This window comes from Nicotiana tabacum, chromosome 8 (assembly GCF_000715075.1).
Source record: "Nicotiana tabacum cultivar K326 chromosome 8, ASM71507v2, whole genome shotgun sequence".
Taxonomy (NCBI): domain Eukaryota; kingdom Viridiplantae; phylum Streptophyta; class Magnoliopsida; order Solanales; family Solanaceae; genus Nicotiana; species Nicotiana tabacum.
In genome coordinates, this window is record NC_134087.1 from 59,657,919 (window position 1) to 59,730,007 (window position 72,089).

The following is a 72,089-nucleotide window of genomic DNA, read 5'->3' on the forward strand; positions in this document are numbered from 1 at the left end:
ATGCGGGCCACTTGCGGATAGTATTACAGACGCTTCAGGATCGTAAGTTATATGCTAAGCTCTCCAAATGTGAATTTTGGCTGAACTCAGTAGCGTTCCTTGGCCATGTGATATCTGACGAGGGTATTAGTGTCGACACTCAGAAGATCGATGCAGTAAAGAATTGGCCGAGACCTACAACACCATCAGAAGTCCGCAGCTTCCTAGGGCTAGCAGGATATTATAGGCGGTTTGTAGAAGGGTTTTCCTCTATATCATCACCATTGACTAAGTTAACACTGAAAGCTACCAAGTTCCAGTGGTCTGACACTTGTGAACATAGTTTTCAGGAGCTGAAGAATCGATTGACATCTGCACCAGTGCTCACTCTCCCTAAAGGAACAGAAGGTTATGTGGTATATTATGATGCCTCATGTATAGGTTTGGGGTGCGTATTGATGCAGCGTAGGTAGGTGATTGCTTATGAATCAAGACAATTGAAGAAGCACGGAAAAGAATTATCCAACCCATGATTTGGAATTGGCTGTAGTAATATATGCTTTGAAGATATGGCAGCACTAGTTATACGACATCCATGTTGACATCTACACAGATCACAAGAGTTTACAATACATTTTCAAGCAGAAAGAGTTGAATTTGAGGCAGCGTAGGTGGCTTGAATTACTGAAAGACTATGATGTCGAGATATTGTATCATCCCGATAAAGCCAATGTTGTGGCAGACGCTCTTAGTCATAAATCAACGGGAAGCTTAGTACACATTGAGGCAGGTAGATGGGGGTTGACTAAAGAGCTTCATCAGCTAGCTAATATGAGAATCAGATTGTTATGAGAATCAGGTAAATGGGGGTTGACTCTGATGACGGAGGTGTTACTGTACAGAATACATCAGAATCATCTTTGGTAGCCGAGGTAAAAGCACGGAAATATGAAGATACTATCTTAGTACGGTTAAGAGAGAGCATTCAGCAATGTAAAAGTATGGCTTTTGAGATCGGAAGAGATAGGGCACTGAGATACCAGGGCCAATTATGTATGCCTAATGTGGCAGGGTTGCAAGAGAAGATTATGAATGGGATTCATCAATCTCGATATTCCATCCATCCTGGCTCGACAAAAATGTATCATGATGTCAAGGAGCAGTATTGGTGGGATAACATGAAGAAGTCTGTTGCAGAATTTGTAGCCCAGTGTCCCAATTGTCAACAAGTAAAGATAGAACATCAGAAACCCAGTGGATTGCTTCAGAATATAGAGATTCCGACCTGGAAATGGGAGGTGATTAATATGGACTTCATTATTGGATTACCTCGCTCTTATCATAAGTTTGACTCCATCTGGGTGATAATTGATCGACTTACAAAATGTGCCCATTTTCTGCCAGTTAAGACAACTTACAGGGCTGAAGATTATGCGAAGTTGTATATCAAGGAGATTGTTAGGCTCGATGGTGTGCCGGTATCTATTATATCAGACCGAGGAGATAAATTTACAACTAACTTTTGGAGGTCTTTTCAGAAGGGTTTAGGCACACAAGTGAATCTCAGCACTGCATTTCATCTGCAGACTGACGGACAGGCTGAACGTACCATTCAGACACTGGAAGATATGCTACGAGCATGTGTTCTAGATTTTAAGGGAAATTAGGATGACCATATTCCACTCATAGAATTCGCCTACAATAATATCTACCATTCCAGTATTAAAATGGCCCCATACGAGGCACTATACGGGAGGAGATGTAGATCACCAGTTGGATGGTTCGAAGTCGGTGAAGCAAAATTATATGGGCCAGATTTGATTCACCAAGCTATTGATAAGGTGAAAGTGATACATGAGCGATTGAGGACGGCACAAAGCAGGCAAAAATCTTATTCCGATGTCCGACGTTATGATCTGGAGCTTGAGGTTGGTGATTGGGTTTTCCTGAGGATCTCACCAATGAAGGGTATTATGTGTTTTGGGAAGAAAGGTAAGCTGAGTCCAAGGTATATTGGGCCGTATAAAATTCTTCTACGGATTGGACAGGTTGCTTATGAGTTAGAATTGCCATCCGAATTGGAATTTGTCCACCCGATATTCCATGTATGTATGTTGAGGAAATGTATTGGATACCCTTCTCGAGTCGTCCCTATCAAAGATGTACAAGTTACAGAGGACCTATCATATGAAGAAGTGCCAGTGGCTATATTAGATCGACAAGTTCGCAAGCTGAGAACAAAAGATGTAGCTTCCGTCAAAGTATTGTGGAGGAACAAGAATTTGGAAGAAATAACATGGGAAGCAGAAGAGGAATTGAAGTCTAAATACCCGTACCTATTCCAGAATGAAGATAACAAGGATGCTGGTGGAACACATGATACATTGGAAGGTGAAATGGCTCTATGGAGTAAGCAATAACTTGAGAATACTCTTCCTTAATACAAAATGGCGATATGCAGATAATGTACATGTCCATAATGCTTGGTATACACTTGTAAGGCCATACATTGAGTTAACTGCTTGCAAGTTTGTCCTCTATTTATGGGAGAAACTTGGCCGGAATCCACGACGATTTAAACTCCCCATGAACCCTTACATTCGAGGACGAATGTTCATAAGGGGGGAAGGGTGTTACAACCCATATCCACACGCGTTAGTTCATGTCATATATTAGTTAACATAAATCCAAGAAGGAATTACCTTTGAGATGATAAGAAGTTAATCCTATTGGTCTTAAGTGATACAAGGGTGTATAAGGGTGATTAACAAGTATTAGAAGTTAAACGAATCAAGGATGTTGTAACTCGTATTTTTAGGTAAACCTAGAGGTTCTTAATACACTCAAGAGGTCATGTATTAAGGTATTTGAATCATATAATATCCGTATCATAAGTCTTGAAGTCAAACGAGTTATGAAACAAAAGTCGACAAACGTTGTCGCAACTTAGGTTCATAATTTTACTTAAACATTAGGTTAAATGTTTCTAAGCTTTTCTCCTAATTTACAAGGAATTACGGGGTGATCTAACCACCAAATTAAAGATCTATGAGTCTAGTTTCTAACACATTAAACCGTTTGTCAATATGATCTCGTAGTAAAGAGAGATTCATATTTTTGCAAGCCTGCGCAGACTGGTAGATGACAAGTAGGTGCATCACCTACTTGCCAAAATGATAGGACAAAATTAAAAGACCAAAGTAGGACAAGAGAGAACTTTTAAGGGGTTATGAACTCAGTTATTTAATCCACATTTCATACACTCAAAACCAAAGTTAACCCCTGCAACTCCTCTCCAAAAATCCCACACAAACCCTAATCGATTTTCCCTCTCTTTCAAGTTCTATTTGAAGGTAAAACCTAGAGTTTGAAGAACCAAGGGAAGGGCTGAGTTATCCAACAAGTAAGGTAAGTTACTTCCATCTTTCATACATTGTCCTCTGCTTTGAATTCATGGTAATTCGTTCTATACATGTAAGAACTCACGGGACGGTGATCGGAAGCTGTGAGTTCGAGTTATTCACTTATAGAGTACTGTTTATGGACTGTTTTGTGTTGCTGTTGGGTTGCGTGTTTTACTACTATTTTGTGGGGTTTTGGAGGTGGAAGGGTGTGGAGAAACACCGTATATATGTAGGGTTGTGGGCTGATAGTTAGTCGTAACATTTCCGGGTCGTTTGACGCGACTACAGTGGTTGTCGTATGTATGATGTAATTAGGTTGTGTGTGGACTGCTTTGGGAGGCTTAATATGTTTATTATTGATGTTGCTTTGGCTGTTTGGTGATTGTTTTGAATGGTGTGAAGTCATATATATAGGGGAGGTGTTGTCCGTTTCAGCGTAAAATAGGTTGTGGTCGATACATAATAGTTATGACGCTTAAATGATAATGATAGTATCGTTTCTCTTATTGTAGACTAAGGAGTTGTGACAATTGCATAGCTTGCGATTGGGGCAGTATATACAAGGTATGTGAGGCTATCCCTTTCCTTCTTTTTCACGACTCTGATTGTACATAATGTAATGAACGAGCTTCCAAAGATACTCTACTCTTAGAAGCTAGCAGTACTTACATTTCTTTCCCTCTTATGGAATGATTGATGTTAATGTTGCTTCTCTTATTCTTATGTTATCAATGTTGTTAGTACTTCCTTATTCTTATAAGGTTCATAGTGAAGAGGTAGTCCTAATAACGTGTACAGAGGATACCGACCTTACATCACTCCGAAAGGTTTAGAATGTGATTCTATGAGTCGAGCATGCATTATATATATGTATCTATTTTACTCTACCGAGCCACGCTATAGTTGGCCGGGTACGGCACCTATTGTGCAACCACTGATTAGTTAGGTTTATACCGAGCTCTACATGGCCGAGTACGATTCTATCGAGCCTTATGATGGCCGGGTACATTTTTTACCGAGCCTATTACGGCTGGGTACGATATGATGATGATAATGCCCACAGAGGCGTATGTTTTAAAAGTTTATGTATACATACATATGTATCATGCATTGCATGTCAATAGGCCTCAAAGGTACTCAGATGTTCCAGGTTGTATATTCTCTATCCCTGCTTACATTAATGTTCGTATTTATGGTTCCCTACCTTACATACTCAGTACTTTATTCGTACTGACGTCCTTTTGTTTGTGGACGTTGCATGTCGTGTTGCAGGCCCTGATAGACAAGCAGGTGTAGCTCCCCCACCACAGTAGGTTGTCCAGTTCAGTAGTGATTGGCGAGATCCCTTCTCCGGACTTGCCGTGGTCTTGGTATGCATTTTGTTATAGACATTATGGGTATGTCGGGGCCCTGTTCCGGCTATGTTGCAGCACTTATGTTCATTTAGAGGCTTATAGACAGGTGTCGACTCATGTATAGTTTGGTATGCCTTGTCGGCTGGTTTTTGTTGTATAGTCTTTCATGGTAGCGTGGTAGCTCGTACCTTATATGTTGTTTCTTGATTATTTGGTCATCCCATATTATGTATGTTCATGCCATCATATTTTATTGTTGGTTGTCCATGATCCATGTCTACTATTTATATTGAGAGGCCCGTCCCGTATTCTTGAGATCTCATCGGATATTAATCTCCTGGGGGACACGAAGGACCTGGTGCCGCAGTTCGACATTTTGTGTTCTGCTGCCAAGAACGAGGCGCTTCGGAATGTTCCTGATATTAACTTGATGCATGAAGTGGCCGCTATGGGCTTGTGGGTACGTTTCGCCTTTCTTTCATGTTCCTTTTATTTTTCTGGACGATATGGTCTTAACCCGTCTTTTCATTTTTTAGACGTACATGGTAGAGATTGAGAGCACTCGTAGGGCTGACATTCGGGCCAAGATTTTCCTGAAGATGTTGGAGAAATATCGGCGCTATCGCAATAAGTGTTGTGAGATGCACGAGCGGCTGAAGTAAAACATCGGTGCTCGATCCCTTGGTGAGGAATTGGAGAAGAGGGACCAGCAATTGATGGAGGCCATTCGCAGAAGTAGCATGCTCGAAAAGCAACTTCGTGTGAAGGACGAAGATCTTGAGTTAGGCAAAGGGGTTGCTGCAGAGCGTGAATATCTTCAGGGGAAGCTGAGGTCAATGAAGTTTGAGATGGATCAGAATCTTATCCGGGTCGAGTTGGAGAGAAAGGTTTCCGGGTTGGAGAACATCGAGAGAGCCTGGTCATCGGCTTCGGCAAGGGCGGCGGCTCTGGAGAACACTATCCGCGTCCTCCAATCCGAGCAGGAACCGAAAAGGGCAACGACCACGCTAAGGGAGGCGAGGATCGAGGAATGCATCGGAGAGATCGACCGGAAAACATCGACCTTAGGGTATCGGGTCGCTGCTCTGGAGGCCAAACAAGAGCAACTGTTGGCTCAAGTCGAATCTTCCTGCGCCATTGTTCCCCCCCACTTGCACGAGCTTTGGGTTCATGCTGAAGCCCAGCGGGACATATATAAGAGTTTATGGGAGGCGGGCAATGTTATCGAGGCCGCATATGAAGGAGCATGGGCGAAGGCACGGGAGGCTCGTATTAACTGTGGATATGACTCTGCAATGCCGGAAGTTGATGAGGGCGCAGACGATGAGGGAGGACTTCCTAAAAATGGTACCGAGTGAAAGAATTGCTATCTTTGTCTGGTTTTTTTGTTGTTGTCACACCTCCTTTTTCCGCCCCGCGAGGGTGCAGGGAGTTTTCTCCAATTAAAGGACAGTCGAAACGGGATTTGTTTGTTTGTTTCAGAGTCGCCACTTGGGAATTTTAAGGCGTCCCAAGTCACCAATTTTAATCCCTGAATCGAGGAGAATATGACTCTGTTTATTATTCTGCGAACCAGAAATCCTGAGTAAGGAATTCTGTTAATCCGGAAGAAGGTGTTAGGCATTTCCGAATTCCGTGGTTCTAGCACGGTCGCTTAACTGTTTTTATTCTTGGCTTAATTATCTCGATTTTACATTTTTTATTGCATGATTTTGTTATCGCTTCTGTTTAGATTGTTTACAATTAAAGACCCTTCTTCGAATCGAATCACGCATACGTGTATTCGTTTTATATATTATATATTTTATAACGTGAAAAATCGTGTCACGCGTACGTGTACACAATGATATTGATAATATATTTATTATAAAATAATTATTTTTTCGAAATTGTATTTTTAAATAAAATCAAGAACATTGACACTTTTTGTATGATTAAGTAGTGAACCGCACATCTCGGGTTTTATGAAATTAATTTAAGATCCTCCGACGAATCTCTTTTTAATAAAAATTTGCTCAAAGTTGCGCGAACGCATAATCCGAATTGCCTTTAGAAGTATAATCAAGTCACGCGAACGCATCCTTAATTATGCAAATATTCTTGACAGTAATATAAATTCTCTACAAATATTTATTGCATCCATCTATTTTTAAATGTAAGAGTCATGGAGAATCACCGATTGGTATGCCACCAAATTTCTTGACAAAGAATTCAAAATTTATTAGGCATTGCTACAAGTCTTATTTTACGCGTATGAATTATATACCTCAAAACTATTCAAATTTTAAAGAATTAATGATATGAGAAAGAAACAAACAACATGTAACTAAAAATACTACCATTTTTATCGTGGATACAACATTAATATATCAAAAAATCGAATCGCATTTAAAACTGAAAAAAAAGAATTAATTTGATAAACAAATTAATAGTTTCTGAAGAATTTTTATTGTTATATTTAATGCGAACTCTATTTCTACATATCCTTGACATAAAATGTTGAAATTTGTGCTTATAAATCCCATATCCTTCTCGTATACTTGTTTTTAGTCCAAAGTTATAATTGTTTGGTTAATTTGTTTACAATGGTAGATAAGAATCAAGTTGATAAGAAAGAGAACTATTATACAAATTGATTCAATAAAATTGCATCACATGCAATATAGTTGTACGTTTGAACCATTCCTAATATTCTAAACTCGTAACGAATTATATCAACTCACCTTTCACTTATGGTTATACATGTAACTGTTATCACGCCATGTACGAACAACATACAAATTTCATCAATTTAGCTTTAAATAAAATCGGACTTTTGTGACAAAATATGCTAGTAATGTAGTTTCTTGATACTTCCATACTATTCCATATTTAGCCAACGATATCACAAGATTTAATTAATGGCTAACTTTCTGCCATGTTCCCTATCTTATAATTTGAATATAACTATACTTAATGAAATTCTGAAATAAATAACATTATTACAAAGCTTATGCGAATTTCAAAGGATGATTAACTAACAGTTCTCACATCAAATGTAAGCTACTATATTAACCAGCTGAAACAAAACTGAAATTTAAACTAATAGATTTAAACGAGTAAAAGACATAATTATAATTCCGAACTTCATTTATTTGGCAATGTTGAAGCTTTCCACAACATGAGTCTAAAATATATACCTGATATTGGAAGCAAAAGAAAATGAAGATGAGAATCAGCAGCAGTAATAACAGTACAACAGCAACAACTGCCCAGCAACAGTAACAACCCAGTAACCGACCGGTGGAGTAGTAATCCCAAAAAACAAAAGCTTTAAGCTTTAAATGAAACAACAACCATTAATACTAATTTCAAACAAAGAAAGAAAGCAGAAGATTTTTCAGTTTTTATTTTGAAAGCTTAAATATTTTTCGGAATTTTTCTTTCTCTTAAATGTTCAGCCCTTTTTTTTCTCTCTCTTCTATTCTCTGTCCGTTTTTTCTCTCTATCTGTGTGTGTTTTTCTCTTATCTCTTCTCTTTGATTTCAAGACTTCTTATAACCCATCCCATAAATCTTTCCATTAATTAAAATCAATACTTTTTCTCTACCCAACCCATTATCTTCCCACTCATCCCCATTACATTAAATAAACATATCACACCACCCCATTATATTTTGTCCCCCATGCCTAACATAAAATAATACAAGATTCCCCCCACTAAATTTTGTCTTGTCCCCCCTTTATATTAAACAACTATATCACAACCCACCCCATTTCATTTTGTCCCCCATGCTTCATATAAACAATTACAAAATGTACAATTCCTAAACTACCCCTCCGACCCTATTGCAAATTACTATTTTACCCCCGAAAGTACTATAAATTACCAAACTACTCATCAGCTATAACACATCAATTAATCAAACTTAACCAAAATATAGACAATATGATTAATTTCTAACAATGTTCAAACAACAAATTTCATGAACATGATTTCTTCAACATTTCAACAACAAATCACATGAACATGATTTCTTCAACATTTCAACAACAAATCACATGAACACAAATTGAACAACAAAGAACAACTAAAATTTGATTGAACAATATTCTAGCAACAAACAATCCTATTTTCGGATTCAACAACAACAACAAACAAGTATATTTAGATTTCTAAATTCAATAATATTTGAACTTAAAATCAACTACTCTAACAACATTACAACAAACAATTCTTATATTAAACTTAAACAAGATTATGAGACAAATTCAAGAAATAATCATAAATGATAAACAAGAAATCAAACTATACAAAATTCGGATTCAAGATCATCCAAACCAAGTATGAACATGAATGAATCTATTTTAACACAACAAACATGACGGATTAAAACGATTAAATCAATATATTTCCTTTAACACAACTAAATTCTTTTTAGACAAATAACAAGATCGACGAATAAACAATTATGAACTTAAGCTTGAACTTAACAATATTAACAATTTCTAACAATACATAAACACATGAAACAAATTGAAGAAATAGTTAATTAAATTTCAATTTGAATCTAACAAACATCAAACTAACAACTATTCACTTAAACAATAATACAAACATGAAATGAATATGAAAACAACTAATTAAACTTCTATTTTGAAATCTGAAAATTAATTTAACAAAGCACATGAACAAACTAAAAAAAATTAATTCAAACGACATACATGAACAAAACAAACATTTGCCGATTTTAGATTCGAAAATATCAAAACAAAATACGGACAAAAATAAAACTCAAAAACAACTAACCGGAGGTGAATCAACGACGAACTCGATTTTAAACAAATCTGCCCGGGCTTCGACTCAACGGAAGACCTTCGACAAAACGAAGAAGACGGAGGGAAAGGAGGCAGCAGCCCTCAGCTGGCCATGGCAGCATCAAAGCTTGCTCGTCCATGGTGAAAACGTGAGCAACCAGCAGCGACGATGTAGCAGTGGCGACGGGCGGAGGAACTGGAAGATAAAAGCTCAGGCAGCAGTTGTTGGGATGACGCAGCAGTAGGGGAAAGCAGCTGGAGCTTCGACGTGAAGATGGAGGGGAAGAAGCAGCGTCGCGGTAGCTGGAAGGAGGAAGGGAAGCTGCAGCGATGGGGTTCCTCCTTCGTTGGTCGAGGGTTTTTCCGGCGTGACTGGGTTTGAGGGTTGGAGTGGCTACGCTGGTCGACGACGAGGAACGCAGCCATGGCTGCTAGGGAAGCAGTGGTCGTCCATGGATGTCGAGCTCAAGCTTGAGCTCGACGAAGAAGATGAAAGCAAACGCGGGCAACCATGGCGCAAAAAAAACGACAATGGTGAAGCTTGAGGGCAGCCATGGTTATGTGGTGAAGGGGTGTTTGTGGTGGAGATGTTGAAGTAGCCATTGATGGAGCTTGTCTTTCTTGAGGAAGAAGAAGAAGAAAGATAGAAAGGGGGGGCGGTAGTTTAGTGTTTAGGTTAGGGTTTTCTTGATTTTGTTTTTGTTTTTTTGTAAAAAATGAAAGACAAAGGATGTTGGGTTATGGACTGGGTCGACCCAGTTCGAAATGGACTGGGTCGTAGGGAAGATTGGGCCATTTTTTGGGCCTGTGGCTTGAAATCGAAGAAGAGGCCCAATTCCGACTTTCTTTATATTTTTGCTCTCTTTTCTTCTTTTATTTTTCTAAAACTAAATTATAAAAATACTTCAACTATTATTCAAGAACTAAATTAAGTTATAAAAGCGCATATTAACGCGCAATTAAGTAATAATTAAGCATAAAATTGTATATTTGGATATTAAATGCTAAAAATGCAAATGATGCCTATTTTTGTAATTTTATTTTTTGTAAAACAAATTCAATTACTAAAAATTGTAGAATTAAATCCTACATGCAAAATGCAACATTTTTTGTATTTTTATTAATTTAACAAATAAACATGCACAGACAAATACAAATAATTATTCAAAATATCACAAAATCACAAAATTGCACACCAAGAAAAAATTACTTTATTTTTGAATTTTTTGGAGTAATTCTCATACAGGGCAAAAATCACGTGCTTACAGTTGTTGTTTATTGTTTTTTTCCTGGACTCATTGATTTTAGCCATATGTAATCTGCGATTGTTTGCGCAGTAGCTTTGTGTAAAGAAGGACTTTCCATTGTCATATGCTTTCTGTATTTCTTTTCCCGTTTTGCTCTTCATAATTTTGGTGCAAAGAAGTAGATTTCCATGTGATGAGTTCCCGACTATTAGGGAATTTAATGTCACATGGGTTAAGTAGGGCCCTGATAACGGCTTTAACGGATGGGGCGGTGCTTTTGGGCTTATGTCGAGGTACAATCCCATCCTAGTCCGAAAGATATCTAATTCTATTTCTAATAGCGACCTTAGCTGCAGGGATGTTACTTTCGAGCCTACACCGAAGTATTATCCCATCGTGAGTCCCAGTTTTCTTCGGCGATGGCCTTTGGTCTTAAGGGTGTTATTTCAAACTTTCGTCAAAACATTAACACATTGTTGTTCGATCGAGGTCGAACTCTTTTTTTTGGCGAAGGCCCTGGTCCTTTAAGGGTTTTATTTCGAACTTTCGTCGAAATATTAACCCATCATTGTTCGATCTAGGTTGAACTCTTCTCTTTGGCGAAGGCCCTTGGCCTTAAGGGTGTTATTTGAAAATTTTGTCAAAATATTAACCCGTCGTTGTTCGATCGAGGTTGAACTCTTCTTTTTGGCAAAGGCCCTTGGACTTTAGGGTGTTATTTCGAACTTTCGTCAAAATATTAACTCATCGTTGTTCGATCAAGATCGAACTCTTCTTTTTGGCGAAGGCCCTTGGCCTTAAGGGTGTTATTTCGAACTTTCGTCAAAAGATTAACCCGTCGTTGTTCGATTGAGGTCGAACTCTTCTTTTTGGCAAAGGCCCTTGTCCTTAAGGGTGTTATTTCGAACTTTCATCGAAATATTAACCCGTCGTTGTTCGATCGAGGTCAAACTCTTGTTTTTGGAGAAGGCCCTTGGCCTTTAGGGTGTTATTTTGAACTTTCGTCAAAATATTAACCCGTCGTTGTTCGATCGAGGTCGAACTCTTCTTTTTGGCGAATGTCCTTGGCCTTTAGGGTGTTATTTCGAACTTTCGTTGAAATATTAACCCGTCGTTGTTCGATCGAGGTCAAACTCTTCTTTTTGGAGAAGGTCCTTGGCCTTTAAGGGTGTTATTTCGAACTTTCGTCGAAATATTAACCCGTCGTTGTTCGATCGAGGTCAAACTCTTCTCTTTGGCAAAGGTCCTTAGCCTTAAAGGTGTTATTTTGAACTTTCGTCGCAATATTAACCCGTCGTTGTTCGATAGAGGTCGAAATCTTCTTTTTGGCGAAGTCCCTTGGCCTTTAGGGTGTTATTTCAAACTTTCGTCGAAATATTAACCTGTCGTTGTTCGATCGAGATCGAACTCTTCTTTTTGGCGAAGGCCCTTGGCCTTAAGGGTGTTATTTCGATCTTTCATCAAAATATTAACCCATCATTATTCGATCAAGGTCGAACTCTTCTTTTTGGAGAAGGCCCTTGTCCTTTAGGGTGTTATTTCAAACTTTCATCGAAATATTAACCCGTCGTTGTTCGATCGAGATCAATATTCTTCTTTTTAGCGAAGGCCCATGGCCTTAAGGATGTTATTTCAAACTTTCGTCGAAATATTAACCCGTAGTTGTTCGATTGAGGTCGAACTCTTCTTTTTGGCGAAGGCCCTTGGCCTTAAGGTGTTATTTCGAGCTTTCATCGAATTATTAACCCGTCATTGTTCGATCGAGGTCGAACTTTTCTTTTAAGCGAAGGCCCTTGGCCTTAAGAGTGTTATTTTGAACTTTTGTCAAAATATTAACTCGTCGTTGTTCGATCGAAGTCGAACTCTTCTTTTTGGAGAAGGCCCTTGGCCTTTAGGGTGTTATTTCAAAATTTCATCGAAATATTAACCCGTTGTTATTCGATCGAGATCGAACTCTTCTTTTAGCGAAGGCCCTTGGCCTTAAGGATGTTATTTCGAACTTTCGTCGAAATAGTAACTCGTCGTTATTCTATCGAGGTCGAACTTTTCTTTTAGGCGAAGGCCCTTGGCCTTAAGAGTGTTATTTCGAACTTTCGTCGAAATAATAACCCATTGTTAGTCCTGGTTTTTCGGAGAGTTGGGTATCTTATGGGGGAGTCCCAGTTCACCTGTTTTAATTGCATCGGGGAATGTGATGTTGGAGAGGAGAAAACGATGCTGCTTTGCGCACACTCATTTCGCGCACCTATTGGAGTTTCCCCTCATCGATCTTTTGATCTTGGGGAGTTCTCCCTCGTCGGCCAGGTCTTTAAGTCCCCGGGAGGGCTTTCTCAGGACACCTTCTTGGCGAGGGAGATGGGGTATCACTCAAGGGGTACCATTTCCTAGGAGTTGGGTTTGTCTGGCGGACGATATTTTGGTCGTTTTGTAGCAATTCCCCATTCTTTAGATGGGATGTTTCCCTGCTCGCTTGCCCGCGCAATGCTTGCGGTTTTGTTTGAGCAAACAAGAAGGTGGATCTGTGGCGTTGCTCGCTTTTCTTGGAATTTCAATGGTTGATGGAGTGATGTTTTCTGAACTCGGTAGCCGTATTCAGCGCTCTTTCCCTTCCCCTTTTTTTTGTGCCTTCGTCTTGTGCGGGCTAGACTCGTTTTGGCTGGCTCGTGGGCTGCTCGACATGCGAGGGAGGGTGTTGGTTGCAACTTCTGCTTGTGTATAGCATCATGATCTGGGTTGGCATGTGAGGTTTACTTACCATTCGTTTCGGTGGGTGATCGCGTTTCCGATTTTTGATCTGGAGGAGGCTAGGAAGTTTTTACTAAGAAATCCCCACAGACGGCGCTAAATTGTTTGACCCAAAAGATATTGAAACCTTTTTGATTAAATCAATTAAAGAAGATGAAGAGGTAAAACTTAGTCAAACGTAATAAACTCCAGATCTATTAGCAAATCAGAAAATAATGCATAAGACGAAATAGGGGCGATCAATCTTATTGATGTTTTTCATTTTTCCTCTCATTAATCGGTGGAGATAACTATTTTACATATTCCATGGGAGATTGCTTTGTCTTCTTTTTGCTAAGAAGATTAAAGAGGAGTGGAAAGAGAAGAGAAGAAGTCCCCCTTTCTAGGAAGGTTCCCTCCCTATATATAGTTATGGGATCCTTATTGTGTTCTCGGGTCAACACACTTTTATACCACGTCCGCCTTCGTCGTTCCCTGAGTGTTGTTTTTGACTTGTCAGGTTTTGTGAGCGCGGGGTTTGAAGCAAACCATGTCGTCCTCCACTGTCTCGCCGCTTGGACGGGATCCTGGATGGACCTACCGTAGAGGTCAGATTTTGACCAATACAATAAACAATTCTGAAGATATTTTGTTATTTTAAACGTAGTACCTCTACTACGACCATAACAAAGAGGGATGAGGCTCACCTCCTGTACACAATCCCTCAAGTTCTTCCGGTATAGCTTTAATTTTATAATAGTTGTCCCTTTTTAAATTTTATGGTCAATATTTATTTTCTATACTATATTAAAAGCACGAAGGTCCTTAGCGATATGTCGTTCGTCTTTTTTACCCTTTAAAAATAGATTTCACATTAGACAAAATTGTCATTTAATTATTCACTTAATATTTAAGATTTTGAAATAAATCGAAATTTTAGCTATTAAACTTTTCCTTATTTGAATTAAGTTAAAATCCTAATATCTAGGAATTTAAAACTCATCAACATATTACGTTTAATGAAGTTTCCTTTCATCTTCAATTTACTTCTACTAAAATATAGGGTTGAACCAAACGATTCCATAAATAAGAAATTGGAGAAATAATTATATTAATCAAATAATGACAACGTACTATATATTTTATTCAGAGTGCAACGTTACCCATGCCGATAACATGAGCAAAATAACTAATAAAAGTTTACCAAACTTTTTTTCCGTATTCTTTTCCTTGGTATAATTATAAATTATAATATATATATATATATATATATATATATATATATATATATATATATATATATAATTGTAATTATATTTAAATATAGCTATGTATTTAAAAAATACGCTTAACAATTAGAATAAATAAATATGAAATATCTTTGTTAATACAAAAAAAGAAAGAGAGAGAAAAAAATGATTGGCAAAAGTCAATAACACTAATGTTTCAGTAAATACAAAGTGCAAAAATGCAATTCTTTGATCATTTTAAAATAAAATAATCTTATTAAAAACATTTAATTACAAAAAAATATTTAAAATTCAATAAGCTAATATTAAGAATTTGAATCAACAAAAATAAATTATTTCTTAATATTAAGAATAAATATTTAAGTATTAAAGTTATTTAATTAGCAAAAGAATCCAATCTATTCTTTCCAAATTATAAACCTAAAATTATTTTTCACGCTGGCTCAAATCTTAGGGACCATAAATTTGTTTCCTCAAAAAGATTACTGGTGATGAAAGAAATTAGAGAAATAGAGCAAAATCAGTTGTAGTATAGTATTAAGAGTTAACTTGGTTAATATGCAAATTTGAACAAATGATAATGAAATAATAGAAAATAAAATTTATTCAAATTGAGTAATCATTAATCATTATTCTTTTTTTATTTTAGTAACTAAAACCTCACTGCAAGGGTAATATTGTAACCTTTTACGAAAAATAAATTTAAAAGACATAAGATTCTGTTCTTCCGTTTGTGTTATTTAAAAAAAAATTAAAATCATAATATAAGTATAGCTAATTCTATTTTTGTCTTCTATGAAAAATTTGATAAAAATATTTTTAGAAAAGCTCTTACATCTTCAAGAGTGTTGTTCTTCCTGAAAATAACAAGAAAGTATAATAACTTGTGAATTAAGCTGATATAATTATAAAATTGGAACAAAATTTAAGTACCGGATATAATTGGATGATGATTGATGACTCTATGAGACATAGTTTCTTTTTTTATTGAGTTTGCAATATAGGATGAATATTTTGCAATTTTTAGAGCTTAACCTTTATTTATATCTAAAATATATTTTTTAAATAACATTTATGTAATTCTTTTTAAAAATTTATTCATTGAGTTAGAGTACACGCGCAAAGCATGTACCCTAAGGCTAGTTTATTTAAGTAAAACAGCCTCTCAAACCATGGTTAACTAAAAAATGGTTCCCTCGATCAGTACCAATTTGGCAAAACATCCGAAAATACTGCTAAGAAAATCGTTCTTGTAGGGGAAACAATATTTCGTATAAACTGTTTCATGAATTAGTTAATAAAAAAGTTTTAGAGCCCGTTTGGATTAGCTGATTTGAAGTAGCCGATAAGTATTAGGTGCTGAAAAGCACTTTTAAGTGCTGAAACTGATTTAATAAATAAGTAGTTACGTGTTTGGATACAAATGCTGAAATTGATAATAAGCTGCTGCAATATTTGATAAAAAAGTGTCGATAAACTCTTTTTCTGTTAAAATGACTTAAATAACCTTAGAACTATTTACACTTGGCGTACTTTCTTCATAGATTCCAGATCGATTCAAATATAAAATATTCTATTTGTCATTTTATTTTAAACACAATTGTGATTAGATAAGATAATTTTTTTGATAAATATAATTTATTTTATAATAAGCATATAATTATAAGTTATAATAATTAATAAATTGACAAAAGCTTCTTAGTAAAAAAAACTAAATAGGACAAAATATTTGAAGAGAAACAAACACGGTCTTCATCACCACAACACTTAAAAAATAATGCACCAAAAATTTGATATGTCCCTGTTTATTACATGCAGTTCAAATATGCAAAGGAATAGAGAATTTGTTTACCTTAAAGTCAATGAGAATTTCAGACTTGAAGAGGCGAGGGTTTAGGTTGAAAAAATACGTGAGTCAGTGAGTATTGATGTAGGAGTTTTGTTCTAAAAAAGGAATATTTTATGAATAAAATAGTAAAAATTTTGGTCAAACTTAAAGTGTTTATAAGCTAAATATTCATAAGCTGGGGGTGACTAGCTTATGATTTTTGACTTATTTTTGATTTATAAGCACTTGGCTTATAAGCTACTTTACCAAATACATAAATAAGCTGAAAAGTGTTATAAGCGTAATCAAACACCCTCTTAGTTGTGTCGAACTTCTAATATGTGTGTGCTGTGATTGAAAAAGTGACCTGCACCTATGAAGTATCTTCGCCTAAAAATATGCTGCATATATGGAAAGGATAAGTGAGATAATTAGAGGGAGTTAACCTTGGTTTGAGAGATTGTTTTAGTTAAATAAATATGACTATTAGATTTAAGAAGGAACACGTGTCATCAAATTAAAACTACATCGGAAGAACTTGACGGAACGTGTACAGGAGGTGAGACGGATCCAAGAAGAGGTCGAACATCCAACAAAATTAATCTTTACGAAAATGATTAAAGCATTCCAAAACTATTATAAGAAAAGTCAACGCAGTCCTTAAGAAAATGATTAGAGTATTCCCGAACTATCATAAATCTTATTAGAAAGCTTATCCAACTGATGTGGAAGCTCTAATTAAGAATCAATGTCAGTAGTCAAACGTATAAAAAAAAGTTAACTTGTATCTGAAGGATTATTGATAAATTTAATGTAATTTAAGAATTTAAAAACATATTAAAAATTAGAACTAGGAAACATAATTGCAAATATATGGAAGGAAAACAGAAAAATGGAAAAGCTATGATATTTTTGGGGGTGTTTGGTACCAAGGAAAATATAATTCACTTACATTATTTTATAAATTCAAAATATTAATAAATAATGTACGTGAATATCTTGAATATAACAAAGTACTATATTTTTGTTATGTGTATAGCAATACAGAAAATAAAGTGATTATGAGTGAATATTGAATATTTATCCTCTGTAAAAAATAATAAAAAAAAAAAAAGGGGTGGAGGGAGGGGGGAAATAAAAACATAAGAAAGCGTCAACCACAAGAACATGAGTTGAATCTTTTAGAAGCAGCAGCTCCATCAATATTCTCATCATTCCTCGTCCTTCCAATCCTAAATCCTTTCCAATTCCAAATATTAATTCCCAGAGCTTCATCCACCTCCTTAACATCCCCGTATCCCATCTTCTCACGTATTCTCTTCGTCGTCTTATCAAATGCTGCCGCCACATTCAATGCCGTTTTAGCAGAAGCTTCAATGAACAAACATCTATTACTCTTAGCGAATTCCTCGCCTTCCTCTGCACTAACAGCCCTAATATCTTCTCCGGCGTCGCATTTGTTCCCCACCACCATTACTGTCGTATCGCCTTGTTACCATATATCTTCCAGCCAACTCGACAGCCGCTCGAAAGTGTGCCTTTTAGTCACATCGTAAACAAGCAAAGCTCCCGCGGCGTCTCTGTAATACGCCCTCGTAATTGACCGGAACTTCTCCTGTCCCGCCGTATCCCATATTTGAAGCTTGATTTGCTTCTTGTGGACGGTGATTATTCTGGACCCGTATCCGGCTCCGATTGTGACGTCGTAAACCGGATCGAACCGCTTCTCTGTGAACTGGTTCATAATGCAGGTTTTTCCTACTCCCGTTTCGCCCACTATTATGAACTTCATTAGGTACTCGTACGCCATTATTTTTTTATGTGTAGGCTTTGCGAAATTTGTTGTAAAAAGGAGCAAATCGATGAACTGAATTAACTGGTGACAATTGAATAACGAAAAGAACATTGAGTAATGTATTTATAGGTAGAGGATTTAGCTTTCTTTTATTCCTAATTCGAACAGGAGAATGAAGTGTTTTTCCCAATTTTATCTGCATTGGCAAACGGAATTGCTGTATTAGTTTCCAAATTCTAATACTCCATGTATTGTTTTGATTTTTTTTGTTTTAAATTTCGTTTAAGCCCATCTGGTTTGAAATAATTACATAGACCTATCCTTTTTATTGGAAACATGGTAATTATAAAAAGTACTAACACTTTCTAACTTGGAAGTCGATTAGTTAGACCAAAATACTGGGTTAATTTCACCGGTGGTCATCCAACTATATGTTTATTTAACAAATGTCATTATTCTATTTTTTGTCACTTAAAAATCATTCAGCTTCGTCTTTTTCACTTAAAAGTCATTATAGCTCAAAACCTATGAATATTCTATAAAAAATTGACATGGCATTAAATGTAATTGAATAATCCAAAATAGTGCCACGTCAGCTTAAATGACCATACCCATTTTAGTTTCATTTCCCCCTCAAATCAACTTCCTAACCCAAATAGGTTAAGATAAAAAATCAAGTTTCTCCATTTAATACAATGCACTATGTGGTTACTCTTTGAATTAGGTCTTTTAATCTAATAATTAGATTTTCTAAATTTCTTTTAGTTTTGATCGTACCAATGAAATGCTATACCGTGTCTTTCTTTTGTCCAAACTATTAATGCTATAGGCTGCCTGTGATTGCAGTGTATATTAACAACTTCCCTTATGCACTTTAGTTGTGGCTGTTGCTAACTGAACAATTTTTTGTTTATTGATGTTGCTTATTAATTTTGATATTACGGTAGTACTTTAACTTCATGAAAAATTATAAATTAATCTGAAGGATGCAAAAACTAGTTCTATTCATATTTTATGGACTTTTATGGCATTGATGGCATTAAAGTTATTTTGTAAAGAACATTTTTAGCATAAAATAATTGTTCTTGTCTTCTTCTTTTGATGGTCTAATATTATTTGGATATAGGTTAAATCGGATTGAAGGGAAATAAGCCAAACAGGTATGGTCATTTAAGCTGATGTGGCATTGTTATGAGATTTTTTTAAAATAAATTTAATGTCAAGTCAGACTTTTTATAGAATATTTCATATGTTTTGAGGTAGAATGACTCTTAAGTGAGAAAAATGAAGTTGAGTGACTGTTAAGTGATAAAAAATAGAATAATGACTTTTGTGAAATAGACACATAGTTGGATGACCACCAGCGAAATTAATCCCCAAAATACTCATTTATTTTGTGTCGTGTTGCTTTAGACGGTTTTTAGTTAAAGGTGCATCACATATAACAGGACGTATTTGACTGTAATATGAAGTTAAAACCTATATTGTCGCTTGGTTGAATAAGAAAAAATAAAAATATTGGGGATACGTGTAGAAAGTGACAACGCTTGTCATTATAGTGATTTATTCATTTGTTCATTTCTTCAAATTATGACACCACTTTTGTAAAATTCTACGTATGTCACTGCGTGCATGAGTATTTGTATGCCGGCAAGGATGAAATTGGCACATTATTAAAATTTGAAACGTTGTCTTTGTTTGACCAAAAGATATTGAAACCTTTTTGATTAAATCAATTAATGAAAATGAGGAGGTAAATCTTAGTCAAGCATAATAAACTCCAGATCTATAAGCAAATTAGAAAATGATGCATAAGATGAGATAAGGGCGATCAATCTTATTGAGGTTTTTTCATTTCATCTCTCACCAATTGATGGAGATGAATGTTTTACATAATCAATGGAAGATTGTTTTGTCTTCCTTTTGCTATAAAGATTACAGAGGAGAGGAAAGAGAGAAAAAGCCCCCTTTTCTAGGAAGGTTCCCTCCCTATATATAGTCATAGAGTCCTTGCTATATTTTTGGGTCAAGGCGCCTTCATACCACGACCGTTTTCGTCGTTCCCTGAGTATTGTTATTCGACTTAGCGGGCACTGTGAGTACGTGGTTTGGAGCAAATCATGGCGTCTTTCCTTATCCCGCCGTTTGGACGGGGTCCCAGTTGGGTCGATCACAACGGTCAGATTTTGACCAATACAGTTAGTCCATCCGTCTACCGGGTCATCTCTTGTCGGGCCTGTCACACCTCCTTTTTCCGCGCCCGCGGGAGGCGCGTAGGGAGTTTTCTCCAATTAAAGGACAGTCGAAACGGGATTTGTTTATTTGTTTCAGAGTCGCCACTGGGAATTTTAAGGCGTCCCAAGTCACCGGTTTTAATCCCTGAATCGAGGAGAATATGACTCTGTTTGTTATTCTGCGAACCAGAAATCCTGAGTAAGGAATTCTGTTAATCCGGAAGAAGGTGTTAGGCATTTCCGAATTCCGTGATTCTAGCACGGTCGCTTAACTGTTTTTATTCTTGGCTTAATTATCTCGATTTTACATTTTTATTGCATGATTTTGTTACCGCTTCTGTTTAGATTGTTTATAATTAAAGACCCTTCTTCGAATCGAATCACGCGTACGTATATTCGTTTTATATATTATATATTTTTAAACGTGAGGAATCGTGTCACGCGTACGTGTACACAATGATATTGATAATATATTTATTATAAAATAATTATTTTCGAAATTGTGTTTTAAATACAATCAATAACATTCACACTTTTTGTATGATTAAGTAGTGAACCGCACATCTCGGGTTTTTATGAAGTTAATATTGATAGTCTCCGAAGAATCCCTTTTATTAAATATTCGCTCGAAGTTGCGCGAACGCATAATCCGAATTGCTTTTAGAAATATAATCAGGTTACGTGAACGTATCCCTAATTACAAAAATATTCTTGATGGTAGTATTAATTTGTTTACAAATTGTTTATTATATCCACGTATTTTTATGTGAACATCATGAGAAATAAATATTCCTCTAGTCTCTAAATTCCTTGAATAGAATTTACAATTTATTGGACGTTGATTGCAAATTATATTTTTCGCGTATGAATTATATTCTTCAAACCATTCGAATTTAAGGAGTAAAAATAAACAACGTGTGATTAATACTACCATTTAGTGAATACAATATTTGCCTACCCAAATAAACAACGTGCGAATTACGTATAAAAATTGGTAAAGAATTGATGTAACAAAGGAAATGATATTTTCGAAGAATTTTCATTATTCTATTTGAGGCGAATGCTATTTTTATATTTTTTTAAAAAAATTATAATCTATAAACCTAATCACCTTCTACATTACTTGTTTTTAATCCAAAGTTGTAATCGTTTGGTTAATTTGTTTACGATGGTAGATAGGCATCAATTTGATAAGAAAGGGAATTATTATACAAATCGATTCAATAAAATTTGCCTTACATGCAACATAATTGTACGTCTGAAACATTCATAACATTCTAACATCGTAACGAGCTATATCAAATCACCTTCCTCATATGATTATATATATACCCGTCATCATGCCATATATGAACATATAACTTATATCAATCTAAACAAAATCATATTTTTTACAAGATATACTAATAATGTAATTTCTTGATACTTCCATTCTACTTTACATTTAGCTAAAAATATTACGGGATGTAATCAATGGCCCATTTTTATGCCATATTCCCTATTTTGACAATTCAAATATAACTATACTAATGAGATTTCGAAATGGATAACATTATTACAAAATTTTTATACGAATTTCAAAATAAAACAATTAACTTATAGCCATCGTGTCGAACTCACTACTAGTTAACCAACATGAAACAAAGCTGAAATTTAAACTAACGAACTTAAATGAATAAAAGACAGAATTACAATTCGACCTTCATTTATTTGTCATGTTGAAAGCTTTGCATGACATGAGTTTAAAAGATATGTACCTGGAAATGAAGGTAGAAGGAGTAAATTTCAGCAGTAGCAGCAGTAACAAAATCAGCAGAATACCAGTATTTCCACAGATTTGAGCAATAATAGGACCCGAGGAACCCAGATGCACAATAACAGTATTTTTAAGAAATTTCAGATTTTTAACTGAACAATGGGATCAAATAAATCCGGACAGATTCAATGAAAGAATAAATATTTCTGATTTTGAGACTTAGGACAAAGCAGACTGAAAAAGCTTTCAATTTCAAAACACAGAATCAGCTTCAATACTAGTTTCCGATGTAGAATTCTGTTTTACTGTTTCTGTTTTCCTTTCTTGACTTCTATCCAGATTTTTCTCTCTATGTATATGTATTTCTGTGTGTATTAAAATCTCAGTCTCTCTCTCTTAAAAAAATCTGCCCTCCTATGTATTCAAAATCTCTCCGTAAATCAGTCTCAATCCCCCCTATCTTATACAGGTCTGCCTCTCTTTTTGCAGCCTACTGTCTGGACCCCTTCTTCTTTTTAAAAACCAGAAAATCATATCCAAAATCTGCTTTTAACAACTTTAAATCCCATTAAGTGAACTTTTTCTGATTTCCAGCATTCCCATTACCCTTTGTTTCCCATTATCCCATTAATTAATAGCCACTAACATTCCACTTTCAGCACACTACTATTATCATATTACCCTCACTGTTTTATCCCAGAAATACCCCAGAAATCCTACTGTAATTACTGTTATTACTGCCTTTAAACTAAAATTCAGAATATGATACAAAACAGATTTTAAAATCTGTTCAAGCAGCTATAACCAATCCTATAATTAGCCTCCTAATACAATTGTATTTAACCAACACTTTGTAAAAATTGAAATTAAACCTAATCATCACAACAACATCACACTGAACAAAAGAACAATTTAAACTGAATTTCAACATTGAACTAAGATTAAACAAATACAGGAGCATTGTCAATATACTGACAATGCCCTGAAACCAACTGGTTCAGAAATCAACATACACGAATGATCGACAATCTTTCTGACTTATTAAACAAGAAATAACTAGTTGGGAAGAACTAATTAACTGACTTCAACAAAATGATAACAACCAAAACAGACAACAGAGTATTACAATCAACATTAAAGGCAATAAGAATTTACAAAACAACTAATCGACGAACTTAATCGAGTCGATTACACATATTATAAACAATCATAATCAACAAAAACAATAGTATAATTCTGATCAAATAGACGGGTATGAGACAGAATCACGGAATCAACTAAACAAATATGAAAACTTACACCAGCTACTGAAACAGGCAACAATATATACATAGAATATAAAAAGAAATAGGAAAAATACCTTTGAATCTTTAAATTCACACGGACACAGGGTCGACTCGGACTTGGACCTTTTGAGGCTGAACAGACTTTATTCGAAGTATTCTCAACTGAGAATACCTCGATTAAAGTCTCTTAGACCTCAATCCCTCACTTGAATTAGACAAATTCCATGACTGGAAATTTTTAGGGTTTCAGATTTTTTGATTTCAAATCCGAACATTTCTAGGTATATTCGAATCAAACCAATGGTATTCTAGGCACGAGGGAGGTCAGGTGGGTAACTGGTGTGAGTTTGAGGTAGGTTGGGATAGGGTCAGGTTTCACTCGAATCTTCAAATGAAGATTCGAGCAGTTCCAGTAGGATTCGAGCCATGCTACTAACAGATCCGTGATGAGGGTATTTAGGGGAAGCTGTGGTGTTATTTTGGAGGCCATTGGAGAAGATAAGGTTTTCAGGTCAACCTTCGATTTAAGATTCGAAGAGTTGGGGCCTGATTCAAAGGAAACTGATGCCAGATCCGTGAAGAGGAGGTTGTGAGGAGTCTGGGGTGTTAAGTTGGTGATCGGCGGCGTTGTTGCCGCCGGGTTTCAGGCGGTGGGGAATGAGGGCGGCTAGGGTTAGGGGTGTGATTTTGGAGGGGATGATGAACAGTAGAGAGGAGGGGGTGTTTAGTTAGGGGGCCGGGGTAGGGATTTGGGGTTTATATAGGGGAAGGGTGGATTGATCTTGACCGTTAGATCAAGCATGATACACGGTCAGGATCAGTTTACTTAGCCAAACGATGTCGTTTGGGTTTAACGTTGGGGTCGAGCTGAATCGGGGCAATGGGTCGGGTAGAGGGTTCCGGGTAAGGGTAGGGGATCTCAGCCGTTGGATTGATTTAATCCAACGGTCCTTGATGAAATGTGACCAAACGTCGTCGTTTGGATTTATTCCTGAGTTGGACTGAACCTGGGTTGTTTGGATTGGGCTGAGGGGGGGGTAAATTTGTTTGGGCCTGGATTTCAGTCCAGGTCCGATTTTCAGCTTTAAAACTTATTTTATATTTCCTTATTTTAATCCTAATTATAAAAATCCTAATTAAAATTATAAAAACAAAAATTAACCTTACAAAAATATTAATTACTTTTTTAACAACTATTTAACACATAAACAAAACACTAATCACACAGTGACATATTTAAAATCGAATAAATGCATATTTTTGTGATTTTATTTCAATTATCTTTTAAATGCATAATTAAATCCTAGATATGCATGCAACATGTATTTTTATTTTCGTTTAATTATAACAACGTTAACATTTACGGACAAAACACAAACAATTAATAAACGCTACACAAATTGTAAAATTGCACACTAAAAGAAATTTATTTTATTTTTGATTTATTTTGGAGTAGTTTTCGTGAGGCAAAAATCACGTGCTCACAGGGCCTAGTAGACGGATTATGATTTTTGCTCATCTAAGAGAAATCTGACTATCTACCCCTTGGGTATGATTTTAGATTCAAGTGATGCAACGTCGCTCTTGAGATGCCCTTGGACCGTTGCGGTCGTTTCGAACCGAAGCATCGTTTAACTTGAAACGTCATTCGTGGTTACCATCATCATGACACACGTTCCCAGGAGATTGAACCGTTTCGTGCCCTATTAGCTTCGATTGGCGACTCTTGGATTTCGCACTTGGAGAATTTATGTTTCTTATAAATAGAAGGAAGGTACCATTCGAACACACTTCTCTGCCTTTACTTGAAAGAAAATTGTGAGTCTTCTTTTCTCCTGATACTTCGGATTTTTGACTTTCTCCGGTTAACCAGGAACCTTTGCCTAGTCTCTTCCTCTTTCCTATATCTCTTTGTTTAGTCAAAGCGATACAAATGGATGGTGATTCTTCTCGTGCTGACCAACCTGCCACAACTCCGGTGCCGAAAAACGATGTTCTTGTCACTGGAGGAGTAGAAGTGGTGGAAGAGGAGGAGGTTCCGACGGCGGCTAAGATCTTGCACCGCCCTGGGAGACCATGGAACGATTTCCATAGTCCCGCCGGGGAAGAATCGGAACCTCCTCCTTCTGTTATAAATGCGGAGGGGATCGCAGAATTGAAAGCTAGGTGGGGAATCCCTCACCACGTCAAAATGCTACCGGCGGTGGGGACGACATAGTCCATTTTGACCGCCCAAGGTATTGCGCGTTCTACGCCTACCCCTTTATTGTTGGGTACACGCTCCCTCTCCCTCTCTTAGTGGTAGATTTTTGCCGCTTTTACGAGGTATGCCCGGCTCAACTTACGTTGTACCTATATAAACTGTTCCTCATGCTACTCAAGTTTGCGGAGCGTGCAGGCCGGGAGATCACTTTAAGGCACATGCTCAATATCTTTGCTCCCCATCTCATTCGTGGCACAATGATTCATATGCGCCACCGAGGGATGAAGAGTCTGGTCATGAAGATGGATGACAGAGCCAAACATCGTTTCTACGAGAATTACTTCTACGTGCAAACCGAGCACCTTATGGCGGATCCTATAGGGTTCCCTAAGAAATGGAACTTTGCACGTAAGTTTCTATACTTTTGGTCAGAATGATGCTCGACCACTTCCCTTTGAGCAGTACTTAAAATTCGTTATTTTGTTTTTACAGCCGCGAAACTACCCCCTGGACCTGTTGACGGTATCCGCGAGTGGGTGAACGTCATCCTTCCTCATACGGCGGGTTCGCATGTGGTCGTCCTTTTACGAGAAATATGGATGCAAGCCCATCACTGGTGAGTAATATCATTTTTGTTCGTTATTCTTCCCCCTCCCCTTTTTTAATTTGTTTCTTATGTGATGTTCGTCGATGCCATAGAAAGTGCGGAGAGCGAGGGCTCCTCCACTAGCTTTTTATCAACCTACATCGTCCGCTTGCCCTGCTTCAATATCTACTACCCGACCTTCGTCGAGGGCCACTTCAGTTGAATCTACGGTTGTGTCTGTACGCACGGAGGCTACCCCTCGAACTAAGATTCCGACCCATGTTACCTACCTAGCGGGGGAATCTTTCCATGCCGAAGAAGGAGAGGGGCCATTAAAGAGGCGGTGAGTGGAGTCTGAAACGGTTCCTTGGACCGTGGTACATCTGGAGGAAGACCTTCCCTTGATGGTGTCTGAGGCGGGGGTTGATGCCATTATGCCTGTAGAGACAGAGCCAGCCATTGCGTCTTCCCCATCGACGGAGATCCCTGCCGCTACGATTGATCAACAACCTGCCATAACGGGGGGTCAGATTTCTGAGGCTGCTGTTAATGTTTTTGACAAGCCTTCGCCCTCAGTGCCTGGTCGTGCTTCCTCCTCGGCCGTAGAAAGGGGAAAGCGTATCGTGGTCGACGACTACGAATCTGAGTGTGATCTTGATACTGATGATGTCAGGATGTTTGAAAAAGGTCTTACACGTTCGGTGGTTCATGCAGGAGGCCCGACCCATATTCTTGAGATCTCATCGGACATCAACCTTCTGGGAGATACGGAGGACCTGGTGCTGCAGTTTGACCTCTTATGTTCTGCTGCCGAGAGTGAGGCTCTTCGGAACGTTCCTGATATTGACTTGATGCATGAAGTGACCGCTATGGGCTTGAGGGTACGTTTTACTTTTCTTACATGTTCCTTTTATTTTTCTGGACGATCTAGCCTTAGACTATATTTTCATTTTCTAGACGTACATGGTGGATATTGAGAGCGCTCGTAGGGGCCGACACTCGGGCCAAGATTTTCTTAACGATGCTGGAGAAATATCGGCGCTATCGCAATAAGTGCCAGAGATGCACGAGCGGCTGAAGGCGAACCCTGGTGATCAATCCCTCATGTGAGCATGTGATTTTTTCCCTATTCGAAATACTCCTATAAATTCAAAGAAATAGATTTTTTCCAATTATTTGCCATTTTATTGGATTTTTTGTAGGATTTTATTAATTGTTTGCATTTTTGTGCACGCTTAAATTTTATTAAAAATCATGAAAATACCCCAAAAATATCAAAAACACCATGCATTGCAATTAGATTTTTATTTTTTATTTTTTTAGGATTAATTAGTTAATTAATCTCTTTATTAAAATTAAAATCACAAAAATTGGATCATTTTAACATTTTTAGCTTTTAATTTTAGATTAGTAATTTTTCTCTTTTAATTTAGGATCAACTAATTTTTATAAATATTTTAGTTAGATAATTAGTTTAATTTTACAATTTAGATTAATTTAGGAATTTGATTTAGGATTTTTAATTAAAGAAAAAGAAAAAGAAAAACATGGAAAAAGAAATAAAAAAAGGAATTGAACAAAAGGGTGTAATTTGAACTTGGGCTGATTTTTTATACTCAAATCCGCCCACAAACCCAGGCCCAAAACCTAGCCTACCCGGTCCACCCTTGTTTAAACCAAACGACCTAGTTTCTGCTTTCATTCATCACAACCGTTGGATCATTGTGATCCAATGGCTCGGAACTAGCCATCCAATTAGTATAAAAGTGTTCGAACCAAGTCTGACCCTCCCCTCCATTACCCTCTCATTCAGTTCCCCCCTCTAAACCAAAACCCTAGCCGCCCCTTTATTCCCTCACTGCCTCCGCCGTTGACAACCGCCGGAAATCGCCTCACGGCGGCTTCGGTGCTTCAAACACTACCAAATTCACACCATGTAATCACTTTCTCATCCTCTCCCCAAATATCCCCACAGTTCCTTTCGAATCAGTCCAGATCTCTTCAAATCTTGAATCTGAGGTTCCAGAAATCCTAGTTTCCCTTTTTCGATTTTTGGTTAAGGTTGGGTTCTATGAACCTAAAACACCCATTAGTCGATTGTTCTTGACAAATAATAGTCGATTAATGGATGAACAAGTTCATATCTTCCCCTTTGAGAGTTTGCCGAGTTCATAACTATCTACCCCAAACCTCAGGTCATTTCTTCTTCCTTTTCTTTTATTCCTAATCTCTGTTGTCTTCTGTCTATTTTTTCACGTGCAAATAGCCTTTATCTTAAATCACCAATAATTAGGTCTTCTACTTTATTTTTATTTTTTGCATATTTATCTTTTCTTTTTTCTTGTTTCTCTTGTTGTTAGATTTAATTTCTAGCTAATTGACACTGATTTGTTAGCCTCGGGTTTCATGCTATCTTATTTTTCCTGTTGTTAGTTCCTAATATGTATTAATTAGTCGATTTTCATTATAAATAATCATGCATGTTAAATATCGGAACTGTTTGTTTGAGTTTAATTCCTGACCCAATTAATTTATCCTGAATTGTTAGTAATCGTGTGTGTTTTAAAATTGAATTACTTGAATTCTGATTTTGTTAGTTAGTGGATTATTAGTTAATCTTAAATGATTAGTTAACTATACTCATTTAGGATTACTACTGCTACTTTTGAAGTAATTCAAAGTTCAGTTCAGCCCATTAATGTTAATTAAATAAGCTTAATTGCCTAATTAGATCAAATTAGTCAACTTAGTAATCTCTTAGGTGTTTAATATAAGCTGTTTTGAGTTACCTGATTTCAGGAACTCATTAACAGTTGATTCTTGGCAAAGGAGGCCTAATTAGTTAGGCCTAAAATTGGCCAACTATGTAGCCCAGGCCCTGGATCACAAAGGGGTAATTACAGGGGTATTTCAGGGTAGTTTAGGAATTCTAGCTGAAGAATTTCATCTGTAACTGCCTAGGAAACTTCTAGAATTAAGATAAGGGACCAAAGTAAATAATAAAAGATATTAAGTCAGAATTTCTAGGTAAACAGTAAAATTTCAGAAGTAAAAAGGGTATAAAAATAGAAGAAGTTTCTAGAAGAGTATGCAACTGTCCTAGATGTTGTAAAAAAGATGCTGAAAAATAGGATAAGAAGGACAGTTGTACCAGGGCTGTTAGGAAGGACAATACTATTTTCAGAATTAGGATAAGGAATATTCCTAAAAAATACCCACCCTAGGCAACCTATATATAGACACTATCATTCTGAAAATGACTGAGACAATCATCAGCATTTTCTGCACAAAAAAGGTTCTGAAAACAAAGAGAAAATCCTTAAAAGTTATCTGAAAACTTCAGTTTTTCTGGTTAGACTTCTAGGCTGGTACTCTGATTTTGGAGACATTTTGAGTGTTGATTCTTGGCTTTTCTGGGTTGATTTTCACTGTTGTTGCTTGGTTTTGTTGGCTGCTCCTTATTTAAAGTTCTGATTAGCATTTCATTTTTATTTCTACTGCTTGTTTCTTGCAGCTGCAAGGTACTAATCCCACTTCCTCTCATGTACTGCTTGTTTTGAGATAATATAGTATCATCGAGTTTGCAAAATATGTATAATGAATGCCCTTCCATGTGATACCTGACTGTTTTGGTGTAAATGTAGTAGGTTTTATTGTTTGAACATGGAAATGCACCAACATGACTTCTTTGTTTGGTTTACTAATGTTTGTAATTCCTTCTTTAAAAGATGTCCAAGTTTTAAGATTTTTTAGGCAAGACCTTATGCTAAAATGTGAACTCTGATTGATGAAGTTTGGTTTTCCTTCTTCCTCTTCTGTTAATTTTGTCATTTTAGTTACAAATACACCAGCAAATAGATTTCTGCAAATACTGAAATGTATACTTTACTTCTGTTATTTTGTATGTGAGTGGCAATAAGGCAAAGAAATTTCAAAGCTGGAATCGAAGGCTTGGCTTGTAGGAAACAACTTTATAGATGAATTTCTTGCAAGTTAAAGTTGGCTCTAAGGGTCTTGCAACAGCTGAAAATTTAGAGTTAGGAAAAAATGTTACTTCTTATCTTGAACTTTTTTTTTTCTTGCTTTTCTTTTTAGACACATAGTTGTACTTAGGAGCATGTTGTAATGTATGGACTATCAATAGCAAAATGGACTGTTGGAACGTTAATTTTTAAATTCTTTTATGTCTGATTATTAGCTTAAGGTCATAACTAGATGATTGGCGTAGTATAATTTCAGTAGAACTGTTTGAATATAATCTGGGCCAGACTTGCAACAAGGCCAATATGGAATTATTTGAACAAGTCTGGGCCTGGGCATCAAACCCAATATTGTAATTCATTTATAAAGGTTTCGTTGTGAACAATAGTGCAAATACATACTTTTTATATCCTGCAAATCACAATAGCAAAAATTAATCTTCAAAGTTTGAATTGTTTTTTTTAAAACTTTACGGATTCTGTTTCTTCTATATAGAAATGTAAACTGTTTGTTGCAATTCTTTGGGCAAATATGCTAAGTATGGATAGTTCAGATGAAGAGGTGGATAGGCCCATCTAGAAAATAATTAGTGACTGGGCCCGCCTATTATAAGCCCAACGTGGTCCAGCCTTGTGCAAAATCGGACCAGTCAAGGCCCTTAAATCTCCTTCATTTTTTGGGCTGATTTTCAAGCCCAATACAATTTCAATGTTGGTTTGGCCTTGGCCAAATACCCAATGAGTATATAGCCTTATATTAAGTTCAAATGAGTTTTAAATAAGAACATCCTTAGATTGCTTTAATTGAGTACAATTCTTTAAAAAAAAAATTGAGGTGTGTCATCTACAATTATCACCTATGGCCCTCACATTAATATTATAACCTAGTGTAGAAAATATTTTGAACACACGTAGTTTGTTTTAGGCACGTTTATAATAAATTATCGTGACTATGGGTACGGTTCTCATGGCATAGTCATGATACTTAATTCCCAAATTTGAGTGTGCATTTCATGTGACCTGATCATAACAACTTCGAACATTAAATAAAATAAACATATCATGAATCACGGGTGCATTTCATGTAGTGTGGTTTGCGGTGTGTTCCAAAACGGCAAGTGTACGACACTCGTAACTTGTTCAAGAAATAATTTTATAAATCCTAAAAGCCGTTTAAAATAATTAAAAGCGGTTATAAAGTTAAAAATGCACTAGGTTTAAAACATGTAGTAGATCAAATAATTAGGTCAATTATTAATAGTTTAAGCGACCGTGCTCGAACCACGGAACCCGAGAATACCTAATACCTTCTCCCGGATTAACAGAATTCTTTATCTAGAATTTCTGATTCGCAGACTTTTAAATAAAGTCGAATTTCCTCGGATTGAGATTTTAAAATAAACCGGTGACTTGGGACACCAAATAAACTATTCCAAGTGGTCACTCTGATGAAATTAAATAAATAATCTCATTTCGATTAATGTCACTTTAATTGGAAAAACTCCCTTATATACCCCCTCGGGTCGTAAAAAGGAGGTGTGACAGCTCTGGCGATTCTGCTGGGGAAAATAACCCAGAACTTCTAGTTCATGGTTCAGAATTCGAGCTTAGAATAACTGTTATAGTTGGCTTTTATTTATTATCTAATTTTTACGTGTTTGAGCCTAATGTGCTAAATGTCGCTTTTTACCGCTTTAATATTGCTTGAACTGTATATAAACTGATACGAAACTCTTTTCTCTCTGAGTCTTCTAAATCATCTAGGAAGGGTGCACTTATGTATTCGGTGAAGCTTATGTATTCCCAGTACGCTGTCCCCCCCCCCCCCCCCCCCCGCGGTTCGAGTTGTCCGCTCAGGTAAGCCAGGTCTAGAACAATACACTCAGGTTTTAAAACCTAGAATAACATAACCTCATGTCGGATCCCTAGAAGGAACACTTGTTTGCATCACGTGTATTTGACTTTGGGGACTCAACACAGAGGTTGGGTCCATCTAGGACAGGTGTACCCAGATTAAAAAAGACCATCCTGATGCATTTTATTTGCTACTTGTACATTTATTTGCTTCGAATTTCATGTTGACCGACTTCTAGAATAAGGGAGAAAAGTTGAAAAAAATCAAACTGAGGTATGAGAGAGATAACTACCCATTTTTTAAAATTTGGTGTCCAAAATACACTGAAACTCTGGCGAAATTTTGAAAAAAAAGAGAGAAGAAAAAGAGAAAATGGAAAATTGTTTCAAAAATATTTCATGTTTTTTTGTTGCATCAAAATTGCCAGAACTACACAAGTTTGATTCTCACCAGATGTGGGATACGTAGGTAACCCTCACCGGGTCCAACCCTATTTTTGCAAAAATAACCCAAAAAAATTTAAAATGTTGTTGTTTTTGTCATAAATAAAGTTAGGTGATGCCCTTTTTGTCTAAATAGCCAAAAATATCCCAAAAGGGTGCTGGAAGCTGTTTTTGCAAGAATAGCCACCTATGGTCTTTTTTCAAATTTTTGGCCAATTAGCAAACACATCCCTAAAATCTTCTTTCCTGAGGCGCTGAAGAGACGTATTTGCAAAGGTGTTTTGTTTTGAATTGCAATTTTGAAAAATTGATAATCTTCTTTTGAGTCAAAATAAATCATGGTCTTTTAACCGATCACTTTAAATAAATGTGCAGGATGAGCACTATTGAAATGAACCTTTCAAAGTTCTAGAGAAAATCCCGCTAGAACTACATATGTGGAGAAATGACCTAAGGGAGGTCAGCAGAGGTGTTGCGATAAAGCTTTGGCGGTCTCATTGGTCTTTTGAAGATTAAACCGAGGTTGGATATAATTAAAGCTTTAATACCTTTTTGGGACTCCGCGCATAACGTGTTCCATTTCTCTAATTTTGAGCTAACCCCTACACTTGAGGAAATAACGGGCTATGCTGGCCTTAGTGGGAATCTCAGGAGCCGGTACCCAGTGGCACCAAGAGCGGTGACTCCTCACAAGTTTCTGGACCTTCTGAGTATCAGTTGGGAAGTCAAAGATGGAAATTTGGCTGAGGGATTTTGCACATTCTACTTCTTGTACCGTCGTTATGGGGATCTCCACGGTTTTGAGGCTCCAGATACCGGTCTAAGTCATCCAGGAAATAAAGGCAAAGGGGAAGCACGTCGGGGACTGGCCTTCGTAGTGGCATTTTTAGGCACATTAATTTGCCCGAGGAAGGATGGACATATAGAGTTGGGGCTCGTAGGAATGGCCGACTTCATGATTAAAAAGGCTAATGGCATTATTGTACCGATGATCTTAGTAGAGATTTATCGAGCTATAATTGTTTGCCGAGCAGGGGGAAAATTTTTTGAGGGTTGCAACATGCTTTTACAACTTTGGATGGAAGAACACCTTTGCCATCGTCCAAGGTACATGAACTATGGTATGACTGGTCTTAACTGCATTGAAGAACATGAAAACCGGGTGGAGGGTCATGAGTTTTCATAAGGTACGGAGGCATGGTTCGCACATTTGAGTTCTTTGACTACAAGCAAAATTGAGTGGACATTCGGTTGGCTCCCAGTCATTGAAGTCATTTATATGTCAGCCGAAGTGTGTGTTTCTTTTATTAATGGGTCTTCGGAGTATTCAGTCATATGCTCCGCACCGGGTTCTATGCCAACTGGGTAGATACCAAATTGTCCCTCATGATGAAGATTTGAGTCGACAAGTCATTGAACTAGGTCCAAAATCTGCATTCCCGGAAAATAAGATTCTTCAGATTTGGCATCAGAGTAGGTTCCTGGAGCCACAGACTCGGGTACGGGATTTGTCCAAGGGTAAGTTAGAGCATAGTTACACGGCCTGATATGGTAAAAGGGTTCAAGCCCATCAAGAGCCTGAACCGCCCGCTAAAAGGCCCCACGTCCAACAGTTCATTGATGGGGCGCAAGAACAATGGGATTGGTTAGCAAAGGAGAAAGGCTACAGGGCCATGATAAGCAAATTGGAGGGGCAAATCAGAGATCTTAAATTTGATAGTAGTGTACAGGCTACTGCTGATGAAGGGGAGAATAAAAAGCTGGCCCAAGAAAACAAAGCCCTTCGAGCCCAGATTCAAAGAATGAAGATAGCTGCTGAAAACCCGAGAAGGAGACCAACAGATGAAAGACTTATAAGCCATCTTAGGCGGAAAGTATGTGAGTATGGGACTGATTTGGAAAAGTCCGAAGGCAATCTAGCAAGAGCCCGGGCAAAGTTGGCGAAGAACGCAGAAGGGAGGGCAGAGTTTGTTCACCAATTAAAAGGAAAATACGATAGAGAGGTCGCAAATCTAAAGAAGAAGCTAACCACCCTCGAGAATGAAATGGCTAAACAGACAAAGAACTTTAAGGTAGAGAGGGAACATTGTTATGCATTAATGACCCGATTGGAAGAGGACATGCAATAATTGCAGGAGCAAAGCCATAATGACACCCAAGTTTTGGAAGCTAGATCTCAACAAATTGGGCGCCTGCTCCAAGAGAAAGGCATCATTAGAGAGAGGATTAGAGTAATTGCTGACTACATCGTCATAAAATGCCATGAGTGTGAGGACATGACTAGATCCACCTTCTTCGCCGCAATGATGACCTTTGTTCGCCAGATAATGGATGACCTAGATCGTCGCTAAGAAGATCTTGCATGCAGGCCCATGGCGAGACCAACTGATGTCATGTAGGCCCTTAGAGTAGTTTTTGAAGCACTTATGTATTCCTGATTTTTTTTTCGAGTCTGTATTTCAGTTTCCTTTTAGAGTCTGTTTTAGTTTTCCAAGTTCTTAAGTATGTATGATGGAGTCTTTGTAATAGAGAAAAATTAGAAGTTTTTGTTTTAATGAAAATTTAAAAACCCAAAAAATTGTTTATTTCTTTTATTTCGCATTTATCCCTTGAACTACGTGATGATCTGATTTACGCGGTGTCGTGATACGTAGACAATCTTCATCGAATTCGGTCATGGATTTAGATAACTCAAATAAGAGAGAAAATGACGAAAAGAGAAAACCAGAAAAAGAGAGAAATTTAGAAAAAGAGAGAAAACAAGAATAAGAGAGAAAACAATGCAAGAGAGAGAGTGCAAAGAAAAGAGAGTAAAAAATAAAAAGTGCAAAAGAAAGAAAAATATAAAGACCTGGGAGATAAACAAAAGCAGGGATGAGACATGCAACCGTTGCAAAACATGTAGAAACACATTTCACTATTTAGGTGCATTGCATTCCCCAACGTATGATACCCTATGTGTTAATTGTCTCCAACTAATCGGTTTGTTGTGTATGCTTTAAGACCAGGTTCTGTTTTTAAGGTGGTTGGTTTTGTGGTAACCTGGCTTCGCACCCTTGCTTTACAAGATCCAAGGGAAGTGTCGAAATGTCGTCAGAGAGTCATCTACCAACAATTCCCATCCCAGAGGACAGCCCATTGTCGGTTATTCCGACGTCAGAGTCAGCAAATGCCGAAGAGAATAGGGCACTACACCTCCGCATGTTGGAAATATGGGATGCTTGGTCTAACGATAGAGAGTCGCCTAGTGCAATACCTGGTTTCCCCGATCTGCTTCCCAGAACCAGTGGAACCTCCAACATCCCTATAAATTACCCAAACACCCCACTTGAATACCCCACCATGTCAGCCCATTTCGCCGGAACGCCTTCTAAGGTTCGCCCCCAGGCACTAATTTCTGGAGTGGCCTCAAACATATTCGCCGCACCACCAACCTCGGCCACGACACATTTAACATTACCCAGGCCAAGCTTTGAGCCGTCATCCTTTACTTTCCAAATACCAACATTTTCATCGGACACAGCTCATTTCACCACAAACTCTTACCCTCAACAACCTCGGTATGAGTTTACCGCGGGATAAGAGAGAACTGCAAAGAATCCCGAGCAAGATGAGATCACTCAGAAAATGAAAAACATAGAACAAAGTCTCAAGAACATACAAGGCCTGAGTGGTCAAAAGAGTGTCTCCTATGCTGACTTGTACATGTTCTCGTATGTTCATCTGCCCATCGGTTTCAAGACCCCCAAGTTTGAAAAGTATGACGGACATGGGGACCCCATAGCTCACCTGAAGAGGTATTGCAATCAGTTGAGGGGAGCAGGCGAAAAAGAAGAGTTCCTAATGGCTTACTTTGGGGAGAGTCTAGTTGGAATTGCATCCGAATGGTATATGGACCAAGACATCTCACGCTGGCACATATGGGATGACTTGGCCCGAGACTTTTTCAGACATTTCTAGTACAATGTGGACATAGCCCCGGATAGAAACTTGTTGTCTAATTTCAAGAAAAAGTCTTCAGAAAGCTTCCGAGAGTACGCCGTCAAGTGGCATGAACAAGCTACCAGGGTGAAACCCCCAATGGATGAGACCGAGATGGCTAGTGTCTTCCTGCAAGCCCAAGAGACTGATTACTTCCGAAACATCATGTCCGCTATGGGCAAGCCATTTGTAGAAGCCATAAAGATTGGGGAAATGGTAGAGAATGGTTTGAAAACGGGTCACATCCGGAGCCAGTCAGCTATAAGAGCTACTTCTCAAGCAATCCAGACCGGGTCAGGAGGCGCAACAAACTGGAAAAAGAAAGAAGAAGTGGCAATGATGGCCTCAGGTCTGAGAAACCCCCGTCAACCCGGGAGGTTACTTTGGTTCCTCCTAAAACATCCCGCAACAGTATTACCCTCACCAAGATGCGGCATATCCCATGACTCCTCATCCCTTACGCAGTTATGAATGCCCAACCATACGCTCGGCCACAACAATAGTATAACCAGAATCAAGCTCCACCTCCCAGGTATAACCCTCCTCACCAAGCTCCATACAATCCCCGTCCCCCACAAAATAACTTTCCATATAACGCCCGTGCCCGTGAGCCACCCAGAAACACCAACTTCACACCCATTGGTGAGTCGTATTCTAGCCTTTTCCCAAAGTTGGTCCAAATGGGTCTGCTGCAACCCGTACCACCAAACAGGCAAAATCCAGAGTCACCCTCCTACCGACCCGGTACCCAATGTGCTTATCATTCAGGGATAGAAGGGCATGACACTGAGGATTGTTGGACCTTAAAAAGGGCGGTTGAAAACCTGATAGAACAAAAATGGGTAGTGCTAAGGGATGAAGAGGTCCCCAATGTAACCAACAACCCATTACCAGCTCAAAATAACGGGCCGGTTATTGGGATGATCTGTGAAGACAAAGAGTTTGACCTGGCTTTGAAAGCTATCATTGTTATTGCCGATGTTGAAAATAAGCCCAAAACAGTAGCAAAGCAAGCTAAAGATGAGAAGAAAAACAATCTCACTCCTGAAAGAGTAGAAAAGGTTGTGGAAACCAAGACCGGGGCAGTACCTCCCAAAGATGTCGTTCTATATGTTCCCAGGGCCCCAAGAAAAGAATAGTTCGTGTTGAGTCCCCCCAAAAGGTTCGAGTTAAACAAGGGATCTAAGATATACATACCAAAGGGGACTTATGTGGCGCGAGGGCCGCTAATTTCACCCAGGCTGAATGAGCCTGTGGTTATCAGTCGTGCACCACAAAAGCCCATGAATGACCCCCATTGTAGTCCCCTGGAACTACAACAAAGCAGTGGTGACGTACAAGGGAAAAGAAATCATGGGGGAAGTGAATGAAACAAACCCGTCTAGGAAATACCTCAACTTGAAGGAATTGAACAAAACCAAATAAAAGCGTTTTCTGCTTAAAAAACCAGTTAGTGCTGAGGAGGCAGAGGAATTCTTTCAAAAAATGAAAGCCTCGAACTACGATGTAATTGACCAACTCCGGAAGTCTCCCTCTCAGGTCTCACTCTTGTTTCTACTGATAAGCTCAAATGAGCATCAGAAAGTGTTGGTAAAGACCCTTAATGAAGTGTCACATCTCCTTTTTCTATCCAAAAGGGGATATAAGAGGAGTTTTTCCAATTAAAATTACATAAATCGAAATGGAATTATTTTATTTATTTCAGAGTCGCCACTTGGGATATTTATTATGGTGTCCCAAGTCACCGGTTTATTTTAAATCCCAAATCGAGGAAAATTGACTTTATTTAAAAGTTTGTGAAACCAGAAAAACTAGGTAAGGAATTTTGTTAACCCGGGAGAAGGTGTTAGGCATTTCGGGTTCTGTGGTTCTAGCACGGTCGCTCAACTATTTATAATTGGCCTCATTATCTGATTTATTACATGTTTAAACATATTGTGTATTTTTACTTTTTAACCGCTTTTTAATTATTTATGGAATTATTTGTGGAACAAGTCACGATTGTTGTACACTTGTAGTTTTGGTACACATTACAAATCGCGTCACATGAAATGCACCCGCTATTTACAATATGTTTATTATTATTTTTTTTTAATTATTGTTCGAAGTGGTCGGATCACATGAAATGCACACTCGAATTGGAATTTTGTATCGTGACCATGCCATGAAAACCGTACCAAATAGTTACGATGATTTTATTTATGCGCCTAAAGCAAACTACGATGTGCATTAACTATTTTTCTATGTTTGGGATTATTTCAAGGCCTTGTACTTCTCCATAATTTATCCTGCCTCTTTCAAACGACACTTATACTAATAAACATGACAAAGCTGCAAGGAAATTGTAATGAGATAAGCAAAACATATTATACTAAAATAGCACAGAATGAATAAATGAACACCAAACAAAATTATAAAATACCCAGTAAAACTTAATCAAAAGAAACAAAATAGACAAAATAAAAAGTGAATCAAAGAAATGCAGCAAAGACATAATGGATGTGGTCAACTTAGAAAACCAACAAATACCAACTTCTGGGCACTCAAGAGAACAACCTATAGACCAACACACACGCGCGAATACAAAAACTCAACGGGAGTATGATTGGAATGGAAAATTCACAAGAAATAGAACACCTACTCAATTAGATGTGATTAGAAATAGAAATATACCAAACATCCGTTTTTGTATTAACAAAAAAAACAGATATCAACTCCAAGAAATGTACTGACCTGTAAACTCTGAAATCTTTCAATATATAAAGATTTTCCAACTGGTTTACAAGAAGAAAGAAGTGTTGTAGTTGAACACAAACTCGTGGCCAGTAGACCTCAAACGGCGACCTCAATGGCGTACTCGCAAGTCAGATCTCTGACTACTTCAAACTCAAAACACGAGAAGAGATGAAAGATCCATTTGTTCTGCTTTTAAAAGGCTGGTTCTTAGCAGTTTTAAATAAGAAAATAAATTGATTTTGGAGCGGAATTTTGACTGTTTGGTGGCGGAAGGAACTATATTTTGTGTAGTTGATATTTTTGTGAGAAAGAAGACCGAGTGCTCCTGCGGCGTCAAACTTAAAAAAGGATTGCTACGTTTTTTTCTCCTCCAGATGTGTGTGTGTGTTTATATCGTTTAGTGTGAGAAATCACGTGACCAATGCACGAGTGAAAGGCCACAAGAATTAGAAATGCACTGTATCACTCTCATGAGAAAATTTCGTGAATTTTTGTTATAAGGGATTAGAGGGAATCTTTTTTTTTATTGGAAGAAGACAAAAAAGTAGGTGCTAATTAACTCTTATAGTTATATTTTTTTTTTTTTGGAAAAGTGAAACAATGCAAAAATAAAATAGAAATATCACTCCTACTAAATTAAACTAGCAAGATAACAATACTTACTCAATATTAAATATTGAAACCTTTAAACTCAAAATTAAACTAGACTAGATGAAAAAATGTATTTTTGAAATTTTTTCTTTCTTTTATAAGAATAAAAGCTACTACTTTTAAATTAACTATTTTTTTACTTTCAATTTTCATAAATAAAACTTATAAAAAGGTTAAATAAAAGCTAAAATATGTAGATTAAACTTAAAATATATTTACATACTAAAAAGTGATGAAAACTCAAAATAATCAAAAATTAGGTGTTCACAGCTGCCCCTATTTGCTTTGAAACATGAAGAGTTTTCAAGCAAAGATAAAGTGAGTCGTGTGACTAATTTTTGACCATATCATTGTTCAAAAAAAAAGGAAGAAAATAAAAGAAAAAGGTGCAACCAAGTCCTGGTTTTGGACAGCCTACATATCCCGGGTTATAAGGGAATCAGGTCGAGTGTAGTTCAAAAAGCATGGAATGATGAGTTCGAGAGTCGAGTGATGTTCCGTCGAGGCTCCGGTCCGTGATCTTGTTATTACATCAAAAACCAAAATTAAAAAGACTAACTAAGCCTATCAGTTACAAGTTACAAGATTCCTATCTATAAGTATTCTGAAACTTGATCTTGAGTCTTAAATGTTTCTTCATGCAAATTTTTGATCTGAATCTTGATGCTTGTTATCTGCATGTATTGGTTCATTCCTTTTTCAACTTCTCGGATCAAGGCGGGAGATGCAAAGCTTGTGACTTCAATCACGTCTTGAGCAATCCACATCTTTTCTCCGCTTCTTCACTTTGAGTTCACTTCTTTTTCTTTTTCTTTTTCTTTTTCTTTTTCTTCTTTTTTCTTTTATTCTGGATTGAGACTCCTTATTTTGGTTGTCTCGAACCCTGTGCCTCAATGTAGAACCTGCTCAGATACCAAAACAAACATACGAACCAAATTTTTCTGCCCCAGTTTTCACTAGAAAAATTTCGTGAGTTATTGTAACAAAATTCTAAACTACTTCTTTATTGAAAGCAATAAAAGTCAGGATTGTGTATCCTTGGAAAAAAGAGATTAGGGAGTGGAGACCCCATATCTAAAATGAATTCAACTAGGGATTGGAAACCCTATGTTGGCATCAGGTTATGTTGGCATCAACTAGGGAATGGAGACCCTACGTTGGCAAAGGAGACTAGGGAATTGCGTACTTTATGCTAAAACGAACCAAGAATTTTTTTTTGGTGTTTGAGAAAATCATTCTTTTAAACAAATTGCTCCAATGCTTTCATCAGACTAGGTTTTCTTATCTTAGGAAAAAGATTCATCAGACTAAGACGTTTATCCTAGGAGAAAGATTCATTAGACTAGGGTTTTTTTCCTTTTTTTGTTATCTTAGGAGAAAAATTCATCATACTAAGGCTTCGTATCCTAGGAGAAAATTCATCAGACTAAGATTTCTATCCTAGGAGAAAGTTCATCAGACTAGGTTTTCTATCTTAGGAGAAAGATTCATCAGACTAAGATTTCGATCCTAGGAGAAAGCTCATCAGACTAGGTTTTCTATCTTAGGAGAAAGATTCATCAGACTAAGATTTCGATCCTAGGAGAAAATTCATCAGACTAGGTCCATTTTTTTTCTTTTTTCTTTTGGTATCTTAGGAGAAATATTCATCAGACTAAGATTTCTATCCTAGGAGAAAGTTCATCGGACTAGGTTTTTATATCTTAGGAGAAAAATTCATCAGACTAAGACATCTATCCTAAAAGAAAGTTCATCAGATTAAGTTTTCTAACTTAGGAGAAAGTTCATCAGACTAAGATTTCGATCCTAGGAGAAAATTCATCAGACTAGGTCCTCTTTTTTTGTTATCTTAGGAGAAAGATTCATCAGACTAAGATTTCGATCCTAGAAGAAAATTCATCAGACTAGGTTTCCTATCTTAGGAGAAATATTCATTAGACTAAGATTTCGATCCTAGGAGAAAATTCATCGGACTAGGTCTCCATTTTTTTGTTATCATAGGAGAAAGATTCATCAGACTAAAATTTCGATCCTAGCAAAAAATTCATCAGACTAGGTTTCCTATCTTAGGAGAAAAATTCATCAGACTAAGATTTCTATTGGGAGAAAATCCATCAAACTAGGGCTTTTTACCCTAGGAGGAAAAATGTGAGTGCAATGGGAACATTTTATGCGCATTAGCAAGACAAATAAAGGCTAAGAGTTGAGAAACTTCCCTTTGTCGGCTCTTCTCTTCTTTTCTTTTTCTTTCTTTTCTTCTCTTTTTTTTGTATTTTTCCTTTTTTTTTTTTTGAACAACTTTTCTTGCACTACTTTGTTCCTGTTTCGCACAAAGAAAAATTTGTCAGTTTTGAAAATGATGGTCGGTTTGTGGCCTTGAGTCTTGGGAAGCTTGGCTCCTGCGCAATCAGCTTGAGTCGGCTTTAAGAGACTTTTGCTCTGCATCAACCCTAATTGTTTCACACCCAGTACCATTTGTATTTGTAGCTCAATCAGCCTTTTCTCGCGGGAGATCTTTTCTTAGGTGACCTTTTCTGATATCTTGAATGACTTCCTGCTTTTTGAGCAATTTATCTGTTAGAGAGAGTCACCAGTTATCTTTGTTTGCACCAAGTACGCCGACAAGAGTCTTTTGGGGAATCTTTTGCATGAATCCTCAAGGTATATTAACAGTAACAACTGAGTGGGCTGGCCAAATTTACTTTATGCAACTAAAAAGCCGGTAGCAGATTTTGAAATCTTTTCTTGCTTGTTTTGACAAGGACGGACTTAGAGTGAAGGACACAATGATGCAAAGAAACAATATTAACAAGAAATGCCCCTGTCGGGAAGGACAAAGGGAAGAGTTTTTGTTTTTTTTAAAAAAAAAATTGCGCTAACTAGACTTAATGATCATGACATGCATTTTGGACTTAACGGCTTGATCTATCAAACTAATCCAATCTTCCCTTTTACCATTCTTATGACCTTTGAAGTCGGGCTTGTTCGTGCCAATTCTTTGCATCAGCTTCACGACTCACTTTCGACTAGTGGCGCCCCAGGGATTTTCACCAACAAGTCTCTCTTATTTATTTATCTTTACTTATTGTCGCCTTACAGTGCTCAGTGGGGGTCTTCACTAATAAAACTCTCTCATTTTCTTTCTTATGTGAGCAACTTGACAGTATTTTATGTCGTGTGACAATTGTTGCTCATTACATGCGCCTCTTGGCATTCTTGAAGGCTGATCGGGAGGTCTTTATTTGAAAGGGTTTTGGATAGGTTTGGAAAGAAAAGACGGCAAGAAGGATCAAAGTAGACTCAATATGATGGGTTGTACACTTACAACTGTTGGAATCGACTCTTTCAAAAACTAAAACAAACTTATGCCCCAGTTTTAGATACTGTTTTTTTTTCTTTTTTTTTGAATTCTTATTTGGGTTGGACCTAACCGTGAGGCTACCTACGTATCCGTTTTTTTAAGGAATCAGGACGAACGTAGTTCAAACATCTGACCTAACTATTTTTTTTTATTTTTTTTTTGTTTTTCATCTTTCTTTCTTATTCTTTGTCCTTTTTTTTCCTTTTGTCTTTTTTTGTTGTTTTCAAAACAAGTTGCCCCCAGCTTCTATTTTCTGGGGGCATGGACCTTTGCCAGTTCTTTTCCTCTTCATTTTTTTTTCACTTGAACTTTCTAAGAATTGCCCCAGTTTGTACTCTTGGGACATGGACTTTTTTTCTTTTTCTTTTTCTTTTTTTTCATTTTTTTGTTTCTTGAATCTTGACTCTAAATTTGATTCCAAAAGAGGCTGGTCAAAGAAAATAACACAGGCTCAAAAGGGGTAGTGAAGGATATAAAGTGTTTGGATAGCAGAAAAAGGGTCTCCCAGCCTCGAAAATGCTAATGATAGTATCCTTTCGTGATCACATCATTGATGAGAATATCCGTCTTCTTGGTGTTTCGTGGTCGAAAGACACTTTCCATTCATTAATGTCAAACCTTTGACCAAGCTTCAATTGATTCAATATCCTCAAGCCCGATCTCCATAATGATTTGAAGGTGAATTTTACTCGACCTTAATTCCAATTTTCAGTTATCTAATTCAACCTTAAATCAATTTTCTAAGATCTAGCCAAATTCCGCATGCATGTCATGTCATTAGAACTAGCAGGAAAAGAACTGAGCATGGAATGACACAAAAGAAAAAACTCTATTTTATTGAGTAAACAACAAGACACACAACCTAAAATCCGAGTTACAACCCTAAAATAACTCAGCGAATGAAAATAGCAACAAAACATGCAGATAAGACTCACACAAAGAGAATAGAGGGATGGAAGGGTTTGACTCAATAAAACAAATAAAATCTGGATCACAACCCTGAAATAACCCAGATAATAGAAAAAACATCAAAACAAACTACAAAAATTCCTTCCTAGTGAGGAGAGAATGACTTTTCAATTGCTAAGCTTGACATTTAACCACAAATTTGCTCATCAGAATCACCATGGTTTTCTCCAATTTCAGTTGGCAAGTTCCCGAGAGGATTCTCATACTCCATGTCACTAGGCATAATCCCCACAAAGTGTGCATCATCATGTGCAGGTAAAGGATTCTGCGTGATATTTTGGGTGTCAATATCTTGGATCACGATCAATTTTTCCTGGATCATCCTTTCTATTTCTCTTTTCAAATCCCGACAACTTTCATCATTGTGCCCCTGGGCATTGGAATGGTATTCACACTTTTTATAAGGGTCAAAGCTTCTTGCACGTGGGTCCACATAATTTAGAGGAATGAGTGCAATCATGTCACAATGCTTTAACTTCTCAAATAAGCTTGCATAGGACTCTCCTATTTGTGTAAAGTTATCTTTCAACCTTTGTTCCCCTCTATGCCCCTAGCTTGGATGTGAGTAATAGGGCACTTGAAAATTTTGTGGAGACTGGTGGAGATGCGGTGCTGGTGCTGGCCTTCTTGGGTGTCTTTGTGGCTAGACAACATACTGAGGTGGAGCAACAGAGTATTTTGGGTTCTGAGGTGGATAATAGTGCTCAGGGGAATCATCGAAAAACAGACGAGGCTGGTCATACCTTCGAGATGTTCTCCTAGGAGCTCTTCTCGACCCTGATGTTATCATGATTTCTTCATCCATCTCATTCGTGTCACTAAAATTATCAGATTCAACCTGGACAGCCTGAGTTGCGGCTTTAAGAATTGCTTGACTTATAATTTTGCCTGTCTTAAGACCATTTTGTACCATTTCTCCCATTTTGATTGCTTTCGAGAAGGATTTGCCCACTGTGGACATCATGTTTTGAAAATAATTTGGCTCTTGAGCCTGAAGGAAGACAATGATTAGCTCGTGTTCATCTATGGGTGGCTTAACTCTGGCTGCTTGCTCCCTCCATTTAACAGCATATTCCCTGAAACTTTCAGTTGGTTTCTTCTTCATGTTTGAAACGGAATTGCGGTGTGGGCCAATGTCGATATTGTATTGGAACTGTTTGACAAAGGCCTGTGCCATGTCATCCCAGACATACCAGCGAGATGTGTCTTGATCCATAAACCATTCGGAGGTTACTCCCGTAAGGCTTTCCCCAAAATAAGCCATCAGTAATTCTTCATTTCCTCTCGCACCTCTTAGTTGATTGCAATATATTTTCAGGTGGGCTAGGGGGTCTCCATGTCCATCATACTTTTCAAATTTGGGAGTCTTGAAACCAGGTGGCAAGTGGACGTCGGGGAACATACATGGATCCTTGAAGGCAATACTCTTCTGACCTGCCAATCCTTGCATGTTTTTTAACTGTCGTTCTAAGCTTTTCACTCTTTGGATCATTTCTTCCTGTGCCATCTTTCGGGCAGGCTTCTCAATCTTTGCATGAAGATCAAATCGGTACGAGTGGTACTTAGGAGAGTGGTATTGTTCTTGCTGGGTAGCAAATTGTGATTCATGACAAGGCTGTCCTTGGCCATTGGCCCATGCTTGACACATTTCGGTCATTTGCTGTTTCAGTATTCTATTTTCCTCAACCACAATAGACTTTTGTTGAACCCTCTGACCCTGAGTCTCTTGAGCACTCGCAACAGCTTCAATGTCAGTTACCATTTCTCCTTGGATCTTGGGTTGTGTTCTTACCACAAACCGACCACCTCAAACTTTCTTCACAATTCAAAACAAAAGACACGTTAGAATGGACTCAATTGGTCCTTATTATTATCATCATTTTTTCACTTTTGTTCTTCATTTTTTTCATTTTTTCATTTTTATTTTTAATGGTTGATCGAACATGATGTAGGTTGCCTACGTATCATGTGGGAACATGAATCAGATCTTGCGTAGTTTGGGAAGATCAGGAATAAAGAAAATAAACTAACTTTTTTTCTTTTTGGATTTTGAATTTTTTTTTTAAAATTTCTGAAATAAAGACTTATAAAGAAGAAAGAAAATATTTTTATTATTTTAATTTTTGGGGGGGAATTTTTGAAAAGAAAGACTTCTAAAGAAGAAAGAAAATATTTTTTGAATTTTTTATTTCAGTTTTTTGATTTATTTTTTTTCAAAATTTTTTAAAGAAAGACTTCTAAAGAAGAAAGAAAATATTTTTTTTAATTTCAAACTTTTTTTTTGGTGTATTTGAGTAGGCTTAAAATTGAAGAAATGAACTAGGATTGGAATTTTGAGTAAAAGACCTCGGAATTGGGATCCGAAGGTTCCAGCATGTTCGTATGATGATTTCGGACTTAGGTGTATGTCCGAATTTGGTTTTGGGTGACCCGTGAGCATTTCAGCGTATATTGTGAAAGTTAGTACTTTAGAAGAATTTCATAAATTTGGGTTGGAAGGCATTTCAGTGTTATAGAAGTTCTTTGGGATTTCGAGTCTGGGAATAGCTCTGTATGGTGATTCTAGCGTTGGGAGTGCGATCGGAAGTGAATTCGGATGTCCGGAGGTCATTTTGAAGTCATTTGGCTAAATATAGAAATTTGAAGGTTATTGAGAAAATTCGACCGGAAGTGGAAATTTTGATATCGGGGTCGGAATGCGGTTCCGAAAGATGGGGCAAGTCCGTAATGTCGAATGTGACTTGTGTGCAAAATTTGAAGTCATTCCGGAATGATTTTGGAAAGGTTTGAGACACTTAATCTCTTTTAAGGAAGCTTAAGTTGGAAAAGTCAACCGAATATTGACTTATGTGTTAGAGAGCTCGAAATGCATATTTTATGGTTCGGATAGCTTCGTTAGGTGATTTTGGACTTAGGAGTGTGTCCGGAATATTTTTGTGATGACCGGTGTAGAATTAAGCTTGAATTGGTAAAGTTAGTATTTTGGCGAATTCCGGTTGATAGGTGAGATTTTGATCTGAGGGTCAGAATGGAATTCCGAGAGTTGTTGTAGCTTCGTTATGTCATTTTGGACTTGTCTGCAAAATTTGAGGTCATTCGGACGTGGTTTGGTTGGTTTTTGATCAAAAATAGAATTTGGAAGTTCGTGAGATTCATAGGCTTGAATCCGATTATGATTTGATGTTTTGATGTTATTTTGGGTGTTTCGAAGGTTGGGACAAGTTTGAATGATATTGTGGGACATGTTGATATAATTGGTTAAGGTCCCAAGGGCCTCGGGTGGATTTCGGAAGGTTTAACGGAATGAAATTCGGACCAAAAAGAAAAGAAAAAGCTGCAGAAATTTCTGCTGCAATTTTCTGCAGAAGGTCTTTGGACTGCAATCGTGGAGCGTACTTCGGAGGCCTATATCTTTTGATCTACAAGGAATTTTGAGATGATTCAAAAACGAAAGTTGTAGCCCTTCGTATCTAGTTTCCAGAAAGATAAAGAAATAGTAATTTGGACATTTGTAGGGAAAGTTATGATTGATTGAAGATGACTGGTGGAGCAGTTTCTCCAGAAATTTTCTGATTTCATGGAGCCGATTTAGAAGCTCATATCCCGGGATATATAAAGAGTTATATGGTGTACAACCTATCAAATTAAATATCTTTGAGTCTAGTTTCTAAATCTTCAAACCGTTTGTCATTTGGATATTTATACAAGACGTTATGGGTGTTTAAACAGAAGGTGTCCGACAAGGAACAATTTTAATAGGATGTACAACTTGTATAGCACAAGTGCAAGGTACAACTCGACGAAGCACGGGCAGATTCTTTTAAACACGGATTTGGCTTATTTCTTTCATTTCTTTCATTTGGCTTGGATTATTTTGGAGAGAATTTCAAGGGGGATTTCATCAAGCATCAAAGGTGAGTTGTTTCTACTTATTTCCAAGTTAAATACATGGATTAGAGCTGAAAACTCAAGTAATTTATGGACAAAAATGGTGGTTTAGGGCTTGAAACTTAAGAGAATTAAATGGTGATTTGAGGGGTCAAATGAACTCCGATTTTTATGAATTTGGTATGTATAGACTCGTGGCGAGATAAAGGTCGTATTGATGTAAAAATTTCTGAAGTTTGAGACGTGGGCCCGGGGCTTGAGTTTTGCTAATTTCGGGATTTTCGACATTTTTCGAGTCTTTTCGATTGGGTTATATTCCCTTAGCCTATTGTAACGTATTCGTTGTGGTTTTGACTAGATTCGACGCGCGAAGAGGTCGATTCAAGAGGAAAGGGCATTGCGGACTAGTCTACGGCCGGTTAGAGGTGAGTAATAGATGTAAATGTTGTTCTGAGGGTTTGAAACCCCGGACTTTCACATCGTAATGCTATATTGAGGCGTGACACGCACTCCATGGCGAGTGCGGGGTCGGATACTATTGGGGATTGTGACTTGGTCCATCCCGTGTGATGTTTATACTATACTGGTGATTGATACACATACTTCATTGATATTACGGGGCTTGATGCCATGTTTGGGGCCTTGTGCCGATTTGTAAAATCCTTCGAGGATTGATATTACTGCTTAGCATGATTTGCATATCGTTTAATTTCAGTCCAAGGTTTTAAATGCTGGTTTGCAAACTCAGCCATAATTCTAAGTGTTGAAAACTTAAATGATATTTTTAAATGTATTCCGGGCTGGGAACTTCTATTTTGTAAATGCCCAAGGGACTTATTATATTATTTTCTGGACTGATTATAAAGTGACTTGAAACAGTGGTAACAATGACAATGTGTGATATACTTGAAACAGTGGTAACAATGACACTGTGTGATATACTTGAAATAGTGGTAACAATGACACTGGATGATATACTTGAACAGTGGTAACAATGACACTGTATGATATAAATTGGTCAGGTAACCATGGCTGACCGGTCAGGTAACAATGACTGACCAAGATATTGCGCTTGGGCTGTAGGAGCCCCTCTAGAGTCTGTACACACCCCTAGTGAGCGCCGTCGACGAAAAATAAATATGGATGGCTCGGGCTGCACGCCGCAGTGGGTACTGGAATGTACCATCATATGCATTGCATTGCATTCATGTATTTGTATTTATACTGGTGTTTAGCTGCTCAGTTCCATATGTTGATGTATATTTGAATTTTAGCTTACTTTGTGTATTTACTGGATTTTCCTATCTTCGGACTGTAGTTACTTTTATTACTCACTGGGTCGGAGTACTCACTTTACTCCCTGCACCTTGTGTGCAGATCCACGGCAGTCTCAGGCTCAGTAGATCCAGTTGATCAGCAGATCCAGCCTCTGGGAGTATCGAGGTAGCTGCACGGCGTTCGCAACCATTGATCTTCTCCCTCCTATCCTATCTCTTTATTTCCGCATATCAGACTTTGGATATACCATGTATTAGGATGATATTCTATATTCTAGAGGCTCAGATTCGTGACACCGGGTCCTAGTGAGATTATATTGTGTATTTTGTTAAAATCTTCAGTACTTTAATCTTGCTTAATTGATATTTTTTTCCGCTATTTTTGATAAATTGGGTTAAGTGTTGAATAATGGTCGGGCTTGCCTAGTAGTGTGTTGGACGCCATCACGACCGGGATTTGGGTCGTGACATCAAATACTTATCTCTCATTCTCTTTTCTTTTTTTCTTTTTCTTTTTCTTTTTCTTTTTTTTCCTCCCCTCCCTTTTTTTTATTTTCTTTCCCTATTCTAGAAGCCAGTCAACATGCAAGCCGAAACAGACAGATACGCAAGTAACACGTAAGATGCATTAGGATGGTCTTTTCATTTGGGTACACCTGTCCTAGACGGACCCAACCACTGTGTTGAGTCCCCAAAGTTAAAGGCACGTGATACAAACAAGCGTTCCTACTAGGGATCCGGCATGAGGTTATGTTATTCTAGGTTTAAAACCTGGGTGTATTGTTCTAAACCTGGCTTACCCGAGCGAACAACTCGAGCCAGGGGCAACGTACCGAAAATACAGAAGCTTCACCGGCTTTGCAACTTGTCCGAACCTCATTCTAAAATTGGAGTATGACTCTAACAGAAAAGAAGTCACACGAAGTGCACACTTCCCAGATGATTTAGAAGACTCACAGAGAAGAGGGTTTTGTAACAGCTTATATACAGTCCAAGCAATATCAAAGCGGTAAAAAGCGACATTTATCACATTAGGATCAAACACGTAAAAATCAGATAATAAATAAAAACCAACTATAATAGTTATTCTAAGCTCGAATTCTGAATCTTGAACCAGAAGTTCTGGATTCTTATCTCCAGCAGAGTCGCCAGAGCTGTCACAGCTCCTTTTTATATCTGAAAGGGGATATAAGGGGAGTTTTTCCAATTAAATTGACATAAATCGAAATAGAATTATTCTATTTATTTCAGAGTCGCCAGTTGAGATATTTATTATGGCGTCCCAAATCACCGGTTTATTTTAAATCCCAAATCGAGGAAAATTGACTTCATTTAAAAGTCTGCGAAACCGGAAAATTTAGGTAAGAAATTCTGTTAACCCGGGAGAAGGTGTTAGGAATTTTCGGATTTCGTGGTTCTAGCACGGTCGCTCAACTATTAATAATTGGCCTCATTATCTGATTTATTACATGTTTTAAACCAATTGTGCATTTTTACTTTTTAACCGATTTTTAATTATTTATGGAATTATTTCTTGAACAAGTCACGATTGTTGTACACTTGTAGTTTTAGTACACATTGCAAATCGCGTCACATGAAATGCATCCGCGATTTACAACATGTTTATTATTATTTATTTTTTTAATTATTGTTCGAAGTGGTCGGGTCACATGAAATGCACACCCGAATTGGAATTTTTGTATCGTGATCATGCCATGGAAACCGTACCCATAGTTACGATAATTTTATTTATGCGCCTAAAGCAAACTACGATGTGCATTAACTATTTTTCTATGTTTGGAATTATTGCAAGGCCTTGTACTTCTCCATAATTTATACTGCATCTTTCAAACGACACTTATACTAATAAACATGACAAAGCTGCAAGGAAATTGTAATGAGATAAGCAAAACATATTATACTAAAATACCACAGAATGAATAAATGAACACCAAACAAAATTATAAAACACCCAGTAGAACTTAATCAAAAGAAACAAAATAGACAAAATAAAAAGAGAATCAAAGAAATGTAGCAAAGACATAAAATGGATGTGTTCAACTTAGAAAATCAACAAATACCAACTTCTGGGCACTCAAAAGAACAACCTATAGACAACACACACACGAACACAAAAACTCAACGGGAGTATGATTGGAATGGAAAATTCACAAGAAATAGAACACCTACTCAATTAGATGTGATTAGAAATAGAAAATTACCAAACACCCGTTTTTGTATTAACAAAAAAACAGATATCAACTCAAAGAAATGTACTGACCTGTAAACTTTGAAACCTTTCAATATATAAAGATTTTCCAACTGGTTTACAAGAAGAAAGCAATGTTGTAGTTGAACACAAACTCGTCGCCAGTAGACCTCAAACGGCGACCTCAACGGCGTACTCGCAAGTCAGATCTCTGACTACTTCAAACTCAAAACACGAGAAGAGATGAAAGATCCATTTGTTCTGCTTTTAAAAGGCTGGTTCTTAGCAGTTTTAAATAAGAAAATAAATTGATTTTGGAGCGGAATTTTGACTGTTTGGTGGCGGAAGGAACTGTATTTTGTGGAGTTGATATTTTTGTGAGAAAGAAGACCGAGTGCTCCTGCGGCGTCAAACTTAAAAAAGGATTGCTAGGTTTTTTTCTCCTCCAGATGTGTGTGTGTGTTTATATCGTTTAGTGTGAGAAATCACGTGACCAATGCACGAGTGAAAGGCCACAAGAATTAGAAATGCACTGTGTCACTCTCATGAGAAAATTTCGTGAATTTTTGTTATAAGGGATTAGAGGGATTTTTTTTTTTTGGAAGAAGACAAAAAAGGAGGTGCCAATTAACTCTTATAGTTATATTTTTTTAGTTTTTTTTTTTGGCAAAGTGAAACAATGCAAAAATAAAATAGAAATATCACTCCTACTAAATTAAACTAGCAAGATGACAATACTTACTCAATATTTAATTATTGAAACCTTTAAACTCAAAATTAAACTAGAATAAAAGTTACTACTCTAAAAATAACTATTTTTTTACTTTCAATTTTCATAAATAAAACTTATAAAAAGGTGAAATAAAAGCTAAAATATGTAGATTAAACTTAAAATATATTTACATGCTAAAAAGTGATGAAAATTCAAAATAGTCAAAAATTAGGTGCTCACATGAAGCATATGTTCTGATCGAAACCACTGTTGAGCAACTGGATCTCATTCAACCGAAATGACTTGCCACCAGAAGGGGCTGCCCACAACAAAGCTCTTCATCTGACTGTTAAGTGTGAAGGGTACTAAGTAAAAAGAGTTATGTTGGATGGCGGATCTAGGGTTGACATCTGCCTCTCTCGACCCTACAAAGAATGGAAATTGGGACTGAAAGGATCAGGCCCAACAATGTTGCGTGCGTACATTTGACGGCATCAAAAGGGACACGATATGGGAGATTGATTTGATCCTAACCATCGGCCCTGTGGATTTTGAAGTGACATTTCAGGTTTTAGACATGAACACCTCCTACAATTTTCTTCTAGGAAGGCCTTGGATCCATGCGGCAGGGGTCATACCTTCTACTATACACCAGATGGTTAAGTTTGAGCATGAATACCAAGAAATCGTGGATCATGGAGAAGATGAGCAGTCAATTTACAGGAACCCATCGGTCCCATGTCTGGAGGCTAAAGAAGGTAGCGAGTAGATAGTCTACCAAGCTTTTGAGATTGTGGTCGCAGACCAATGTGAGGAAGGAACCCTGTTTCCTCAACCCTTCTTGTCTAACGCGTCAATCATGGTTACCAGTAAGATGATCAAGTATGGCTACAAGCCCAGGAAAGGGCTCGGGGCATTTCTGCAAGGCATTACGGAGCCCATCACCTTGACTGCCAGTGATAACTTCTTTGGTATCGGTTTCCAAGCTACAGAAGCTGACGTGAAATAGGCTAAAGAACGTAAGAATGATGGGTGGGTTCTACCTCAGCCGGTCTCGCATCTCGCCAGAACATTTGTTAAGCCAAAATACACAGAAGAAGAAGAAGAAGAAGAAGAAGAAGAAGAAGAAGATGAGGCCTTCACATCTGAAGAAATTGAAGACATCTGTGGGGCGATGAGGCAAAAGTTATATGAGACTCATATGGTCGAGCTGGGTGAAGGCTCAAGCACTACTGAGGTGCAATATATGGGCCCAATGCCAAGCTTCAGAATTGGAAGGCTACTCCATTCCCAGTAAGGTGGAAATACTAGTAGTTCAGTCTTGCCATTTTTTCTGCATTCCGAGTTATTTCAGGGTGTAACTCGAATGTCTTTTAGTTTATTGTCTTTAAAATTTCAATGTAAACCCTTCTATTTTCAAATTCAATGAAATGAAATTAATATTTCATCATCTATGAATCTCTCTCTTTATTCTTTCTGATTCTTGTTATTTTTCTTATTTTTTCTTTTAGTTCTAATAATGCGGACTTAAATAACATGACATGCTTGCGGACTTCATGCCCAAATCCTAACATGTTGTCTAATTGTGAAATAATGAATCAAGAACCAGAATACGATGAAGATGGGGCTTTTAGGGAAATAAACCGAGAATTGGAACAATTTGAGAATAAGCCTAAGCCAAACTTAAATGAAACTGAGCCAGTTAATTTGGGTAGTTCATAAGAGATCCAGGAAACCATGATAAGCATTCACACTGATGAAAGAACTAGGGATGCATTGATCCAACTTTTGTTCGAATTCAAAGACGTGTTTGCCTGGTCCTATGATGATATGCCGGGACAAAGTGTTGATATGGTAGTACATAAATTGCCAACTTACCCCGGTTATCCCCCTGTCCAACAAAAGTAGAGAAATTTTAAAATGGATATCAGTGACAAGATTAAAGAAGAAGTCACCAAATAGTTGAAAGCGAGTGTGATCCGAGTGGTCCGATACACCACATGGTTGGCTAATGTGGTCCTAGTGCCAAAGAAAGATGGGAAAACCCGAGTGTGTGTTGACTATCGGGATCTAAACAAAGCAATCCCTAAGGACAACTTCCCATTACCAAACATCCACATCCTTGTTGATAACTGTGCCAAACATAAGATACAGTCTTTTGTGGATTGTTATGCTGGATATCATCAGGTTTTGATGGATGAAGACGATGCAGAAAAGAGGACTTTCACCACACCTTGGGGTACTTACTGTTACAGGGTCATGCTTTTAGTTTGAAGAATGTCGGGGCAACTTACATGATAGCTATGACTGCCATCTTTCACGACATGATGCACCAGGAAATTGAGGTGTATGTGGATGATGTGATCATTAAATCAAGAACGCAGGGCGACCATATGCGGGATCTAAGAAAGTTCTTTGAGCATCTGTGTAAGTATGACTTGAAGTTAAATCCAGCTAAATGTGCATTTGGAGTTCCGTTTGGGAAACTTTTGGGATTTACAGTCAGTCGGAGGGGCGTCGAGCTAGATCCAACAAAGATAAAGTCTATTCGGGTATTGCCTCCTCCGAGAACCAAGAAAATGGTTATGAGTCTACTGGGAAGATTGAATTACATCAGCAGATTCATTTCTGAGTTGACTTCCACATGTGAACCCATATTTAAGCTGTTGAAGAAAGATGCGGCAATTAGATGGATAGATGAGTGTCAAGAAGCTTTCGACAAAATCAAAGAATATCTGTCAAATCCGCCGTTGTTAGTCCCACCCGAACCTGGAAGGCCTTTGTTTTTGTATTTGACGGTCTTGGAGAATTCCTTTGGATGTGTTCTCGGGCAACATGATGTGACTGGAAAGAGAGAGCAGGCCATATACTATTTGAGCAAGAAGTTCTCTAGTTATGAAGCCAAATACACTTTGTTGGAAAGAACTTGTTGCGCCCTAACTTGGGTCGCTCAGAAGCTTAGGCATTACTTGTTGGCCTATACCACCTACCTCATAACCAAGTTGGACCCTTTGAAGTACATATTCCAAAAGCCGATGCCCACATGGAGGTTAGAGAAATGGAAAATCCTCCTAACCGAGTTTGACATAGTCTATGTCACCCGCACGGCAATAAAAGCTCAAGCCTTGGTAGATCACCTAGCTGAAAATCCTGTTGATGATGAATATCAACCTTTGAGTACTTACTTTCTGGACGAGGAAATAAATTCAGTTGAGGTAATTCCAGAAGACACTAATGCTTGGAAAATGTTCTTCGATGGAGCTGTGAATGTAAAATGTGTCGAGATTGGGGCAATTTTGATTTCGCCCACTAGTCAGCACTATCCGGCCACAACCCATCTTCGGTTTTTCTACACGAACAACACTACCGAATACGAAGCCTGCATTATGGGCATGAACATGACAATCGATCAGGATGTGGAAGAATTGTTAATCATGGGAGATTCTGACTTGATTATCCGACAAGGTCAAGGTGAATAGGAAACTCCGGATGTCAAGCTTCTTCCATACAGGCAACACGTCAAAGATTTTAGCAAGAGGTTCAAATCCGTCGAGTTCAGTACATTCCTCAGTTTCACAATGAGTTAGCCAATGCACTAGCTACTTTGGCCTCGATGTTGTCGTATCCAGTCAATGTCCACATTGACCCATTGGAAATCCAAATCCGAGAAAGACATGGTTATTGCAATACAATTGAGGTGGAACCAGATGTTCAGCCATGGTATCATGATATCAAAAGATTCTTGAAAATAAAAAAATATCCCGAGCAAGCTAGTGGAGACCAAAAGAGAACCATTAGAAGGCTCGGTAGTGGTTTCTTCTTGAGCGGAGAAGTCTTGTACAAAAGGAATCCGGATCTGAACCTTCTAAGATGTGTGGATGCCCAAGAGGCTGGAAGAATCATAAATGAAGTGAAACGTATGAGTGTGTGGTCCCCATATGAATGGATACGTCCTTGCAAAGAAAATCCTTCGAGTAGGTTATTACTGAATGACCATGGAAAAAGACTGTTTTAGTTTTGTCCGAAAGTGTCATTAGTGTCAGGTACACGGTGACTTGATTCATGCACCCCCTTCAGAACTGCATCCTATGTCAGCACCATGGTCATTCGTTGCTTGGGGTATGGATGACATTGGGCCAATAGAGCCGAAAACTTCAAATGGGCACAGATTCATCTTAGTGGCCATCGAATATTTCACAAAGTGGATTGAAGCAGTCACTTTTAAAGCCGTCACCAAGAAAGTAGTGGTGGACTTCGTGCATTCCAATATTATCTGTCGTTTTTGTATTCCTAAAACTATCATTACAGACAATGTTGCAAATTTGAATAGTCATTTGATGAGGGAGGTATGCGAACAATTTAAGATCACGCACCGGAATTCTACCCCTTATCGGCCTAAGGCTAATGGTGTTGTTGAAGCAGCAAACAAAAACATCAAGAATATCCTCAGGAAAATGATCCAAATTTCTAGGCAATGGCATGAAAAGTTTCCTTTTGCATTGTTGGGATATCGCACAACTGTGCGCACATCAGTTGGGGAACACCCTATCTATTGGTTTATGGCACTGAAGCCGTAATACCCATAGAATTTGAAATTCCATATCTTCGAATCATCGTTGAAGCTGAGATTAAGGACAATGAATGGATCAAGACCCGTCTAGAACAGTTAACCCTGATTGATGAAAAGCGGATGGCCGCAGTTTTCCACGGGCAGTTGTATCAACAAAGAATGGCTCGTGCCTACAACAAGAAAGTATAGCCTAGGAATTTTGAAGTGGGACAGCTTGTTCTGAGACGTACTCTCCCACATCACAAGGAAGCAAAAGGAAAGCTCGCTCCAAACTGTAAGGGTCCATACATTATAAGAAAATTATTTCCAAGAGGGGCATTGTACTTGGGCGACATTGAAGGGAATGACCCTAAAACAATTGTCAATGCAGATGTGGTCAAAAGGTATTACATTTAACCCTTCTGCGGTACAGCTATTCTCTGATTGGGATGACGAAGGCTTTCATTCTCTCTACCCAAACACTTTTAACCATTTGCTAACCCTTTGAGCCAGTTACCTTTCTTTTATTACCCTCTTTGGAACCCGCAAATGTTTGTCAAAAAAATCAAAAATCAAAAACAAAGTTCTCTGAACTACGTTCGACTTGATTCCGAAAAGATATGTAGGTAGCCTCACTCTCTGGGGTTCAGTCACACCAAAACAAAAATCCATATTCCCACAAAAGTAAAAACTGGGGCAGAATCTATAATGGTTCGGCGATGGTTCGCCTGAAAGGATCCAAAGTTGTAATTCAACCCAAATTCTTTTACCCTAAATCATTTTCAAAGTCCTTCTGATCAATTGGTAAAGATGTTCAAAATGTGAAGATGTTGGTTATATGGATCTGATACAATCAAATGAGAGAAATAAAATAAGATAGTTTTATTGGTGAAAACCCACACGGGCACTGTAAGGCAATGCCCGGTGATAAATGAAATGAGAGAGGTCAGTTGATGAAAACCCGCAAAGGGCGCCACTGATCGAAAAGGGAATCACTTACAACTATCGACACTGATAGAGTCCCGACAAGGTTTCTCGGTTTTGAGGTATAAGTTATGATGGGAGATTGGATGGTTGCGCAGATCGGGTATCCACTCCAAGAAGCATGTCATGTCTATTGAAGTCTGCATGCACTCTAGATAAGTCCTTCTTTCCTTTTCCCTAAAGGGACACATCTCGTTTAAATTCATTATCTTGTCCTTTGTTTACTTTTCTTTGAATCACTTTCGGTCTAATTCTCCTCCGAAACTAATGCAAAAAAAGCTGGCAAGATTGGTTTTACAGGATTTTGGTTGACAAAAGTTAAAATTCAAGAAAAGCACCCAACCTCAGCAGGTGCATCAAGTCGATCTCGACTGGCCATGATGGCCGATGCTCCAGAGTCAAAATTCTTGAAAGGGAAAGAAATCCAAAGTCAAGTGCCCATAAAGGCAAAATAAGATGAAAAAGGCCAAGCCCCATACGGGTTAATCATCATGTGGAATTTTGGAAAGTCAAGATCCCTAGGTTTAGAAAAGAACCAAGTTCCAGAAAGCCAGAGGGCAATGGAGATCTTCATCCGGGCCGAGATCAAGTAATCAAAACAATCAAGGCCACAAAACCAACCACCGTTTCAAACTGACAAATTATTCTTTGATTTGAAAATAGGAAAACAGGTGCAGTCCAAAACAACCTTGCAAGAAGCAGGTGCAATAAAAACAAGGTATGCAGAAGCCAAAATGGTTATGCAGCAAAAGTTGACCGAAAAAGGAAAGTCCTTTTTTAAATTCTTCATTCATTCTCCTAAAATAAATGAAAAGTTAAGTAAAAAGGGGAAAAAGAAAAAGAAAGAAGAAAAAGAAAGAATTAAAAGAAAAGAAGAAGAAAAATTCAAAATCATAGTAGCCTAGGGTCCCCAGTCTCTAGCTACGTTTTCCCAACATAGGGTCTCATTCCCTAGTCGCTACCAGTATAACCTGTTAGTCTTTTCCAGTATAGGGTCCCACTCCCTAGTTGACTCTCGGCATAACCCGAGGACCTTTCCGGCATAACCCGATGACTTTCTCGGCATAACCCGTGGACCCTTTCCGGCATAACCCGATGACCTCCCCGACATAACCCGAGGACCTTTCCGGCATAACTCGATGACTTTCCCGGCATAACCCATGGACCTTTCCGGCATAACCCGATGACTTTTCCAGTATAACCCGATGACTTTCTCGGCATAACCCGTGGACCTTTCCAGCATAACCCGATGACTTTCCCGACATAATCCGATGACTTTTCCGGCATAACCTGATGACCTCCCCAGCATAACCCGAGGACCTTTCCGACATAACCCGATGACTTTTCCGGCATAACCCGTGGACCTTTCCGGCATAACCCGATGACTTTCCCAGCATAACCCGTGGACCCTTTCCTGCATAACCCGATGATCTCCCCGGCATAACCTGAGGACCTTTCCGGTATAACCCAATGAATTTTCCGGCATAACCGGTGGACCCTTTTCGGCATAACCCGATGACCTCCCCGACATAACCCGATGACCTTTCCAGCATAACCCGATAACTTTCCCGGCATAACCTATGGACTTTCCCGGCATAACCCGTGGACCTTTCCGGCATAACCCGATGGCTTTCCCGGCATAACCCATGGACCCTTTCCGGCATAACCCGATGACTTTCACGGCAAAGTCCGTGGACCTTTTCTGGCATAACCCGAGGACCTTTCCGGCATAACCCGGTCATTTTTCTGGCATAACCTGGTAATCTTCCCAACTCAGGGTCTCCGATCCCCATTTGATTTCATTGTTGATATAGGGCTCCACTCCCTAATCTCTTTTCTCCCAAGGATACACAATCCTGATTTTTATTGCTTTCAATAAAGAAGTAGTTTAGATTTTGTTACAATAACTCACAAAATTTTCCTAGTGAAAACTGGGGTAGAAAATTTTGTTTGTTTGTTTGTTTTGGTGCCTGAGCAGGTTTTTACCTTGAGGCACAAGTTTTGAGGTGACCAAAAGAAGAAGTCTCGATTCAAGAAAAAGAAAGGAAAAGCAGGAAAAGAAGTGATAAGGATAGAAGCGGAGAAAAGATGCGGACTGCTCAAGATAGGATTGAAGTTACGAGCTTTGCATATCCCACCTTGATCCAAAAAGCTGAAAAGGAACGAACCAGTGGTTGCAACTAACGAGCATCAAGATTTGAATCGGAGTCTGCAGGAAGAACCAGCCAAGACTCAAGATCAAGCTTTAAAAAGTTTATAGATACGAATCTTGTAACTCATAGTTGACAGGTTTAGCTAGCTTAGCTTTTCATCTTTTATTTCGGTGTAATAAGGAGCACAGCAAGCAGAAACAGCAGCAACAGCAGTGAAATCACAGTTTTCCGGTAGTCCCAGCTACCAAAACTTCCAGAACTACAATGACTTGATTCCTTTATAGCCAAGGATATGTAGGCAACCTCCGAAGCAAGGTTCAGTCAGACTTTTTCCAAAAAATACTTCCCATGGAGTTTCAAACGGGCAAAAATAGCTCGTAATTGCTCATTTTATCTTTGTCCGAAAAACCCTTCGTGTTTCCGAGCAAAGAGGGGCAGCTGTGAGCATGTGATTTTTTCCCTATTCGAAATACTCCTATAAAATCAAAAAAATAGATTTTTTCCAATTATTACCCATTTTATAGGATTTTTTATAGGATTTTATTAACTGTTTGCATTTTGTGCACGTTTAATTTTTATTAAAAATCATGAAAATGCCCCCAAAAATATAAAAAAAAACACCATGCATTGCATTTAGATTTTATTTTTTTTGGATTAATTAGTTAATTAATTACTTTATTAAAATAAAAATCACAAAAACTAGCTCTTTTTTACATTTTTAGCTTTTAATTTTAGATTAGTAATTTTTCTCTTTTAATTTAGGATCAACTTTTATAAATATTTTAATTAGATAATTATCTTAATTTTATAATTTAGATTAATTTAGGATTTTGATTTAAAGGAAAAGAAAAATAAAAACATGGAAAAAGAAATAAAAAAAGGAATTGAACAAAAGGGTGTAATTTGAACTTGTACTGATTTTTTATACCCAAATCTGCCCTCAAACCCAAAACCTAGCCTACCCGGTCAACCCTTGTTTAAACCAAACGACCTCGTTTCTGCTTTCCTTCATCACAACTGTTGGATCATTGTGATCCAACGACTCAGACCTAGCTATCCAATTAGTATAAAAGTGTTTGAACCAAGTCTGACCTCCCCATACCCTCTCATTCAGTTCCCCTCTCTAAACCAAAACCCTAGCCACCCCTTTATTCCCTTACTACCTCCGCCGTTGACAACCACCGGAAATCGCCTTACGGCGGCTTCGGTGCTTCAAACCCTACCAAATTCACACCATGTAATCAACTTCCCCTCCTCTCCCCAAATATCCCCACAACTCCTTTCGAATCAGTCCTGATCTCTTCGAATCTTGAATCTGAGGTTCCAGAAATCCTAATTTCCCCTTTTAGATTTTTTGTTAAGGTTGGGTTATATGAACCCAAAACACCCATTAGTCGATTGTTCTTGACAAACAATAGTCGATTAATGGATGAACAAGTACATATCTTCCCCTTTGAGAGCTGGCCGAGTTCATAACTGTCTACCCCAAACCTCAGGTCGTTTCTTCTTCTTTTTCTTTTATTCCTAATCTTTGTTGTCGTCTTTGTCTATTTCTTTCATGTGCAAATAGCCTTTATTTTAAATCACCAGTAATTAGATCTTCTACTATATATTTTTTTGCATGTTTATCTTTTCTTTTTGCTTGTTTCTCTTGTTGTTAGGTTTAATTTCTAGCTAATTGACACTGATTTGTTAGCCTAGGGTTTCATGCTATCTTATTTTTTCTGTTGTTAGTTCCTAATATGTATTAATTAGTCGATTTTTATTATAAGTAATCATGCATGTTAGATATCGGAACTGTTTGTTTGAGTTTAATTCCTGACCCAATTAATTTATCCTGAATTTTTAGTAATCATGTGTGTTTTAAAATTGAATTACTTGAATTTTGATTTTGTTAGTTAGTGGATTATTAGTTAATCTTAAATGATTAGTTAACTATACCCATTTAGGATTACTACTGCTACTTTTGAAGTAATTCAAAGTTTAGTTCAGCCCCTTAATGTTAATTAAATAAGCTTAATCGCCTAATTAGATCAAATTAGTCAACTTAGTAATCTCTTAGGTGTTTAATAAAAGTTGTTTTGAGTTACTTGATTTCAGGAACTTATTAACAGTTGATTCTTGGCAAAGGAGACCCAATTAGTTAGGCCCAAAATTGGCCAACTATGTAGCCCAGGCCCTGGATCACAAAGGGGTAATTACAGGGGTATTTCAGGGCAGTTTAGGAATTCTAGATGAAGAATCTCATCTGTAACGGCCTAGGAAACTTCTAGAATTAAGACAAGGGACCAAAATAAAATAAGAAAAGATATTAAGTCAGAATTTCTAGGTAAACAGTAAAATTTCAGAAGTAAAAATTGTATAAAAATAGAAGAAGTTTCTAGAAAAGTGTACAGCTGTCCTAGCTGTTGTAAAAAAGATGTTGAAAAATAGGATAAGAAGGACAGTTGTACTAGGTCTGTTAGGAAGGATAATACTATTTTCAGAATTAGAATAAGAAATATTCCTAAAAAATACCCACCCTAGGCAACCTATATATAGACATTATCATTCTGAAAATGACATAGACAATCATCAGCATTTTCTGCACAAAAAGGTTCTGAAAACAAAGAGAAACATTCCTTAAAAGTTCTGTGAAAACTTCAGTTTTTGTGGTTAGACTTCTAGGCTGGTATTTGATTTTGGAGACATTTTGAGTGTTGATTCTTGGCTTTTCTGGATCGATTTTCACTGTTGTTGCTTGGTTTTGTTGGCCTCTCCTTCTTTAAAGTTTTGATTAGCATTTTATCTTTGTTTCTACCGCTTGTTTTTTGTTGTTGCAAGGTACTAATCCCACTTCCTCTCATGTACTGCTTGTTTGAGATAATATAGTATCAGCGAGTTTGCAAAATATGTATAATAAATGAGCTTCCATGTGATACTTGACTGTTTTGGTGTATGTGTAGTAGGTTTTATTGTTTGAACATGGTAATGCACCAACATAACTCCTTTGTTTGGTTTACTAATGTTTGTAATTCCTTCTTTAAAAGATGTCCAAGTTTAGATATTTTTTAGGCAAGACCTTATGCTAAAAATGTGAACTCTGATTGTTGAAGTTTGGTTTTCCTTCTTCCTCTTCTGTTAATTTTGTCATTTTAGTTACAAATACACCAGCAAACGGATTTCTACAAATACTGAAATGTGTACTTTACTTCTGTTGTTTTGTATGTGAGTGGTAATAAGGCAAAGAAATTTCAAAGCTGGAATCGAAGGCTTGGCTTGTAGGAAATAACTTTATAGCTGAATTTCTTGCAAGTTAAAATTGGCTCTAAGGGTCTTGCAACAGCTGAAAATTTAGAGTTAGGAAAAAATGTTACTTCTTATCTTGAACTTTTTTTGTCTTGCTTTTCTTTTTAGACACATAGTTGTACTTAGGAGCATGTTATAATGTATGGACTATCAATAGCAAAATGGACTATTGGAATGTTAATTTTTAAATTCATTTATGTCTGATTATTAGCTTAAGGTCATAAAACAGATGATTGGTGTTGTATAATTTTAGTAGAACTGTTTGAATATAATCTGGGCCAGACTTGCAACAAGGCCAATCTGGAATTATTTGAACAAGTCTGGGCCTGGGCTACTGTGCTTGGGCATCAAACCCAATATTGTAGTTCAGTTATAAAGGTTTCGTAGTGAACAATAGTGCAAATACATGCTTTTTATATCCTACAAATCACAATAGCAAAAATTAATCTTCAAAGTTTGAATTGTTTTTTTAAAACTTTACTGTTTCTGTTTCTTCTATATAAAAATGTAAATTGTTTATTGCAATTCTGTGGGCAAATGGCTAAGTATGGATAGTTTAGATGTAGAGGTGGATAGGCCCAGCTAGAAAATAATTAGTGACTGGGCCCGCCTATTATAAGCCCAACGTGGGCTAGCCTTTTGCAAAATCGGACCAGTCAAGGCCCTTAAATCTCCTTCATTTTTTGGCCTTATTTCTGAGCCCAATACAATTTATATGTTGGTTTGGCCTTGACCAAATACCCAATGAGTATATAGCCTTATATTAAGTTCAAATGAGTTATAAATAAGAACATCTTTAGATTGCTTTAATTGAGTACAATTCTTTAAAAGAAATAAATTGAGGTGTGCCATCTACAATTAAATCACCTATGGCCCTCACATTAATATTATAACCTAGTGTAGAAAACATTTTGAACACTCGTAGTTTGCTTTAGGCACGTTTATAATAAATTATCGTGAGTATGGGTACGGTTCTCGTGGCATAGTCATGATACTTAATTCCCAAATTCGGGTGTGCATTTCATATAACCCGATCATAACAACTTCGAACATTAAATAAAATAAACATATCGCAAATCACGGGTGCATTTCATGTAGCGTGGTTTGCGGTGTGTTCCAAAACGGCAAGTGTACAACACTCGTAACTAGTTCAAGAAATAATTCCATAAATCCTAAAAGTAGTTTAAAATAATTAAAAGCGGTTATAAAGTTAAAAATGCACTAGGTTTAAAACATATAGTAAATCAGATAATTAGGTCAATTATTAATAGTTTAAACGACAATGCTCGAACCACGGAACCCATAAATGCCCAATACCTTCTTCCGGTTTAACATAATTTCTTATCTAGAATTTCTGATTCACAGACTTTTAAATAAAGTCGAATTTCCTCAGATTAGGATTTTAAAATAAACCGATGACTTAGGACACCAAATAAACTATTTCAAGTGGCGACTCTGAATAAATTAAATAAATAATTTCATTTCGATTAATGTCACTTTAATTGGAAAAACTCCCTTATATACCCCCTCGGGTGGTAAAAATGAGGTGTGACACCTCGGCGAGGAGTTGGAGAAGAGGGATCAGCAGTTGATGTAGGCTATTCGCAGGAGTAGCGTACTCGAGGAGCAACTTCGTGTAAAGGACGAAGAGCTTGAGTTGGGCAAAGGGTTTGCTGCAGAGTGTGAATATCTTTAGGGGAAGCTGAGGTTGATGCAATCCGAGATGGATCAGAATCTTATCAGGGTCAAGGCGATGAGCACGGAGTGGATGGGAAAATTGGCCGGGTTGGAGAAAAAGGTTGTCGGGTTGGAAAACATCGAGAGTGTCTGGTCATCGGCTTCGGTGAGGGCGGAAGCTCTAGATAACACTATCCGCGTCCTCCAATCCGAGCAGGAATCGGAGAGGGCGATGGCCATGCTAAGGGAGGCGAGGCTCGAGGAACGTATTGGTGCATGATACCCTTCATTGGGGGAACCTTCAAAAATACCCAATCATCTTCTTTGAACTCTAAATCTCTATGACCATCCTAGCGACCTTTGAAATCAAGAACAAAAGCACACAACATGTCCTCAAGCGTCTGAATAGTCCGCTCCGCTTGCCCGTCAGTTTGAGGATGAAAAGTTGTACTAAGATTTACCTGCATACCCAAACCTTGTTGAAATTTCTTCCAAAAGTTGGTCGTGAAATGAGCCCCTCAATCTAAAATGATTGAAACTGGAGTGCCATACAACCTGACTATTTCTTTGATATACAACTGAGCATACTGTTTTGATGTGTCGGTTAATTTAACTGGCAATAAGTGAGCTAATTTCGTGAGTCGATCCACGATCACCCAAATTGAATCGAACTTGCACGGAGTGCGCGGTAACCCTACCACAAAATCCATATTGATCGTTTCCCATTTCCACATTGGAATTTCTATACTTTTAGCCAATCCACCGGGCCTTTGATGTTCGGCCTTCACTTTCTAACAGTTCGGACATTTTGCCACAAAGTCTGCCACATCCCTTTTCATGTTGTTCCACCAATAAACTTCCTTGAGATCATGATATATTTTCGTAGAACCTGGGTGTACAGAATACCTGGAAATGTGAGCTTCTGCCATAATCCTTACCGGGAGGCATCGACCTTAGGGGACCAGGTCGCTGCTCTTGAGGCCGAAAAGGAGCAATTGTTGGCTCAAGTCGAATCTTCCTCCGTTGTTGTTCCCCGTCATTTGCACTAGCTTTAGGTTTATGTTAAAGCCCAGAGGCTCGTGCTAATTGTAGATATGACCCTACGACGTCGGAGGCCGGTGAGGGTGGTGATGATTAAGGAGGACTTCCTAGAGATAGTGGTGAAGAGGGTGGCGATGATGACGCCGAGTGAAAAGAATTGCTGTTTTTGTTCGTTTTCTCTTTTTTTTTTATATTAGTTGTTTATTGCATTTTCTTGGATTCTGATAGTTTGGCCGTATGTAATCTGCGACTGTTTGCGCAGTAGCTTCGTATAAAGAGGAATTTTTTCATTGTTGCACGTCTCTTGTATTTCTTTTCCTGTTTTGTTTTTCATAACTCTGGTGCTAAGAAGTAGATCTTTGTGTGGCGAGTTCCCAATTCTTAGGGAATTTAGCGCCACACGAATTGAGTAGGATTTCGATGGCGTCTTTAGCCGTCGGGGCAATATTTTTGAACTTGTGTCGAAGCACTGTCCCATCATGGTTCGGATGGCGTCGAACGCTTTTTCTGGTAGCGACCTTAGCTGCATGGATGTTACTTTCTAGTTTATATCGAAATATTATCCCGTCGTGAGTCCCAGTTTTATTTCCCTTTTTTTTTTAAAATAGCCCTTGGCCCCGAGGATGTTTCGAGCTTTCGTCGAAATACTAATCTGTGATTGTTAGATTCGAGATTGAACTGTGCTCTTCGATGAAGGCCCTTGGCCTTAAGGTTGTTATTTTGAACTTTCGACTAAATGTTAACCCGTCGTTGCTCGATTGAGGTCGAACTCTCTTTATTTTTGGCAGAGGACCTTGGCCTTAAGGGTGTTATTTCGAACTTTTGTTGAAATATTAACCTGCCACTGTTCGATCGAGGTTGAACTCTTCTCTTCGGTGAAGGCCCTTGCCTTAAGATTGTTATTTCGAACTTTCGTCAAAATGTTAACCCGTCGTTGCTCAATCGAGGTCGAACTCTTTTTGTTTTTGGCGAAGGCCCTTAGCCTTAAAGGTGTTATTTTGAACTTTCGTCGAAATATTAACCCGCCGTTGTTCAATCGAGGTCGAACTTTTTTTATTTTTGGCAGAGGCCCTTGGCCTTAAGGGTGTTATTTCGAACTTTCATTGAAATATTAACCCGTTGATGTTCGATCGAGGTCAAACTCTTTTTTTCGGCGAAGGCCCTTGCCTTAAGGTTGTTATTTCGAACTTTCGTCGAAATATTAACCCGTCGTTTCTCGATTGAGGTCGAACTCTTTTTATTTTTGGTGAAGGACCTTGGCCTTAAGGGTATTATTTCGAACTTTCATCGAAGTGTTAACCCGTCGTTGTTCGATCGAGGAAGAACTCTTTTTATTTTGGCGAAGGCCCTTGGCCTTAAGGGTGTTATTTTGAACTTTCGTCGATGTGTTAACCCGTCGTTGTTCGATCGAGGTCAAACTCTTTTTATTTTTGGCGAAGGCCCTTGGCCTTAAGGGTGTTATTTTGAACTTTAATCGAAATATTAACCCGTCGTTGTTCGATCGAGATAGAACTCTCTTATGTTTGGCAAAGGCCCTTAGCCTTAAGGGTGTTATTTCTAACTTTGGTCAAAATGTTAACCCATCGTCGTTCGATCGAGGTCAAACTCTTTGTATTATTGGCAAAGGCCCTTGGCCTTAAGGTGTCATTTCGAACTTTCGTCGAAATATTAACCTGTCGTTGTTCGATTGAGGTCGAACCCTTTTCTGTTTGGCAAAGTCCCTTAGCCTTAAGGGTGTTATTTCGAACTTCGTCAAAATTTTAACCCGTCATCGTTCGATTGAGGTCGAACCCTTTTGTTTAGCGAAGGCCCTTAGCCTTAAAGGTGTTATTTCGAACTTTCATCGAAATGTTAACCCGTCGTTGTTCGATCGAGGTCGAACCCTTTTTCTGTTTGGCGAAGGCCCTTAGCCTTAAGGGTGTTATTTTGAACTTTCGTCAAAATGTTAACCCGTCGTTGTTCGATTGAGGTCGAACCCTTTGTATTTTTGGCAAAGGCCCTTGGCCTTAAGGGTGTTATTTCGAACTTTCATCGAAATATTAACTCGTCGTTATCCGATCGAGGTCGAACCCTTTTCTGTTTGGCGAAGGCCCTTAGCCTTAAGGGTGTTATTTCGAACTTTCGTCGAAATGTTAACCCATCATCATTCGATTGAGGTCGAACCCTTTTCTGTTTGGCAAAGGCTCTTCTCAGCCTTTAGGGTGTTATTTCAAACTTTCGTCAAAATGTTAACCCGTAATCGTTCCTAACTCTTTTTTTGGAGAGTTGGGTATCATCTGGTGAGTCCCAGTTTTTTTTTAGAGTTGGGTCGTCAAGTAAACGATATTTTGGTTGTTTTGTAGTAATTTCTCATTTTCCAGTTGAGATGTTTCTTCGCTCGTTTGCCCGTGCGGCACTTGCGTTCCTGTTTGGGTGAACATCAGAAGGTGGGCCAACATGATATTCCCCTTTCCCCGATTCGGGGAGTTGGTGGATGAGGGTGGATCTGTAGCGTTGCTATCATTTTGCTTGGTGTTTCGATGGCTGATGGGCGGTGGCTTCTGAATTCAGTAGTCGTATTCAGCTCTCCTTCCCCTCCTTTTTCGTGCCTTGGCCCCGCGAGGTTTTGGGCATGCTTTGGTTGTTTCCTGGGCTGCCCGGCATGCGGGGGAGGATTCTGGTTGTGGCTTTCGTTTGCATGTAGCATCATGATCTAGGTTGGTATGTGAGGTTTACTTAACGCTCTTTTGGTGGGCGATCGTGTTTACGGTTTTTGATCTGGAAGAGACTAGAAAATTTCACTGAGAAATCCCCACAGACGGCACCAAATTGTTTGACCAAAAGATAATGAAACCTTTTTTATTAAATCAATTAATAAAAATGAGGAGGTAAATCTTAGTCAAGCATAATAAACTCCAGATCCATAAGCAAATCAGAAAATGATACATAAGGTGACATAGGGGCGATCAATCTTATTGAGGTTTTTCATTTCTTCTCTCACCAATTGATGGAGATGACTGTTTTACATAATCAATGGAAGATTGTTTTATCTTCCTTTTGCTAAGAAGATTACAGAGGAGAGGAAAGAGAGAACCCCCCCCCTTTTTAGGAAGGTTCCCTCCCTATATATAGTCATGGAATTCTTGCTATGTTTTTGGGTCAAGGCACTTTCATACCACGTCTATTTTCGTCGTTTCTTGAGTATTGTTCTTCGACTTAGTGGGCACTGTGAGTACGTGGTTTGGAGCAAATCGTGGCGTCTTTCCTTATCCCGCTATTTGGACGGGGTCCCAGTTGGGTCGATCACAACGTCAGATTTTGACCAATAGAGGGCAACTGTGAGGACAACATTTGTATGTGTAGTTAATAAAAAATAAAAATTAAAAAAATGAGGAAAAAATATACTATAATCACGTTTATAGTACGTAATGAGCATGAGACTTTTGGTACTACATGTGAATGTACTTTAGTGTTATGAGAGAAGTTATAAGTAGTATGGCAAGTTTTAGGGTGTTTCTCAAACTTCCATTCTACTATTCATTAACTGTTGGGTTGTTTCACTTTTGTAATTTTAGAACTCTTTTGTACTAGCATGTATGTATTCCGGCAAATTGAGGTATGCAATAATATGTTATATATATTCTTTACTTTTGTTTTTGTTTTAGAAACGATCCTACTTTCATTGTGCTCTAATTGACTTTTTAATCAATTGTTAAAAAGAGATAGCACTTTTTTGTTGTGAGAAACAATCCAGCTTTCGTTTTACTTTGTTTGACCTCATAATCAGTGGTCCAAATGAGATAGCTATTGTTGTGATTTTCAAAACAAAACAAATTATCCTGCATGTTTCAACTTGGAGTGAGGAATTTCTCATGAATTTGAAGATTTTGCTAATTATTCTTATTTTTTTCCCTGAAGTCAATATAGTTTGACATGTCGAAGGGTTGGCCTAATGTAAAGTAGGTGTTATATATGATTCAAATGTTGAGAAGTGCCACTGCTGGAAAATGGTGTGTCAATTCAACTACTAAACTGTTAGGAGATGAAGTATTATTACATATTAAATTATTTTAAACTTGTACACAAATTTTTTACATATGGAGTTAACCTTTCTAAGGGCGAGCTTCGTGAAAAATGTAAATAATGATAGGAAGAAAGACATTCTTACAAGGAGAGAAAGTTACTTTCTAAGGATCAAAGCTCGTGAAGATATTTTTGTATGGTCAAAATTAGATCAGAAAAATTCGGCACGCGGAGATATAAGACCGAGGTCAGACAGGCCGAGGTCGGACAGTTATCAAGGTCGGACAGGCGAAGGTCGGACAGGTCGAGGTCAGACAGTCATCAACAGCCGAGGTCGGACAATCATCAATAAGACCGAGGTCGAACAGCGATGAAGTAGCTAGTTTGCTTTGGAATCCTCAAAGGGAATATTCTACTGAATATTCCCTCTAATTGTACTTTTTTAGGATTTTATATGGATACCCCTTATAAATAGGAAGGGAGACTTCCAAAAAGGGGAGCTCTCCCTCCTCGCCCTCTATCTAGAAAATATGTAAACATACCTCTCTAGAGGATCTGTGATCTCATACCATCATCGGATCCAAAAAGGGTCCTAAGGTTCTCATGTATGTCGATCATTCGTCTTTATTAAATGAAAGAAGATCCGTCTCACTGAAGATTGGTTGAATCTTTTTTTTATTTATATTTTATTGTCACTTAAAGTTACTTAATGCATCTTTCTTTATGCTATTAAATCTGGCCATAATCACGGCCAATATTTATACTCGGATATGTTTTTTTATTCATATTATTCATCTCGGATCTAGAGTTAATTATCTTTAACTAGGATTTACCCCTTCATCTTTGATTGATTTGTTCAAAAAGGTTTCAATATCTTTTAAGTCAAACAATTTGGCACCATCTATGGGGATTTTCTAGTTAAAACTTTAGTTTCTTTTAGATCTAAAATTCAATTCCAACTATGGAGCGTCTTCGGGGAAGCCAAACGAATTTGATACACCAAATAGTTTTTATATTTTGTGCTTGTGCAAATGAGAGGCGGCTAATTAAAGGGTCATCATTTGATTTTCTTTTTCTTCTTCCTCTTTATTTAAAGAAGACTACTACATTCAATAGGCTGCAGAAAATAGAAAAATAATAATAAAGGTAGTAGGACAATTTTATATATGCTCCCCGTAGGAAGTTATTATAGAAGTTGAAGACTTTTGCTGCTGATTAATGATCATCAATATGGCCTCATTCGATAAGCATTATCATGAGCTAAAAGCTGTATTCATCTTTTCTCTTTTATGTTATCCTCATGTTACAGTAAAGGGTAAAAATAAAAGCAATAAGTTAGAAGATCACATTTCTTGATGATGAGAAAGGACAACCTGGCAAACATCAATGGAACAAAGCTTAACAACAACACACATTTCTATCATTTAATTAATACTTTCCACGTTTCACTTTTTTCTATTAAATGCACGCCACTACTGTCCATAACAATTGATGGCTTCCTTGCAAATTTTAGTTTATTCCTTCTTTACAGTGGCCCAACATTACACTTGGCAGCTAAATTACCACGGTTGAGAGGTGTGGTTCTGCACAGTGGCATCCTTTCAGGCCTTCGTATGTTTTGCCATGCCAACTTTACTTTTTGCGTTGACATTTGCAAGGACTGAAACTAGCTCTCAAGTATGGAGCACGGCGAATCATCCTCCGATATGACTCACAACCCGTCGTCAACCAAGTCACAGAGACTTTCTAAATAAAAGAACAAAGGTTACGAAAATATCAGGCAGGAATTCATAAGCTACTGCCCGAGTTTGACAAGTGTCAACTCGACCAGATACACCGAGCATAAAACATCGAAACAGACGGCCTTGCCAAATTGGTAGCGGCCACCG

General features: G+C 37.8%; 1 protein-coding gene and 1 long non-coding RNA gene across 2 annotated transcripts; both read right to left on the reverse strand.

The window, feature by feature from the left end:
- Window positions 1-17,737: 17,737 nt before the first annotated feature.
- On the reverse strand, window positions 17,738-18,475 carry LOC107812063 (ras-related protein Rab-2-A). The gene is given in 1 exon segment (XM_016637096.2): window positions 17,738-18,475. A coding segment is annotated over 1 exon segment (657 nt). The 5' UTR covers window positions 18,395-18,475.
- Window positions 18,476-22,190: 3,715 nt separating this feature from the next.
- LOC142162711 (uncharacterized) lies at window positions 22,191-52,256 on the reverse strand. Its single transcript, XR_012693992.1, has 3 exons — window positions 51,867-52,256; window positions 39,437-42,664; window positions 22,191-22,370 (listed from the first exon to the last, which is right to left on the reverse strand). It is a non-coding gene; the product is annotated as an uncharacterized LOC142162711 (long non-coding RNA).
- Between the last annotated feature and the right edge of the window lie 19,833 nt (window positions 52,257-72,089).